General features: G+C 34.0%; 3 protein-coding genes and 1 long non-coding RNA gene across 6 annotated transcripts; 2 read left to right on the top strand and 2 right to left on the bottom strand.

Annotated features, from left to right (window-relative positions):
• The first annotated feature begins 5,602 nt into the window (after nucleotides 1-5,602).
• LOC129304030 (protein SOB FIVE-LIKE 6-like) lies at nucleotides 5,603-8,037 on the top strand. Of its 2 annotated transcripts, XM_054943652.1 has the most exons (4): nucleotides 5,603-5,907; nucleotides 6,272-6,788; nucleotides 6,896-7,151; nucleotides 7,250-8,037. In XM_054943652.1, exons 2-3 carry the CDS (start codon nucleotides 6,432-6,434, stop codon nucleotides 7,031-7,033), a joined length of 495 nt encoding a protein of 164 aa, XP_054799627.1. In that variant the 5' UTR covers nucleotides 5,603-5,907; nucleotides 6,272-6,431; the 3' UTR covers nucleotides 7,034-7,151; nucleotides 7,250-8,037. The 2 variants fall into 2 exon arrangements, with proteins under 2 accessions (XP_054799627.1, XP_054799626.1); XM_054943651.1 differs by lacking the exon at nucleotides 5,603-5,907 and having other exon boundaries at nucleotides 5,998-6,788.
• Nucleotides 8,038-12,399: 4,362 nt separating this feature from the next.
• LOC129303744 (WD repeat-containing protein PCN-like) lies at nucleotides 12,400-19,407 on the bottom strand. The gene is given in 13 exon segments (XM_054943249.1): nucleotides 12,400-12,940; nucleotides 13,615-13,875; nucleotides 14,150-14,331; nucleotides 14,834-15,391; nucleotides 15,394-15,431; nucleotides 15,578-15,728; nucleotides 17,295-17,457; nucleotides 17,604-17,717; nucleotides 17,912-17,975; nucleotides 18,070-18,247; nucleotides 18,250-18,375; nucleotides 18,770-18,913; nucleotides 19,024-19,407. Coding segments are annotated over 13 exon segments (2,418 nt in total). The 5' UTR covers nucleotides 19,192-19,407; the 3' UTR covers nucleotides 12,400-12,669.
• An 8,415-nt stretch (nucleotides 19,408-27,822) lies between these two features.
• Nucleotides 27,823-56,635, top strand: LOC129302981 (calcium-transporting ATPase 3, endoplasmic reticulum-type). The gene is made up of 34 exons (XM_054941943.1): nucleotides 27,823-28,066; nucleotides 28,614-28,664; nucleotides 28,843-28,876; nucleotides 29,191-29,208; nucleotides 29,589-29,725; nucleotides 32,355-32,429; nucleotides 32,740-32,785; nucleotides 33,535-33,594; nucleotides 33,702-33,782; nucleotides 35,305-35,390; nucleotides 42,730-42,831; nucleotides 43,492-43,545; nucleotides 43,974-44,079; nucleotides 44,287-44,344; nucleotides 45,136-45,280; nucleotides 46,114-46,221; nucleotides 46,714-46,866; nucleotides 46,963-47,067; nucleotides 47,229-47,425; nucleotides 48,677-48,788; nucleotides 50,022-50,120; nucleotides 50,209-50,354; nucleotides 50,508-50,565; nucleotides 50,887-50,979; nucleotides 51,744-51,794; nucleotides 51,900-52,031; nucleotides 52,236-52,337; nucleotides 52,560-52,614; nucleotides 53,801-53,886; nucleotides 54,658-54,806; nucleotides 54,998-55,103; nucleotides 55,214-55,267; nucleotides 56,071-56,119; nucleotides 56,218-56,635. Exons 1-34 carry the CDS (start codon nucleotides 28,034-28,036, stop codon nucleotides 56,283-56,285), a joined length of 3,009 nt encoding a protein of 1,002 aa, XP_054797918.1. The 5' UTR covers nucleotides 27,823-28,033; the 3' UTR covers nucleotides 56,286-56,635.
• Nucleotides 56,636-58,687: 2,052 nt separating this feature from the next.
• LOC129304141 (uncharacterized) lies at nucleotides 58,688-62,673 on the bottom strand. 2 transcript variants are annotated; one of them, XR_008591611.1, is made up of 6 exons: nucleotides 62,236-62,673; nucleotides 61,671-61,808; nucleotides 60,616-60,773; nucleotides 59,689-59,763; nucleotides 59,495-59,576; nucleotides 58,688-59,380 (listed from the first exon to the last, which is right to left on the bottom strand). It is a non-coding gene; the product is annotated as an uncharacterized LOC129304141 (long non-coding RNA). The 2 variants fall into 2 exon arrangements; XR_008591610.1 differs by lacking the exon at nucleotides 60,616-60,773.
• Between the last annotated feature and the right edge of the window lie 9,416 nt (nucleotides 62,674-72,089).

Genomic DNA, 72,089 nt, shown 5'->3' with positions numbered 1-72,089 from the left:
TTGTAAGTGATGAAGAAGAAGCTGTAAAGGTAATTGATATTGAATTTTTACCTCCATCTTCAACAAGTATACTTAAATCCAAGATATCTAATGTCTTATTTATAAATGATGAGGATGAGGAAGATTTAAATTTTGATTAATGAATGTGTATTGTTTAGATTTTTAAATGTGTAGTTTAATTTTTAAAATATTGTATGAATTTTAATTTTTTAAATTTTTAAATAGTTTAATTAATTTATAATATTTAATTTTATTTTAATTTTTTTATTTTTTTGAATAAGACTTTCAGATTCAATCTCAAAAAAATAATTAAAAATTGATAATCAGGCTCAAGGAATAAGCTCTTAAGAGCTGAATTTATAAGGATTAAATTCTTAAAGGTGGAGGTCATTCGTATTTCTAACTATAGTTACGAGTTGCCTTGCTCCTATTTTGAATTCAGCAAACACGTTGGTCCCCTCGCCCAACTCTTCCTTCTCCACTCCATCTTCTCATCCATGAATGAATCTTTCTCGCGAGAGCACTCTCCATGAAAGATAACAACAACCATCCTTGTCTTCCTTCTAATTATGTCACTCTCGATCAGCTTCAAGAGCGCTGGCTGAAGCAGAAGGAGAAGAAAAAGCAGCTCCAAGAGACGCGCCAACAACAGCAACAAATCCCGAAGCGTGCCCAATATAATCCTCGTGAAGATCAGCAAGGACGATGACCCAAGACCACAGTAACAAGCTTGGAGGGCGATTCCTACTCGTCCAACCGGGTTTGTGCGGGCCGCTATGAAGCCAGGATGGTAAGAAAAAAAAATCGAAGAAGTGGAAGACTGGGAAACGTAAACCTAGGCAGATGAGGAGAAGAAAAAATTGGCTGAAGATGCAACGGCATATGAGGAGAAGAAAACTGAAGATGCGACGCAATCTATAGTAACGGGGAACAAAGATGTGACGAATCCCAATGTTCAGAAGGTCGATGAAAAGACGGAAACCTAAATTGAATTGAATGATAGTAATAGTAATAATCTGATCGTGGAGGTTGAACAGAAATTGGGGACTATATCAATGAAATCTGAGAATGAGAAGCATAATAGCAGGATTAAGACATATTAAAGTGGCTCCCAGAGGAATAATGGTGGCCGTAGTTTCAGGATTGGACCTTATGGTGACCGCAATTCTAATTTTGGACCTTATGGTGGCAGAATTCGTGCCTAGCAAGTTCAGAGGTGGAGGGTTGGTCAGAAAATTTGGGTTAGAAAGAGTGGGGTTTCTGATGGTAATGTTGATCAAAATGAGGTATCCCTTAAATGAATTGTTGTTCTAGTAGTGATAGCGGTGAGTCTTCAGAGTGATTGGTTTGTAAGGATGTCAGTCAGTTCTATGTAGCCTAGAATTTGTCCCACATTATAGCTTGCCTCGAGAAGTTCAAAATTCAATGCATAAACAGTCACTTCATTTCATTTATTTTCATTTTTGCGTATATTTCATTTGTATAATCCTCAAGATCTGAATGTTGGCTGAATCATTGGAAGGGTTGCCTTGTTCTATGAAGCTGCACGATTGTCTTCACTTTAATCCTTAGATTGGCTCTTTCCTTGGCATTCAACCACCTACAATGTTAGGTGTCAAAACAAGCTGTGATTTCTCCTAACCTGAGCTCTTCGCTATTTTTCCTTCATATTAGAGAACTTCTGCAACATTGAACTTTCCCTTTCCAAGTTGGATTTAATCGGGCATGGGGACCCAATAAATGAACATGACACTTTAATCCAGGCATCTAGAATCATGTTATCATTTTTATTAAAATTAAAGTATACTTTTAATCTTTTAACTTTTTAAAAAATTTTAATTTAATTATTTAATTTTATTTAATATCTTTTTCGTCATTTAATATTAATATCTTCAGTTTTAAATAATTAATTTTTATGTCAATTATTATTATTTTAAAAAATTTAAACTTAACATGTCAACATTTAAAAATGTGTTATCAATATTTAAAAGTTTAATGTAAAAAATTATTGAGATAAAATTAATAGTATTAAGATTAAAAAATTAAAAAAATATTTTATAAAGTTTAAAGATTAAAATAAAATATTATATAAAATTAAAGACTAAATATATACTTTAATTTTTTGATAATGTCTTAAATAATAACAGGGACGGAAACTGTCCACGTTGCTCAAAATTACCAATGGCCCTACTGTTTATAATTGAAAGACCAAAAAGTTTCAAGAGCAAAGCAACCCGTTGCCAATAATACATTCCTCGGTATTATTTGTCTCATAATTAAGTGGGTCTACTTGAATTGACATCAATACATGGATATATTGATTAATATGTCAAAACTAATAAATATATTGATTTTGACATATTGATTGATACTGATGTTAATTACAGCTAAACAATCCTGTGGCGGTCTTGTAACATCAAAATTCTGTAGGGAATGCAGGATCATTTGAATGTCCGAATTCAAGCATTTTGGGTATCGACATCCTGAGCAAGCATTGATTCATGAATCATAGAGAATCAGTGAATCGTGCCTACTGCTCTTCACTCCCACTATGACGCTTACCCTCTTCGAATTAGTATTCCGAATGAAAAGTGACATAACAATTTTGCATTGCTTATCTTTGATTGTGCAGAAAAACCCTAGCCTCCCGAGAACAAATACATAACAGCCATATTCTTAACTGTAGTTTACTTGTTTGCTTTACTCAAGGACTTGGGTTCATCCACAGACAAAAAATAAACAGTCATGTACTCTCTCCACCGAGACTTAATTCTTAGTAGAACCTTTAAGACAAGTTCAAGTTATTTCCCTTAGATATCTGATCCTCGTGAGCCAATAGCTATAAAAAAATGGCCTTAATCATCATTGTCTTTTCATAAAGAGCATCACTTATTCACGCCGCTCGGACTAAACCAACCAACAATCCAGCCAAAAGGTGATCGATTTCTGTTGAACAAATTCAGGATGAAGAGTTAAATCTGACCCAGCCCCACATAAACCTGAGCAAAACGACAATACAAGAACAAATGATCTGGACTCTCATCACATTCAGCACACGAAACACATTTTTCCCCCTTCTTGTTTGCCGATCTTTCTTTAAAACATATCCAGGGATAACCTAGTTTGTCAATATAACTTCCATAGGAATAACCATAATATGTGAGAGCTTTAATTTTCTAAAGGCTTTATAAGGAAAAATTCTGTAATATCTACAGAAATTTTGATTGTACTTTTGATCAACCATCAGTTACACAGCTTAAGAAGGTTTCGCCCAAATCATCTTTCCTTCTATGCCAAAATCCACATAACAAAATCGAAGTCATCTTGAATTTTTCACATGCTTAGACACGTTACGGCCGTATCAGGAGTACATCAGCTCCTAGCTCCTCAATTTGCTTTTTTGCAGATTATCAGGAGTATTTCTAGGTATCCACTTGAATATGCTTTGTGGACTAGTTTTTTATTCCCATTACCAACTGTCCGTGTCAAGCTGTCCAAGATTAAGTTGCTCTTTTTGACTTTTGTAAATTGTTGGAGCAATCTACATGCTTGAACTCATTTACTTTAGTTAATTAATTTAGTTCTGACTGAGGGCCAAAGCCAAATCGGTTGGTGCCCTTGACAACTCTTAGAGGGTTAAAAAATACACTTCAACTCAACCTTGTTAAGCATGAAAATTAGAGCATGAGACATGAAAGTGTGCAACAAATACCCAAAAAAAATGGTAAAAAAATTTCGGAAAAGGAAGGAGATGATGAAGGCTCGTCAGCAGATCAAAACGGCGGGATAGGGCAAGCACATGGCTCCTTATGCCTATTTTGTCTCGCTGACCTGTGACTCTCTCTCCGAGGGATTGTTCGGCCTGTAGCTTTATAATTATTATCACACGCCTATCATCCCCAAGACATGCTTACTCGTACCTGCTTTCGCCGCTTTCTTATTCAAGGCAGAACCCTCCCTCCTACTCTTTGTTCTCTTCCTCTTGGTTCTTTCACTACTTGGATCATACATGTTTTATTGAAAAAAAAAAAGGCCGGAAAATTCACAAGGCAGAGGATTAGATTAAAGAAAAGACTTATGAGGGCATAGTCATTAGTCTATAATTACCAGCACCATTTGCGTTAATATTATAATGTCCTTTGAATCATGTGTTTTATCAGGCTTGGTTGGCACTAACAGTACCATAAGTTTACCCTAGTTCGGTCGGCATTCATTCGTTTTACCGTTTACCATCCTCTTGTTGCTTCAGATAGACTTGAATTCTGGTCTCTTTGAGTGGAGTATTGAAGGCCAGACAGCCTTTATTAAGAATAGCAGTGCCTGTCAATTCACATTAGTACCAGTTTTCTACCGAATTTCGCTTTAATAACTGGGGACCATAGCTATATCTAAAATCCATGATCATCCATCAACACCACCTTTTTCGATCTCTTGGCAAGTTGTCACATTCCTCGAGAGAAATTGAAGCTCAAGATATGACGTTAATCTGTGCGATAGGACGAGATTGTTTGTCCTGGCTGTGAAAGAGAAAGAAAGTTGAAGGCAGAACAGGAGAGGGGAATCTCTTGCAGGACTTTGAATTTCCACAGTCGGTGGTTTTAGCACTGTTGCAATTGGCAATCTTTGACCCTGGCTTCATAAGGGGACCATATTATCAAAGCTGGTGCTACAGGAAAGAAAAAAGCCCATACTACTACTCTAGTGGATGCATCATGACTCAAAGGCTGTGTACAGTGCACACACTCATTTCTCTGTTTTTTCCCCCAATGGTCGTTTTATTCTTAATAGCAGAAACATAACATACATGCCATGGCTCACTCCCCATGAGGCTGCAAATTAATTGGCTTGTGCGTTGTTTGTTCTTATCTTCTGGTGTCAAGTAGAGAAGCGTCGAAAGGGGAGGATGAGATTTAAGTGGATTCTAACATATTAATTTCTCAGAAGTAGTTGCATATTAGAAATAATTGAGATTGATAACCTCAGTGCTTAACAGAGCAATATCACGAACCAACCAGCAAAGGGACATAATCTATTGAAAGGGAGGGACCAATTCGAGTGCATGAGACGAAAATAATATAGTGGCCCCATTATCTTAACATAAAGTCACATTTCATTGTCACTTCGCTCACAACGAAGGGGAGAAATAAATGGAATAGAGATTCACTGGCTTCTAGGCATGTGGTAGGGTCATTAAAAAACCTAATTGAACACAGAAAGATCAAACTGTTAATAATATTACCACGTTTCCCATCACAGCCGACGTGGGATTGGTTTTTACTGTTCATAATTTCCTCCCCAGCATTGCACAGTGTCAGATTCCTAGGCCAGCTTCATAAGGTCACATTATTTTCCAGTACAAAGGCGCAGATAGGAAGAGTAGAGCTATTTTACTGGGGCCTATATGCCTTGGAGGTACTATATGGATTTTCTACCTTTTGGGTGAGGTGAGTTTTTTGTCACTTAAACAGCAAATTGCAGATAGTGGGTATGTGTATCTGATGATTGTACTCCCCTCATGCATGTTCATCATGTATTTTCTGTACCATGTCCTCTCAGCCTGAGTGATTCATTTTCCTCATAAAATTCGACCATTGCATTGATGAATTCATATTTAGTACAGTAGCTAACTAAATGTTACTAGTGTTAGACACTGACGAGCCTGCAGGGATGAAGAGGACAAGAGTTGAACAGAGACTTACAGAGCGGTAAAGATCTAGGGGTAAAGAGAGGAGTATGTTGGTTGTTGCATACACAGAATATTTTTCACAGGGAAAAAGATAAGCGAAGATGCAGGAGAGGGAGCACCAAGTAGCATTTGTTGTGGACTCAGTTTGTGAAGGCATGACTTTTAATGTAAAGAAAAGGGCAATCATTAAAGTATCATTAGTTGTGACTTCAGCAAATCAGGTCGGATTAGCTTCCCCCCCCCCCCCTGATAGGACAGCACTATCGTTTTTATGGTAGCATGGTAATGCCATAATTGTTGAGGGAGTGAGTGATGAGTGATGATCTCTTTGGTCTTTCTCATCTCTCTCTCTCTCTATCTATCTATGCAAAATAGACAGTATAGTACGCAGACGCACACAAGGCCAACTGGCAACATTGATACATTCGCATAAAGATAAAATAAGAAGGCGAAAGGATTGAGCATAGGGACACACGGAGTTTAAAATTATAGTGCGAATCGTTTGCGCTCTCTCTCTCTCTCTCTGCCTCTTTTTTAGCATGTTGATGGGTTTTTCTTTTTATTTTTTTATTTACTTTCTTCTAGATTTTCTCTCCTCTACTTATACTGGGTGGAATATCATTATAAAGCACAGAAAAAAGAGAGAAGAAGGAGAGGAAAGCAGAGCAGCTCTGGCTCTGAGCTCTTTTGCATGATCGTCCATGGTTATTAGTGAGAACCTGAATAGAAATACTCATCTAGTTGAATGGATATATCAGCTTCACAATACAATAGTGCGAGTGAATCTGGTTGGACCCATTACTTGGACCAGTCCTTTGTTTCTGGAAATTACTTTCAGATGAGTGGTGGAGTTGTAGAGGATGAAGAAGATTTGTCCATGGTCTCTGATGCTTCTTCTGGGCCTCCACACTACCATGATGATGATGGTGATGGTGATGAGTGCTGCTATGAAAATTGGTATGCCTGTCATTCTTCCTCCCAACACTCCAAGAATTCCAAAGAGAAGATGAAGAAGAAGAAGGTGAAAGAATCTAGCAAGCATCAACAGGCTTCACACCTTGATGATGACACTGCTAGCTCCCCTGTTTTCGGCTGTTCCAAGGCAAGTCAATGGATTGATTTTCTTTAATCATTGGCATGACACGCTTTCAAAAATTTTCATTTGCAACAAATTAAGTGCTTGATGTGGCCTTTTACATTATGGAACAGAAGAAAGCCAATTACCCAGGGAATGGAATGCTGGAGAACGCAATGGAATTCTCTCAAAGTTTTTCTGCAACAAGAATAACGGTAGCACATGCAGTTCCATTATTGATTTCTTCATTTCACTTTGTGTTTCCCACCTGACCCACTTTCGGAGTTTATAATGTTGAGGAAAATATGTCGGCAGGTAAAGCCTAAATCCAGAAGCACTTCAGTTTCTTTGAGCGCTCTCTTGCTGGAAAACAAGCTTCAGGAGAATCAGGTGATTTCACTGGCATCTATATTGGTCTTCTCACAGCCTCAAGAAAATAAGCTTAGCAAGTGACTGTTTTGTTGGGTTTCATGTATCTTCTTTTTCAGGTGGATTCAGTGAAGAAAAAAGGAGATGAATGTTTCTTCTTCAGGAATTTTTCTCTGCTGCTGCGTTGCTGTCAAAAGACACTCTAGAGGACGTCAAAGGAGGAGCTTCTCAACGTCAAAAGGAACTCCTGTGTTACTCTTTTCCCCTGTTTCTACCCCAAAAAAATAATAAGAAAAATTAGTTTGGTGTAGTATAGTCTTTTCAATGGGCCATTGATGCTGCTAATGCGGTAAAAAGACAAAAGTGAGAATATAAAAACCAAATTGAGGGCTCTAACTTTTATTTTCAATTCCGCTGTTGTCATTGGTGGCAAGTTCATTGTTTTCGCTATTAGTTCAACCCATGATTCTCTAAAAGCCACAGCTGAATGGACAAAACATGGAAGATTCGAATAATATGAAGCTTTTCGAAATGTATTATTTTTGTGAGACGGGAACGTCACCACGAAGCATATGGCAGAAACCCAAAGGGCTGATGAGAAGAAGTGGCCCACTTTATTAAGTTCCAGCCTAGCTCAAAGTGCTTTGAGATGGTAAATATGGTAAGGGGAAGGGTTGGAGATAGTTAATGAGACCCACACAAAAGCTTCGTTTTCAGCCTAAAAGTGCAACCCCACCACCATCTGATAGCAATCCACACACAATTTGATCCATTCGTGACACTGCTTGAATTATTAGTTTTGTTTTTGGTTGCAACTGCATATCCAACTAGAATTGTTATTGCAAGTGTTTTCTATCACCAAAGAACTTGGATGATAAACGGACAGTGAATCCTTCTTTCTTGTTCATTTCACACTGTAGTTTTAGATTTACATATATTAGGTGTATGATAGCCCCATATCAAGTTATTAGAGAATTAATCATGACTATATAAATGTGTGATGAGTTCTTTCAGTAGAAACTATTATAGTGTAACCGACAAATCTTAATTTAATTTTAATGTCAAACTCTAATATGATATCAGAGCATGATCATTTAAGATTTAAAAAAGACAACAAAAAAATTGATTGATAATTTGATATTTTAAAAAAAATAGAAATGAAAGAAATAAAATAATAAGAGAAATATTAAATGTATGAAGGTCTCCTGTCAAGTTAATTTAAGCTATTTTGACGTAAGTAACAATTTTTAGTTTATCACGTGACTAAGAATGCCATGTTTTCTTTTATTAAAAAAAAGAAAAAGAAAAAAGGATGCTATGGTTTTTTAGGAGGTTGCATTCAGGGGTGAAATAAATCATACTGCGTACACTATACAGTAAAGTTCATGTGGGCTCCCAGGAATTTCAATTTCAGGCCACCGCGTTGTTGGGTAGTATATATAGAAGAGAAATGGTACACGACAGAGGGATGGAAAATGAGAGAAACTGGAGATGTGCTATTCCTTAGTTTTTTTTTTTTTTTTTGCTATATATGAGATAAAACAAGGAACATTATTTTTCTTTATTTAGCCTTTTTTTTAAAAAAATCCTCCTATATATTATTGAATACGGAGTCGTGCGTTGACAATTCGCAGTTTTTAAAATTTAACAATGAACACTTTCTAATATTCGAAAAATTTGAGTATGACATGTTAGTAAAAAGAAAACTTGTAAACTATTTGTATGTGATTAACTACTGAAATGTAGGTTAGTGACTTAGTATTAAAGTTGTGGAGATATATCTTAAATTTTAAACTATATACAAGTAATTTCTTGAAATATCAAATTTTAATAGTAAAATAAGAAACTACCAATATGAGATTAGTTGTACGAATTTAAAAATTTGGAGTTAATCACTAAATTCTACAGGAAAAAAATTAATCTGCATATGCTTTAAAGTTCAGAAAAAAATTCTTTGCAATTTAGTCTTAATTTATATGTATATATTTACTCAATTTTATATTTTTTGCTATTCATTTTAAAATAATTTTTCATTTTTATTTACTAAATTTATACAATTTTCAAATGCTACTCACCTGAGGAGTCTAAGATCTGAAGTAAAAAGCACCAATTAGAATAATTAAGATAATTGTATAAAAAAATAATAATTAAGATAATATTCACCTGAGGAGTCTAATATTTGAAACGGCAAGTACGAGGCTTGAGATTTGCTACATCAATTCAAAGTAACTTTTATAAAAAGGGTTAACATACCATTTATACATGAACTATAAATATAGAATGATTTAAACCTTAAATTATTATTTAGTACATTTTAAATAATTAAAATTAGTGTAATTTTATCCCATCATTAAATTAAAACAAATGTTGTTATTTTTTTTAATGAGGCCTAATATGTTATTTTTTTCAAAAAAGGGTAAAAGATAAGGAGAGTGAAATTTGATAAAAATTGCAAATTAGCCTCCATTTTTTGAAAAAATAACAGACATTTGCTTTAATTTAATGATAGGGGTAAAATTGCATCAATTTTAATTATTTAGGATTTAAAATGTATCAAATAATAGTTTAGGATTCACATTACCCTTGGATCTACAGTTCATGGTCCAAATTGCATATTAACCTTTATAAAAAAATTGGGTAAACATAACTTTTGGTCCCTATATTTTTTTTATTTTAGGTCCCTACACTTTTATTTTTTATTATTTTGGAATCCCTATACTTTGCTCATAAATGACCAAAAATGATGGAAAACAAAACTGTAGGGACCTAAAATATCAAAAAAATTATAAGAACAAAAAATAAAACATAGGTAAAGTATAAGGATCAAAAGTTATGTTTACCCAAAAAAATTCTATTAATTCAAAAAAAAATTCTACTATTTTTTTTTTGCCAACCAAAGTTTTTTTCCTATTATACCCTTATTTAGTATAACAATTCCAAAACATTTATTAAGCTTGAGGAGTAAATTGACAATGACTAGTATTTTTATACATTAGTTTCATTTCTTACTCTAGATAAAATCTTTAATGCTATGTTTGGATGCATAGATATTTGGATTTGAATCAAATTCATTGTTTGGGTAATTAAAAAAAATATGAATTTGAATTTGACCTAAATTCAAATCCAAATTCTACATCGATCTCTTTATAATTTCAAATACTTTAATGCTATGGTTGGCGTCGTGATTTGGTCTCAGTGAAAGTTGGCCATCCGATTTAGGTCGACGTCGGTGGTCTAGTCCTGATAGACGTCGACCGTCCGGTCTTGGTCGTTGCCTATGCACTAGTCTCATTGGCTCCGGTAGTCTAGTCCTTGTCATCGCCTGCACTCCGGTCCTGATCAATGTTGGTAGTTTGAACTCTTTGGAAGTCAGCCATTCAGCCCCAATCGTTGGCTGCATTCCAATCTAGTCGACATTGACAATCCTCTCCTAGTTAATGCAAGTAATTAGGTCCCGATAGCTGCTGACGATCCCATCTTCATAGAAGTTAGCCATTTAATCCCAATTGTTGCCAACGGTATAGCCTCAGTAAAAGTTTCCCATTCGATCTCGGTAAGCGTCAGCGGTCTAGTCCCAGTGAAAGTTAACCATCCAGACCAACGACTTTAACTAGGACCAGATTGCTGATATTGTACAAGTTGCTTTGAAATTCAAACATAAAATTTAAAATTTAAAATTTTACTTAATATCTAAACAAAGAATTTTCATGTTATAATTTAAATTTTTTTATATTATCCAAACAAAGAATTTGAAATCTATAAATTTTAAATGTGAGATATGAAATTTCAAATCCAAATCCCCAACTTTACCTATCCAAACGCAACTTAAAAGACATCTTGAAGCGAAAAGTACAAAACTAAAACTAGAAGGGAGCTAGGAAGGGACACCTCACACCATGCCATGGGTTCCCTTGCCTCTCTACTAGGCAAAAGAGTATACAAGCATACAACTAGGAGCTTTCGTACATCAGAATGGTCTGTTCTGCAACCCTACAAGCTGATATGGCTATAACTGATCTGCATTCTAAAGAGCATCATGAGGAGTGTCTCAGTTCAACATTCCAATTATCACAACTTCGTGGCAAGTTGAATATCATTTTCAAAAGGGTGATCACTGTCATGAGCAAAAATGCAAAAACAAAACACAAAAAAACTAGCCTATCAGATGAGCAAACTCCTCACACTTATAAATCTTACTCCACATTTGAAACTTACCCATGTAAGACTCATGACAATCACTTCCTATTACCCTGAATATTAGAGTGATTGGCCTCCAACGGATTTGAGCATAATTAGTAAGACTTTCTCAAAGCCTCTCTTTGAAAACTTGAAGCCTAGGATCTGATTCCCTCTCGAATCCCTTTGAAATTCCCTTGAGGTGGCGTGTGCCTTCTAACTCCTTCCTGCCCATAGCGTGTTAACACACACTCTGATGTCATTGTCAATGGAAACTTCTCTATTGTCAATTCAACACTTCATTCCATTCCTTTCAATTCTTTCTTATTCGTACACGTTAGAAGAAATATACTCCCAGTCTACCTTCATCTTTTCTATTTCTTTCATTTCTCTCCTACCAAACAAGCCATGGATGACATTATTTGACAACAATCATGTGACCATTTGGTTAGACAAAATAATCGATTATTTTACTGTTAAAATTGATTAACTAAAAATATATCCAAACACATAAAAATCATGTAATCGATTTTATTGTTAAAATCAATTTTTTTCAGAAGCTGGCAATTGGAACATTTGCAATAATCCATCAAAAAGCGTTGGAAAAAATTACAAACAAAGACCCAAAAAAATTATAAAAAAATCCCAAATTTTAATAAAAATAAAACCAATAATATATTTTACTTCTTAAATAAAATGTAACAACTTTAATACTATTAGATATAAATTTATTAATAATTTAATTTTAAAAAAGCAATGTCCTTTATGATAATTTAAACAGTTAAAATTAATTTTAAAAAAATTATTCAAACATCGTCAATTCTATTGAAATCAATTTTAGAAAAACATCCAAACAGATTGCATTCTAACATAATCAATTATAATTAAAATCTACCACTTAATCAATTATTTTCATAATCTATTATATCTAATTGAAATCCAAACGGACCCATGAATGACTTCAATTGCATAAGTTGAGTCTTTCATTCTATAACAATCGTTCATCAAGCCAGTAGAGAAGCTTATTCGGATTTAGTACTAGTGTTCCAACATTCAGGGTCTTCTCACGCCTCACATCTTCCAGCCGCGGAAATAGGAGGCTCAAGAATTTTTAATAAAAGGACAAGCTAAAAATTCACATGCACATTGAAGTGTCAAACGTCGTGGATTTAAAGAATTATGAACTACAGCTATTACTGATGGATCAAAATTAAATTATAAAGATACAAATACAATACATAATATAGGAACCCAGCAATGGAGAAAAAGATAAAAAGGGGGGGGGTGTAGAGAAACGAGACAAAGGGATTTTTATCCCTTCGTTGAATTCTCCCTCCAGCTGAGACCATTCCTATGACGGATGTTATGTCCCAAAAATATGTCTGTGGACTGGTGGGGCTTCTAAACTTCTAACCACTTCTAACCACGGCTTGTCTAGTAATAAGACGGAACTTTTCGAAAGGTGGGCTAAAAATAAAACAGGATCCCTGAATTCCAAAATTTCAAAATTCTTCCTATGCCTGTGTTTCCTCTTGAGATAATTTTGTAAATTTTTAGCCATTGAATCCTGAGCATTTAATAGATCACCATCATCTTGCTCCACCGGCAACCCAAAATCGATCAAACACATTGCCCTGAAGGTAGAATTAAGTTTCCAGCATCAGATACATGGAAGCCGAAAAATCTATAAACATACATTTGATTTTTCCATTATGTTCTAATTTCAAGTCAGTCAGGCTAACTATCACAAATTTGAAAGCAAACGCTCCTAAGGTTCATAACTGCATTTCAGCAAAGAAATCCATGAACTTCCATAACTATCACTGAGCCCTCATTGTAAGCAATTACAGAAAAAAATTGGCTGAAGACAAGTCTAATTTCGTTCCCAAATTAAGACATTCTAAAATATCCAATTGGCGGGAAATATCAATGTAGGCATGTGACCTAGCGACATTTTCAAAAATCCTATGGTCAACCTGGAAAAGCTATATATCTGGAGTTTACATTTGGCATTTACAGCGTATTATTCATTCAGTCTTTTCTAACACTAAAATATCATTTTACATAAAACATCTGCATCATGTATGTGCCCCATACTAATAAATTACAGCAGAACATAAATGAACAATTTGATACATCAGTTTTCTGTTAAAAAAATTACAAAATGCAGTGACTATTTATTGTGAGAAAGGGATTGATTATTTTGGAAGAAACATTAGTTTTCCAATAACAAATTCATGACACATTTTACTTCTCCCATGTAGTTTGGTAATTTCATCAATCTTTATCAAACAACAGATATGCATACCTGGCACTGTAAACAACAACAGAAGATGAAGTTGAGGAGGGAGGGAATGAGAGCCCAATAACTTCGCCAGGAAATTCCTGGAATCGCTTTGGAAGAACAAATGTATGCCGCATTGACCATTCTCCCAACTGCTTGGCTTCTACATCCAACGCATACACTTGATTTGAGGAAGTTGTAACTACAAGTACACTGTTGTTCTGGGGAGGAAATCCACCAGCAGTAACAGAGGCGCCATCAAATCTAGAAATGAACCAGTGCTGCCTGAAGGGGAAAAAAAAATTAAATTACCTAATCATTATATGAATTCAGGAAAGTCAAATGAAAGCAATTCCATATCCCAGTTCCCAAAAGTAAAAAAAAAATTGAAAATTAAAAAATGATAATGGACCACCATGCATGTGAATCCTAAACATGACTTTTGCTCTCTTAAGAGAGGAGACCTAGCCAATTGCAATGGTGTGACTACAAGAACAAACTTATTGATTAAGGTTTAAAAGGAAAAATCATTAGATATTTTGTGGAAAAAGTAATAAACCTTAGTATCTCGAGATTGAATACATATATATCTCCAAAGCAATTCACAGCTGCCAGCCACTGCCCATCAGAACTGGCAAACATCCTTGTTATAGGAGGTTCAGTTGGAGGTAACCCTTCATCTTGCATCTCACGGGATGGGGTAAAGACATGCACTAATTCTGAACTGGCCACGTCCACAATCTATAACATTCAACAGGAAAATCTGTTTCAGTAAACCACACGCTCATGTAGAGACATAATAGTCTAAGTTATAACCACAAGCAAAAATGTTTCCTCAATAATATTAAATGTTTCTTCTACAAACCCCCTAATTTGGCTCTATATATATCAATCCATGTGGATACCCAATTCCCAGCAAGGAAGGGTCCAGAATAGCAATCAATAAGTGATAAATTGGATAACAAAAATAAATATGGATTTTACTTCTGAACATCAACTCATGTCCAGAACAGAACACAAAAATCTACAGTGCTAAAGTATCCCATCTCAGTATTTGGTGTTCAATCAAAAAGTGTGATCCGATCATGTAAACACTATATCAGTCGCTCAAGATAGACAATGGGACAAACATCAATAAGAAACAACCTCTCAAAGAAATGCAAGAGTTACATAATTTACAGAAAGTTATGATAGGAGTTTCAAAAGGGACAAAATTCTAAAAGAGAAGATTGTGCCAGCTTACATATATCCTTCGATCATGCCCAGCTACTATCAACCGAGAGGAATCATGAGTAAAAATCATAGAATGAGCAAATGGTAGTCTACCAGGGAGTTGCCTTTTCCTAACACTCCATGTACTTTTCCCAACATCAGGGCTCTTCAATTCAAATAGACTGGGCTTCACATGATCAGAGTATGCAAACAGCACCCCTGAATCAGCAATGGTGCTGCAAATTATTTTCCAAGATGAATTGCTCTTAACTCGAGCAAGCAGATTACTTTTTGCAAAGCCACCCAAGGTGGGACGTGTATTGTCGGTGAAGACACCTTTTTTGGGTTGTACAGAAATAATATCTAAACAAAAAGAAGACTGGACTAGAAGAATTGCTGATGGATTGAAGGCTGTTTTTAGCACTAGTTGAATGGGAGTTCTCTGTGGTGCAGGGCAGATATCATGTGGAGAGAATTTAGTGAACTCCTTTACAGCATATGCAAAGAGTTTTGTGTCATCACCTGCTGATATCAACATGGGAACACCCAAATGGGCCCATTTACGGTAACTAAAATCAATGGGTTTTTCTGACGACGAGCTCTTTTAATCTTCTCATCTGGCAAGGAATCTGTCAAAAATAAGCATAGAAATATGGAAAGAATCAGCAAACAAAATTGAAACTGTCAAAATATTTTTTTCACAAGGATAGCAATGCATTAGTACAAATCATCTGACAACAGATAGTACTTAAGATTTAAATCCAATTGGACACACCTTCTCGACAAATTGGTACTGCCACAGTCAAGGCCCTGACGTCATGCGTATGAGCCCTCACATAATCAACATAAATCCATCTCTTCATCACTGCTGGTGACTCAATACTGTTGGATGACGCTGACTCACAGGAGAGCTTATACAGGATAATCTTGAAAATAGAATTAAACATGTATTATTATGATGTCAAATGGTCTGAAACCTCAATATTATATAATAGGATGCCATAGGGGATAGAGGGAAAGCAGATTACAAACAAAAAGAAAATTAAAAATATGAGAATATATTGATTCGTGAGTAACTGAATAAGGACAGAATCAACAAGGCTGAGACTATAAATATCCATCTCCCATCCACAAATATTACATAGTTGTTATTGTTATTAATATAAAAGGAGAAAACATTTTAAGGTAGTGTTTGGGAGTTCATTTTAGGATGGAGTGGAATGGCTAAAAGTACTATACCATTGTTTGTGAGAATTTTTTACAAGGGAATAGAATGGCTTGGGGTGGCCTTCCATGCCATCCTTAGCCATCCTAAACCCATTTCTTCTAATCCCCCAATTTGGGGGGTCAAGGATAGAATGCATGACATGATTAACATTATTACAAAATTACCCTCATCCTTCTTACCCCATCTCACTCTTTCATTTTCTCCTACCCCAAATTGAAAAACATAATCATATCTAATTTGAACCCGTTCGTTGTATATTTTTTCTTAAATAATGATTAAATAAAATCATTTATTTCCCTAATAGAACTTCCATTCCATTCCACTCCTTCTCACTCCACCCTATTCCATTCCATTCCATTAATGACCATTCATTTCCACTTCATCTTAAACATGATTCTTGAGTTCAGCAATTTCTCAAATATGGCTCATTCACGGAATATAGGAAGAGACAGCCAACTATAAAACAAAATACAGGCATCAGGTTGAAAATGTTGTAATGCAAGGAATGTGCGTGGGGTTTACATATATAACAATGACCAAAACAAGGAAGAACAGCATTATATAGAATACACCCTTCACATTTAACTTAGTTCAAAAGAATGCAGGTGATAGCAATCAAATTATTTACTACTCAATCATAGAGGCTTTAATACCATGTTATGGGGCACTAGATCCCCAAAGCCTAAGCTGTTTGGAATTTTTATTGATAAATATATCATCGCTAACAGTGACTATTGCCTGTAATTTACAGATTAATTGGAAATTGCCAAAGAAGGTATTTAAATAGTTTCATCAGGTTTCTAGCATTCATATTTGAGCTGCAATAAGATTTTTATTCCTCATTGCCTTAAATATGCCTATAGTCAATAAGAAAATTACCCTCAATTAAATTCATTGTTTGAGCAAATTATCACTCAATTTTGTTTAGTTAATTTCCTATGCTTGTTATCCTATCCCTCATTAAATACCTATGCCAATGCAATTTGACCACTGAATCAAGAAAAGGGGTTAATTACTTCAAGGGAGTGTGATCATCTGATAAGACAGTACTCCAACTACACAAAATTCTTCTATGTTTAGTGAATACATTCAGTCTTCACTAACCTGATTTTTTTAAACAGCATAAATAAACAACAGCCACTAATTTTCATAACATTGACTTGATACGAGATACAAGCATCAATAAACAGTTCTTTACAGAATAATAGTAATGAATATTACTTGGTTTAATTTCGTAACACATCACAAAATATGAACTCCATACCTTGCCATCAGAGCCAGCAGAGAACACCCTGTTATGAGTTGGAGCCGCAGCCAGGGCATTTACATCTCCCTTGTGCAATGAATGTACTTGTAAGAGAGTTCCATGTTGGCCGTCCCAAAACTGGACGCTACCACTGCTGTCTGCACTAACCAGTGTCCCAGACCTAGAGAACAAACAATCAGCAATAAAAGTTTGCATGAAAGCAGATAGCCAGACGGTACCCCAGAACCAAAACTAACAAAGTACTAATGGTTAGAACACTAAGCATTAATACTAGAAACTCGATCCAAAAGATGCCTTCAGCGTTACCTTAACGACAGTAATGACCAAATACAAAGTTCAGGCCCACTACCCAGACCTCCAAGCCCTGCTGTAATCCTATATATTTCACGACCCAGTGTAGCATCCCAGCATCGTATCAAGCTGTGAGGGAAAAAAAAAAAACACGACAAAGAATTGTGAACATATTTAACCAACTAGTGCTAAAAACCAAACCACCAGATGATCATGCTACTTTGTCTACTTCAGTGTTTGCAAAATGGTTAATCCATAATAATATATTAGCAGTAATATAGACGTGGATAACGTCTACTAGATCATTAGTCATCAAAACGTACCCATCACTACTTCCTGAATATATGAAACTTGCGTCTGAACTCCAAGTCACGCTTAAAGCTCGTCCTGAAACAAAATGGAACTCAATTAATAGTAACCTAGCAGAATCAATAGAGAAACTGTAGCAAGCCTCATCATAACTTAGGAGAAGAAATCTCACCACTGACCCGAGGCAACGATTTTGTACACGTGAACTCGTCTGTGTCAGAGATGGAATAAATTCGCACACATCCATCATCACAACCAATAGCTACACGTGGATACTCAAGTGCTTTAAGAGAATCAGGTGAGTCAAAATCTCCTTCACTTTCACTACTTTCATGTTCGTCGTCAAGATCATGTCTTTACTATAAGTCAAGTATCCATTGCCCGTATGATCCGGTTCTGCTTCAGTATTATTAATGTCACTTTTAGATGGTGCCACTGCCATTTGCCAGATTGAGACACCAATTGAACCTAGCACAGTCTGCAAAGGCATTATCAGATTAGGCAAGTCATAAAGTGACATGTCAACAATAACCAGTGCATCCATTTGGCCTTCGGAAAACATTCTTTTGGTTACAAAATGAGGCATATAACGACAGTGTAAAGAAATCTGACGTCACAGGACAGATATTTGACTTTCCTAAAATTTCCTTCGAGTCCCGAGAATTCTTCAAATGTGTGGACCAAGCAATGGTATCAAGATAACGAGAATTTTTAGCTTCATTAACTCCCCCCACAGGACAAGAAGTATTCATGCGTTTTTTCAACCTTACTCACATTTGCAAACCGTGGAGTTTTTGTTTTTGTTTTTTTCTTGGGGCATCAGACCGTGAGGTCCAAATGCAAAAACTATAAAAGAAAAGCATCTATCGCACCTTCTGTGTCAAGTGGGAAATATCCCACTTAGAAACTGAACCATCGATGTTAGATGAGAATAATCGACCGAATGGCATTCGCCTTGAACCCCCGTGGCACCAAATAAGGGAGGATACTCTTACATTAGGGTCTCCATGAATAGTCTGCGTGTGCCAAGCTAAATGTATCAGGAATTTGTATTAACGCAACTAGTAGTAGTAAAAAAATTAAACTACTGGACTAATAAAAATAATATTGGAAGAAGCGCCTTTACCAACTGACGGTGCCAGCCAACGGAACCGGGGGAGACAAGCCAAATCTCCAAGGAGCCATCTTCACGGGCGGCGGCGACCTGCAGGCCATCGACGCTGGTGGCTAAAGATACTACCGGAGAAGGCTTCCAATCTATTAAATTTGAACTGATTCGATGAAGTTCAACCATTCTTTGACAGAAGTGGAATCACTATCAAAAGAGCTGCGACACTTTCCTTATCGTTGGGTGGGTTTGTATGTTCGTTCGGGAGTTTCGAGCGACTAGAATGCTGAAGAACTTGGGAGGGCATCAGAAGCCAAATGAATGGCGACTCAGTGAAGCAGCTAGGTTTGACAGGGTTTAAGCGCAGCTGTGCACTGAGTGGAGGCTTTGATTCGGGTTTTCAATCGGGCATTTGGGTCGGAGAGTTTGTTTGTTTTTTTTTTTTTTTGCCCCCCTTTTGGCATTTGGATTGAGGGGAGTAGGGGAAGGGTCAGGCCATGTGTACAAATATTGACCAATGCATGTGTACAAATAATTGAATTTTATATTTATAGCTACTTGATCGCTTATTAAAATTAAATTAAGGGTTTGTTTGTCTAGAATTAAAAAATAAATAAATTTTAAAATAAGATATTTATTTTATAAAAAATATATTATTTTATATTTAATTATAATAATGAAAAAATAATTATTATTTAGTTATTTTTAAATTATATGATATCTTCTATTAAAATTTTGTGATATCTTTGTATATCACACATTTTTAAAGTATTTTTCCATTTATCATGTTATATTATTTTAAAAAATATTCAAAATAATTTTTTAAATGAAATAAAAATTACTTTTTTCAAAATTTTGATTACTTTTAAATTTTTAAAAAAAATTGATGCAATATATCATAGGAGATCTCATAAAAATATGAGACACAATGGAATTTTAGAATAAAGAAATACTAAATTATTTTTATAAGTAGATATCTATGAAGATAGTGTGAAATCTAAAAATTATTAAATAATAATTATTTTTTATTATTGCCCCTGGTGTAAAATAATTTAACTTTTTATAAAGCTTTTACAAAAGTAAATTTCTTTTTATAGTCACTAACAAGTTGTTATATCAACAATCTCACTTCACTGCGAGCTTAAGGTCTGGATTTTAACTCTACTTTGACATGCGGGTGCATGAATTGTGGTTAATTTATTATTTTAATTTTTTTTTTTAACAAATTCTTTAACCTACATGAAAATCACTTATTTTGAAGAATATTGATAAATTCAAAAGTTACTGCAGAATAAATAAAAAATCATAAAATAGTATTTTGAATAGTTTCAGAATGATTCTTTACTTGAAACTTACCTTTGATACACATATTTGTTGTGACGTGTACATATTACATATATCTTGTTATTGGCAAAAAATATATATATTTTGCTAAATAATACCAACTGCTGCATAGTTAAAATAGACAAGGCTATGAAAATGCCCCATGGGAGTTGTTCGATGATCACACGGGCATGCATTGATAGAGATCTAAATTAGTTTTAAAATGTTTTTCGAAGACATTTTGACTGTTTTTGCCAAAAAAAGCACATTTTGATTGTATTTATTTTAAAAATTATGAGCAACCAAAACAATCAAATTAATGACATTATACGTTGATAATGTGATCAGCATAATCATAATCCTTCCTACTAATCCTGTTGGCCAAAAAAAAAAAGAGCCTCCATATCTCAGCACCCATTTGTTTCAACTTATTTCCTAAGAAAAAGCTGTATCATGGGGAAAAAAAATCATTTACTTTTTAAAAAAAATTGGTTAAATGAATGTGATTAATAAAACTTTACAAAGTATGTCAAAAAAACTTAAATGAAAAGATAGAATACGTGGGGCAAAAATGCAACAGACTAACAAGTCATCAAATAAAACTAGGCAAGAATGCTCTCTCCCACGCACATGTTTAATTTAGAGAAAATACGGAAATTTTTTTGAGTTTTGTTTTTTGCTCTTATATTTTTTTAGTGTTTTTAATCTCTATAATTTTAATATGTTAAGTCTCTATAATTTTAGTATTAGTAATAAAAAATTACATAAATTAGAAATAAAATCTGATAAAATTATATAAACAGATAATTATGTTTTTTAATATATATAAAAAAGTGTGCATTGAATAACATTCACAAATACATATAGACATGCCTTTATCTCTCTATATATTTACACACATTGATTAATAATTAATGATAATGATAATAATTTGGCCATTACAATATAGTATTACGGCTTATTTTAGTTCAAAATCTATGAGTAGATGAGTTTCCAGCATCTTGATTGCCAACAAGAAGGATGTCTATCACATACAAAAATCTTATGCGCAATTATATGCTTGCAGAACTCTGTTATTTTGTTTGTGGGTGAAAAAAAAAAGTTAATTCTAATCTATAAGCATGGGTGGCTGCATTGAAGTCAGGGGGAATGTACCTCTTATGCTCTGTTTGGTTGGGAAGAAAATATGAAAGACAATAAAATATGGGGAAAAAAATAGGAGAGAAAACAATTTTTACCTGTTGGATAGGAAAGAAAAAATGAAAGGAAAAAAAATATGAAAAGAAAATAAGATACAAGATCTATTATAGTTTTCTTTCAACTTTTTTCTCTTAAAGTGGAGAGATTTTGGGAGTAAAATTTTTTTCTAGCATCTGCCCTTCCTCTTCCTCTCATCTGTTTCACGCTCAGACTCCCATCTATTTTCATTTCTGCGCATCTCAACTCAGAAGGCTCCCATCTTCGACTGACCCAGCCAAAGCATCAATTTCATCAGTGACTTCTTCTTCTTCTCCAGCGTGCTCTTACTGCAACTCTCGAGCTCATCAAGGTTAGTTCTTCCTCTTCTTCAACATCGTCTTTATCCTTGCCTAATTTGATACTATATTTGCAATGTATTTCTTGCCATCATTTTCATTCTTGTTTCTGTAACATTCAGTATACCTATTTTGCCCATGTTTGTGAAATTTTGATTTGATGAACAAGGGAACAAAAAGCAAGACAGGAATTTTACAAATTATCAGTTTGAGTTCCACCTCATGATTTTTTCTATTTCATTTTAGATCATCCATCAATATTTATAAGAGGGAGATGCTAGTCCTTTTGTCTTCTTAGGATAATGTAGAAATAATGAATAATTTTGCCAAACTAATTTCATGATATTGGATTATGTGTTGTTCTGTTCTTCATACCTGACTAGTGTGAAGTTTTTCATATGTCTGCAAATTCTATATTAGAGCTATTTTAATCTAATATAAAGTTCTCTTCTATATTAGATCATAATTGATTTATACCAGCTGGGAAATATTTTAAAAATTAAAGGGGAACCACTTAAATTGGGATATTTCACTTCCTAATTACATCAATAAATAACCAATTTCCATGCTCATTCGTATCATTTAGCCTTTTTAAAATTTTTATTTTGCCTAGTGTGGAGATATTATATTTATATAAATCTGGCAAGAGTACCTCTTGTTCATTCTTTATTTAATTAGAATGGAATGAGTGATTAATTACGAGACACCTCTTGTTCATGATTTATTTATCTAAATCTAGCAAGAATACCTCATGTTCATGGCCACAAACCCCATTAAAATTGTTGCTTAGATAAATTGATATAAACTAGCCCTATCCTACTAAGACAAACAAAAATACCTCAACCTTTTTACCACCTTATCTTAACTTAGACTTTTTATTGAAAAAAATTATGACACAATAAAAGAGTAACTAATAATTAGTAGCGTTGGCTGCTAGGTAATGGTTAGTTTTCTAACTTCCATTTCATCTTCCCTGTAGAAAGTAAAGAAGTAGAGAGCTAAAGGATAGGTTAAGCTATCACTGAGAATCATCTAGTCCACTGAATTCAAATGGTTTGACAATTAATCCACACCAATTTCCATCATTTAACTAATGTGCAATGATTCAGTCCTGACAGTCTTTTTGAAATTGCATTGCTTAAGACATAAAGTGTAACAATCTTTTCTTTAACCTGAATGCTCAAATTACTACATTTTCATGTCTTTATAATCTAGTTGACTCTCAACTACTTGACTATTGACACAGTGAAGATGCTTTCCACCCTTAAGATCTTTCCATATTTGTCATGCTACAATGTCAAACAATCAGCATATGAACAGTACCATTGATCGGCATACCCTATAATTGTAGTCATAATGAACTTCTTGATAGAATTTGTTCTCATAATGTCCTACATTAATTTTCCATGTCAATGTCTTACTATTTGGGTCTGAAATTTTGAGACATGTAAGTTGTAACAATCTACAAAAGGTAAAAGCTATCTCCAAGCCTCAAGTATTTATAAGGGAGAAAAGTAATAACATTAATGTGTTCACCCAGTAGGAAATTTAATACACTTTCCCAATGCCCTCAAAGGACGTCACCTTTCATATGTTACAACCATTACCATCGTAAGATTGCTAATCATCCTTTTTTTGTCAAGCTGCAACACCAGAATGCCCACATAAGGAATGACGCTATTCAATTTAAACATATGAGCCATAATACCATCTTAGTTCCTTCAGCTTTACCTGCTTTAATTTCAAGCTTTATTTAATTGTTTCTTTATTTATTGTACATTTGAAACGAATAACTAGAACAATATTGCAGTGTCTTATTCAAAGTGTAAGCAATGGACTAAAAAAGCAAAGCATAAATTACGTAGTTATGGAAGCTTATATCATAGCAATTAATTAGTTCATGGCCACCATATTCTAAGTTATTTTTTACATACTCATTGTAACTCTGTATCAATGTGTGGCTATGTGGTTTTGAATTGTTATATAGATGAACAACCATAACAGTGAAGGAATGATCAAGGATATTGAGGAAGAAATTATGGATTTTGAATTTAAAGTTAAAAGGTTGGTTGATTTTGAAGTGGCTAATGGAGGTTTTATAGACTTGAGCCTTATGTTACAAGATTTGGAACATCGTAAGTACATGTGTATTGTACAAATTGTTTGTATGATTGCACATGCAATTTATTAATTGGGAGAGATTTCAAGACTAGTTAATAAACCTATAAGTAATGGTAATGTTCAAAGAGAGAGCATGGGGAGAATATTTATGTAAAAATTACAAGATATAGAATAATGTTGTGATGTTCTTCGCATAGGACCACAAGCATTTTTGCAATTGTGTGAGATACTTCGAAACACTGACATAATTAAGGATTCTCAAGATGCTACAGTTGAAGAGCAGGTGGCAAAATTTCTTCACATATTAGGACATAATGGAAGAAACAAAACAATAGCTTTTTTCTTTAGCCAATTCGAGGAGACTATTAGTCGTCATTTTTATAATGCATTACAAGCTATTATTTCTCTCAAGGTTGCATATCTTGTGCAACCCTCTAAGTCAATGATTCCTCCTAAAATTCCGACCAATGAAAGATTTTACCCATATTTTAAGGTATGTTTTTATATTTGTGCATATTGTTAAAAATTTTAGTTGTGTATGTATATAAATGACACCATTATTTTTATAATAGGATTGTATTAGAGCTATGGATGGAACTCATGTTTGAGTAAAAGTACTCAGAGAAGAAGCTGGTCGATTTTAAAGACATAAAAATTATGTTACTCAAAATGTCTTTGCTACGTGTTCATTTGATATGAAATTTACTTATGTATTGGCCGGATGGGAAGGAACAGCCTCAGATTTAAGAATCCTAAAAAATGCTTTATCAAGAGAGGATAAACTTATAATTCCCCCGAGTGAATAAGTAGCCATTGTATATTATAAATTATTGTTTGCTTTTATTGACTAAAAATGCTTATGGACTAATTTATGTTGTTGAGGGAAATTTTATCTTAGGGATGCTGGTTTCCTACTCGAGCATGGTCTAATAACACCTTACAAAGAAGTGCGATATCATTTGAAAGAATATTCAACAAGATGACCACAAACTGCAAGAGAAATTTTTAACCATGAACATGCATAATTGAGAAATGTTATTGAACAAACATTTGGTGTTTTGAAAAAAATATTTCCCATAATTAGCAGTGGCATCAAGCCACATTATGCTTTTAAGACTATGGTTGACATTGTGATAGCTTGTTACATATTACACAATTATTTGATGGGTGTTGACCCTGATGAGAATTTAATAACTCAAGTTGATCATGAACTATCACGCAATCATGACATGGATGATCAAGTTCAACAATGGCACCAAAAAGGAAGAAATCAACAAAGGACAATTTGTTGGACTCTTGAAATGGATGAAAAATTTATTGATGTCTTATTAGAAGAGACAATGAAAGGAAATCATCTTGATGACACATTCTCAACATTTGCATATGACAACACAATGGAGACTCTTAACAGTTCCTTTAGGTCTCACATTACAAAACATCATTTGAAGATTATAAATAAGACATTATCACAAAGATTTTCAGATCTTTATGATTTATTTCATAGATTAAGCAAATTCTCATAGAGTCTTATCACAAAATTGTTTGAAGCAGATAGTCAAATTTGGAATGATTTGAATGAGGTGAGTAATATATTTACAGTTAATCTATTTATATTAATAGGATGAATATTTGGATGGTTTGATTAAGATGAGTAGTATATTTATGTAGCCATATCTCTTTTAGTGTTTGTAGAAAAAGCCAAGCGCAAGAAAGTGAAAGAATACAATTGTATTATGTTATGACAAATTATTTGAGCTATTTAATGCATACAGGGCAATAGGAAAATGTGCTAAAGGTACTAAGGAAAGGGTTGCCCAATGGGAGCAAGGGGGCAACCAATTAAATGACTCTATTGCAGATGCAACTAATTGTAATTATCAACACGAGTCACCAAATTTACCAGTTAATTTGGAGTGTATCCCAACATGTGGGGCATCGATAGGAACTACATCAGGCAGAGGACAGAAGCATAAGGCTTCAATAGTTGAAGCTATTAAAGAAATGTGTGAAAAAATGACAGTAGGAATAATGAAACTAATTGATGTTATGTGAGATAGGAATGGTGTTGCTGAGAGGCAAGTTCAAGCTTCTGAGAGGTAGGCTCAAGCTACTGAGAAGCAAGTTCAAGTTGTTGAGAAAGGCCTTTCAATACTTAAAAAGAGTAGGCCTCGTCATTATAGTAAAGAGGAAGTGTGGGCTGCAATTGAAGAGATCGGAATACTTGAAGAGAATAAAGAAAAATGTTACTTCTTCTTATGTGATGATGAGAAATGTAAGAAAACTTTCTTTAGGGTTCCACAATATAGGCAATTATGGACATTGCCCAATATGATAACTAGAGCTGGAGTTTAGTAAAAGAAGTGTGCACTTGGGGTTGGACTTAGTAGTATTTTTAATTCATGGTGACATGTTGGCTTTTTTTGCTTAGAGAACATGTATATTATATCATGCTTTTTGGACATGTTGGTCTTTTTTATTTAGTGACCATAAATATTCTGTCACAATGCTTGTGATGTATCAACAACTTGACCATGGTGTTTATAATATTTCATTATCAATGTGTTGGAAATTTTGTTTTTATAAGTATCATGTTTTATTTCATCAGTGCTCACTTTTGATTTTAAAATGTGAAAATAACATATTTTTACTAAATTATTTAATTTTAAAGTATAATATAAAAATACAGTTTTAACAAATAATTTGGTTATAAATTAATTTTATTATGTTAATTTTAATATAATTTCAGCTTTCAATTTATTTTTACAAATATAATTACATGAAACATGATATATTTTGATATAAGGGCATTATAGTTATTATGATATTTGTTCATTTTTTTTTTGATATTTTTTTCTATCCATCCAAATAAGAGGAGTGATAATATTTTCTTTTTAGTTTTCACTTCCTTCCATTTCCTTTCTTCTCAACTTTTTTTTTTCCATCCAAATGGAGGGTTAGACTTGGAGAAAATTACAAAAAAAAGTTCATGTGTTTTAATATTTCTCATCCTTTAATCTAAATTTAAAGATTTTGGGTTCAAATTTTTTTAATTTATTAATTTTAAAAATATTGTATCCCATATTGCAGGGTCCTAATGTTGCCATTGGCTAAAAGTATATTTTTCTTTTCTTTCTTTTATTGCGTGGTGTGACCCTTGGTCCAGCAAAACATTTCCCTTCTCATCTTTTTCTTTTATCCAAAAATATCTTCCTCTTGGGGATTTGAGAATCGGGATACTTTAAAGATTTCATTAATCATATATTAACGTCTCAATAAAAATACCTGCATGCATCCACAACCTTAAGTTTAGTGACGCAAATGTAATAAAGAGGGACAAATTTCAGTGAAAAAAATGAATCAGTAACTTATGCTACGAGAAGGTTACAATGACGAGGATGTTGTAGTCATTAGTGGGCATTTAGTCCATGTAGATATTTATACTTCTTCTCACACGTGGAAACATGACATTCAGACTAATGTGACAAGCCACGTTCCTGAGATAATCACTAATTCAGACTAAGACTTCCAACAGCTGTCGTATTTTCCGAAACCATACGGTCCAACGTAGGGACCCATTCAATATAGAACGTCGTGTTGTGTTTAAACTGTCCATTAAACATTTTTGGGGTGCAGCTCTAAACTGGGCTTTGTTCACTAGACAGCTTACATACCGAGGAAGTTTGCTCAAGAATTGTGGGCCGAACCACAAAAAGGCCAGTAGGCCCAACATGACAATGTTGGGGCCGCAGCTGGTTGGTTTGTTCGGCGTCGGGGAATTGTGCGGAGTACTTGCAAGAGTTGTGCGCTCGCAAGTCACTGGGTCACAACTATTCGGTTTTCGTTCGGCTCCCCAAGAAAAGAAGTCCATTGGCAAAAGCACGTCATAAACGGAGGTGAAATGGAGTTTTGTGTAAACCAAGCATGCTGAAAACTGAAATTGAAAGCCAAGGAAAATGGGATTCATGCGCTCTCGCTCTCCATGATTGAAGCAACACTCTCAACACTCAAAGCCGAAGGCTCTCAGTTCCGATCCACATTTGCATTCTACGATGGACGACGCATATGCCAGATCTATTCCTGAGGTAATCGTCGTTCGTGCCTTGTACGTCTGGACACCGCGGGAGATTAAAAAAGAAAATTTTAGTCTGAAATTGTTTCACCACCTTTGCTCGGCAATATTTCTTCACGCGTTTCGTTCGAGTTGATAGCTTCCTTTTAAAAATCCGGATGCAAGATTTATCCCTTTCCAATTCTCAGATGTGCTGCTCCGGTGCTTCTGAGATGGAATCACTTTTTACATACTTTCGGGCATCCACATGGCAGGACTCTTATCAAGTCGCACAAATTAAAACAAGGGACAACCGACATTGATCTCGTATAAATTTGTTCTCTCAGAAAGTTGGCTACCGACTTTCTGTGAATTTCATTTCCACGCTTCACAAAATACACAGGACAGACCCAGCATAACTTGCCCAAAGCGTTCTCAATCTGCGTCTATGATTCAACTAATAGTGTGCTCATTAGAACTGAAATCGTTAAAACTCACTACCTGCACAATTTTTTCCTTAGACAGTATAGTGAATTCTGATACTCTTTTCTTCTTATTTCTTGTTCTTAAATCCTATGTAGGTACTCGATTTCTTTGGAGTGGACCCAACAAAAGGTCTTTCTGATGGTCAGGTACTTGGGTGTATATTTTATATGCTTTTTTCTGGCTTCGATGTAGAAATAAGAGGTCTATACATGTAAGCGCGATTTTACGTTCACCTTCGACAATGAAAACTGTGACGGTCTACATGCTTTCACGCCCAATTTGTTGAGAGTTTTTTTTTTTAAAAATTTTACTTTCATTTTGCAGGTGGCACAGCATGCCAGACTTTATGGTATAAACGGTATGTCTTTTCTAGCAGGGGCATGTACTTGCATCTAATTTTTCCTTTTACTGTTACTCATGTAAAAGTGTAATGGAGAAATGCAGTTTGTCCTGAAACAAATTTACATTTTTTGTATCACTTAATTAGTGACTTTCATTCTTTATGTTGCTGGTATACATGATAGTAATTACTCTCAAAGTAATATCGAGGGAATTCACCTTCTAGCTTTTATTTTCAGTCTTTTATCAATTAAGTTTTCATTTGGTGCCATTTTATTTGCTTCCTGACATTCTCCCCTTTTTCTGTTGCATGTTCCTCCATTTGCTCCACAGTGCTGCCGGAAGAAAGAAGTAAGTATATGGCATCTGATCTTCCTTCTTCAAAATGCTCTTCTTTTCATAATATTTCACGTCTTGGTGTGATCGTTTTGGGCAATTCTTTGACCCTGGCAAGCTTTGTTTTAATCTTCTCAGTCATTTTAGGCAACTAGGTTGCTTCATGTATTAGAATGGAATGGATGGTAGTCATTTGGAGATTGTGCAAAAAGTCCGTTTGTGCATGAGTTGTGCACTTTAAGTTGATCTGTTATTATGGCCAAAAAGTTCCATCTGTTATATCATTGCTAATTGAGGTCTTACGGTTTTAGCTCAATTATTTTTATGTTTATGCCAACCCTTACTGTGATCTAGATTTAGCGTAATGAGCTGATTCTTATGAAATCTCTATGCAGGGGCTCCTTTTTGGAAATTGGTCTTGAAACAATTTGATGATTTGCTTGTGAAGATATTAATAGCAGCTGCACTTATCTCTTTCATTCTGGCTTTAATCAATGGAGAAACGGGCTTAATGGCATTTCTGGAGCCTTCTGTAAGATATATATATGCCCTTCCTAGCTTTGTTTGTTGTTTGAATAGGGAAAATTTTTCATGAAATCACTAGTTCAGATTGCTGAGTGAAGACAATTGATGATTAAGACTAAAATTTGGATATTAGAGATTTAATTGGTGAATTTCAATTGTGAACTAGGGATTCTGATGTAGCCGCTGTACATGTGCAGACCTATAAGAGAAAATCAAGGGGGCAACCGAGCTTAGAAAAGAAATACCAAGCGGGTTAGGATTAATATCCAAAGGGTCCCGAAATCAAGGATTAGATCACAATGTTTGTAGGGTGGCTTAGATGCAGTATAGACACTGGAGTCACCTTTTGCTTGCCTTATTATTCTGTTGTTGTCTTGGTTAGCACTCAAGACATGTTTTGAAAGTCAGATAGAAGTGAGGAGAGTGCTGGTCTCTCGAACACCATTGAGGGACCTGTTCTGTTGCTGTTTAGTTCTTATTATTGTAATCGTGTTCAGTATTAGGGAGTAGGATTTTGGCCAGAATCAATGACTTCCTTTTTGTAACACTGATTCGGTTGTTTTGCTTTAATATCAAAACCTCAGTATTTCCCTAAATTTGTCATTCCTTGCATTTATTTTCTGTTAAGGAATTTATCATAGAGCAGAGTTCTATCAGATTCTATCCAGTTTAGATAGGGTTTCCTGTCCTAGCTTATTGTTTGGTTGTTTCCTAATTCTTGTTGAATGCATGTGCTTGAGGGTTACTATATCATGTGTTATATTGGAACTATATTTTTTTTTTAATTCTTTTTCATCAAGCAGTACACATTCAGTGTTGAATTACCTTATTGAAGTTGAGCTTTTACCATTGCAACTTGCTAGTGGAAGTAGTACAAAATTACAAATTGATGGAGGTGGTTCGACTAGTAACTTGGAGGATTTGATAACTCAAGAAGGTGGACAAAATTTGATGTTTTAGCATAGGATTTGCAATGGCAATGTGAAGAAAGCTCTCAGGAAAATAAAAAATGGTAGAGTTATAGGACTTGATAATATCCTTATTGTAGTGCGGAAATGTTTAGGCTAAGAAGGGGTGTTGTGGCTAATGAAGCTATTTAATGAGATTTTATGATCCAAGAATATACCTGAAGAATGGAGAAGAAGCACTTTAATTCCTGTTTACAAGAATAAAGGGCATATTAAGAATTGTGCAAATTGTAGAGATTAAACTTATGAGTCATACCATTTGATTCATATTGAGAAGGACTACAACATAAGAGATATATTTACTAAGGGGATTAATGAAAAGGTATTGGAGGAAAGGAAGAGACTTATATATGGTTTTCATTAATTTGAAAAAAAAGTTATGATCGTGTGCCAAGAGAACTACTTTTGAAAGCCTTGGAAAAGAAAGGTGTCCATGTTGCATGGATCAAAACTAAAGAAGATATGTATAAGGGAGTAGCAATTGGTGTAAGAACATTTAGTGGTGAGACAAACAACTTTCTTATATGGATTGGCCTATATTAGGGATCATTCTTGAGCCCTCATTTGATCTATTTTTGGATGTTCTAGTTAAGCATGACAAAGAAGTCCCCAATGGGTAACAACTAGTGTAGAAACATTTAGTGGTGGGATAAATAACTTTCCTATAAGGGTTGACCTACATTGGGAACCATCCTTGAGCCCTTATTTGACCTGGTTTGAGATGTTCTAAATAAGCATATACACAAGTCCCCAAATGCATTTTTTTTGCTGATGATATAATTCTCATTGTGGAGTCAAGGGAAGAGATTAACTCTAAATTTGAGTTATGGAGAAAGACCTTGGAGTTGAAGGGTTTCTGCTTGAATAAGAGTAAAGCAAAATATATGCATTGCAACTTTGATAAGAGATCGATTAGTAGTAATTTGGAGGTTAGATTGGGATATCATATCATATCACAAGTGACCAAGTTTAGATATTTGTGAGCAATTATTCAAAATGATAGTGGAATTGATGAGGATGTTTCACATAAAACACAAGTTAGGCAGTTCAAATGAAGAAAGGCTACATGAATTATTTATGATTGGAAAGTACGTAATAAACTTAAAGAGAAGTTTTATTGATCTGCTATAAGATTGGGTATGTTATATGGTAGTGAATGTTGGGCTTTAAATGGATGACAAGAACATAAAGTTGGACTGACAGAGATGAGGATGCTAAAATTGATGTGTGGGTGTACAAGAAAAGATAAGATTTGTAATTATTGTATACGAGAAAGAATTGGTGTAGCATCTATTTAGGAGAAAATGGTATAAAATCCTTTAAGGTGATTTGGATATGTACAAAAAGTCATGGGAGATACTAGTAAAGAGGGTGAAAATAGTCTTGAATCCTATTAAGAGTGGTAGAAGAAGAGTTAGGAGAACAATCAATGAAATTATTGAAAAGATCTTTTGGTTGACAATATATCCAAAGATTTGATTGTTGATAGAGTATAATGATGCCATGCTATCCATATTGTTGACCGTACTTAGTGGGTTAAGGCTTCTTGTTGTTGTTAGTTAGTTAGTAAATGTGCTAAATGTTTCTGTATGAATCTGTCAGTTTTGCCTTTTCTGTCAGGTTTATCAAATGTGTAATCTTCTTGTCTTAATTTCAAATTATGTACAGGTTATTCTAATGATATTGGCTGCAAATGCAGCAGTTGGGGTGATTACAGAAACAAATGCTGAAAAGGCTCTTGAGGTAAATTTCAAATAACAATTCTGAGCTTGCATCATTCTTCTGGACAATATTTTACTTCACATTTTTTGGACAATTTTTTCCCTACCCTAAATTAACTCATTTGGATTTCAAATTATTTATATTTTTCAATTTTCAATCTTAGTTTTTAATGAATTCACTACTTGTACTTGCTTTCAACAACATTTGCCTGATGAAAATGCCCTTCTGGAAAGTTTAAATTTTGAGACTTTTTCTATTTTGGGAATGCTTTATATTGGTCAGTTGAAGTTTACCTCAGATTGATACTTTTTTTTTTCTCTGTATATTTTAGGAGCTACGGGCCTATCAAGCTGATGTTGCAACTGTACTTCGAAATGGTAATGGGAACCATTTATAGTAATACGTGCGAGGCTCTATTAACTATTGATTTGATGAGCTTTTTGGATTTTAACACGTCTGATTCAATGAGTGTGGTTATTTCCTTGCTGTATCAGCAGATTACAATCTTGGAGTTCCTTTTATCAGATTTTTTGTCACGCACTTTGGTTATAGTTTGTTGTGTAGTTCTCTGCTTTGTCTTTGTCGCATAATGGAATATTCTCAACTTTCTACTGTTTTGTTCCTCATTTTGAAGGGTTCAAGGGATTACAATTAAGAAGAAATATGAGATGAAATCATTTTGTATGATTGGTCTGATTTAGTAAATATTCCTCCTGGAGCCTAACTAACTGCTGTTAGGAATTGTATACTTTTTCCTCTCTAAGCATGTGGTTTATATTTCCTGCTTGACTTGTGTCTATTCTTTAGCTTTGTGCTGACAAGTCCTCAAAATATTTGAACTCATTTTTTGTTGATGCCGCATCTTTTTAGACTGTTGTCCATATTCTGAGCATAAGTCCTAGCGCTTGTCATGGAAGAAAGGAAAAAAGAAAGAAAAGGGAAAAACAGTAGTTAATTTGGGTGTCAATTTTTGCTCCATCCATGTTCTTAGTGTGCTGAATTTTCTTTACATGAGTTCTTTCATCTGCCATGGCGAAATTATGAAAATCTTAAATGAATTGCTTAAAACACATCATATTTATGTTTGAGATTGTTTGGATTTTAAAGCAGGATCTATCTTCTGCAGGTTGTTTTTCCATACTTCCAGCAACTGAAATTGTTCCTGGCGATATTGTGGAAGTTTCTGGTAAGCTGATTATGTAATGCCTACAGATCAACTGAATTATTTAAATTTTAAATATTATCCTGTAGGAATGAAAGTCACTATCCGTGTTTTGTCTGTGTATTGAAAAGTTGGGTGCAAAATTCCTGCTGATATGAGGATGATTGAGATGCTGAGTAATGAAGTACGTGTTGATCAGGCTATTCTTACAGGTACACCTGCTGCACATGTCTTACACTAAATACAACAAGAAAAGCTTTATCTTACTATGTGAGGTCAGCTATATGGATTGCTCCACTCCATTGTGTTCTATCAACAGCTAATCCTTAGAATAGAAATTTTAAATGGCTCCTATGTCAAGCATTTTCACCATAAATGAACAATGGTTTTACAATTTAATGTTTGCTTGTTTGGAAGCTAAATGTAGGCATAGTGCAGCTGTAAGGGAAGCAAGCAAGGGAAAAAAACAGAAAAAACTTTCTCTGCATGCATCCTAAGGAGGGATGTGTTCTGTCCATGGCTCTAGAACAGTGCAGTTCCCTCCAGTTTTATTTTATATTATAGATTTATTGATAGATTTATCTTGATAGGATTGGTGTTCATTTATTTTCAAAATTTATATTTTAAAAGCATCAATGCACCCACTCATTTCTTTTCAGTTTACTCTTTGAACAGCTTTAGTTAGGCACATGGAGTGAAGTGGTCCTTTTATTTTATCAGAGTCTTCACGCTCTAGCTGTCAAAAGTTTGATCATTACCGCCCACATACTTAATATTGAAATCGAGGCACAAAGGCATGGTGGCCTTGGGCATTTTTCCATGCTTTTAAGTAAAATGCCTATATGTATAAGTATTTTTTGGCCATTGTGTATCTTTGTATATTATGTGCATACTTGTGCATGTTGTGGAGAATACAAATGCATATGTTACAAATAATTAGTGCTGGTATCATGGGGTTCAAAATCTAGGGTAATTGAGGGCTGGTTTGGGAATTTATTACAATAAACAAGATCTGGAAAAGGAAATATATTTCCAGATCTGACATGGTTAAGAGCTGACTAAATCCCCTCATTATTACCTTGATTTCAGCAATGATTTTGTGTTATATTTCCTCCCTCTAATTTTGTATTCTTTCCTTTTATTCTCTTCTAGTCGTTGGGCATTTAATTCCCTCAATCATTGTATTTTGTTTGCCCTTTTCATTTTCTGGAGCATGCCTACATGCCTAACTTTTCTCTGGCTAGCCTATTTATTTTAAGTTTGTTTCTCTTAACCTTGTATCATACGATTTCACTCAACTTCAATAAAATAATTCCTTGTAATTTTGAATTAGTCGTGTCTAAATTAAGTTTTTGATTTTAGCATTTTATTTATGATTTGAATTACAGCCAGTTATGTTCTATATCCTATGTTTGGAAGAGTTTACAAGAAAAGTACAATAAAATGGATGGCATGGAATGGTTTATAATCCCCACCCAAACATTACCCTAATTGAACAAACCTTTCTAATGTGCTTGTGGGAAATCTTTTAATATTAGATTATGGAGGTATATTTGTATTTTTTTTAGCATAATGCTGGTCATTCTATCCTTGACCCTTCTAATTTGCAGGGTCACTGAAATTAGGTTTTTTGAGAAGGAAGGGTCTTGGATGCTATCTCTTGCTTTTCAATTAAATCCTGACCGAGGCATGCTCACTGATTTAATGATTTTCTTTTTATCGATATGATGATAGGTGAGAGCAACTCTGTGGAAAAAGAGCTTGAAACTACCACAGCAACAAATGCTGTATATCAAGACAAAACAAACATATTGTTCTCGGTGAGAATGATGAATCCTTTGTTAAAACATGTTACTGCCTTGGAATCTGGTTAAAAAAAAAAGATAAAAGTGATTTGGAAATTTTCTTTTACAATCAGGTTTTTACTACGAATCCTATAGGTAATAATGCACAATCAGTGTCACTGCTGAAGTATTTATCTGATACAATTCCTTTGTACACAAAAAAGATTCTGGTTGGCACTTGGTACTATTTATTAACAGATTTTATAGCAATACTTTGGCTTTTCTGTTAACAATTCAAGTGTTAGTTCTATTAATTGTGAAAATTGATTGTCATGAGATGAAGATAGGTTTCACTGAAGTGGTCCAACTTAGTTTTTAGTATGCATAGGCAAATTTTTTTGGTAAATGTATATATAGGCAATTTGATCCTGAATGAGGTTTGTTGGGTCAACTGATGATTTCAGTTTCTTCAGTTCTCCTTCATTTCCGATTTCAGTTTTTCATTGTTACTGAATTATTTAAGTTTCTTTAGGATTAACAGCTTTTGCTGCGAATTATTTCTTATTTTTGTAAAAACCTCTTATGTTATTGCGTTATATTTTACATGTATAAACCTTTTCTGATCTATCTATTGTGAATTTTATATTCTTCTATTCTTATTTATTTTAAGCTGCTAACCAGTGGCAGTCTCTAGCATCCACAATGACCATTTTTACTGGTGCTTCTTATGTTCCGATACATTTCTACCATGGATATTTGAATTAACCAAGTTACAACAACAATAACAACAACAAGTTTTATCCCACTAGGTGAAGTTAGCTGTATGGATTATATAACACCATTGTATTTTATCATTTATTAAGCTTTTAAAACTATTGTTAATCAAGATGTCTCGATCAACAACTTTCAAAAGTGTTCTCTTTGGCTTTTCCCTGCCCCTCTTGATAGGGCTCAAAGTTATCTATTTCACTTTTTTCACTAGTGCCTCCTATAATCTTCTTTGTACATGTTCAAACCACCTCAGACAATTTTCTACTATTTTCCTTCAATAAGTGTGATGCTCACTTTTATCCATATGTGCTCATTTTGAGTTTTGTCTTTATGTGTATGTCCGCATATTCATTTCAACATTTTCATTTCTGCTATTCCAACTTTATGTTCTTGCTGTCTTGTTATAGCCTAATATTCACTACCATATAATATTGTTGGTCTTATAGCAGTTCGATAAAACTTTCCTTTAAGTTTATTAGGTACCTTATGATTGTAAATAATTCCTTTAGTCTTTCTCCAATTAAACCACTCAGCATGTATCTTATGTGCAATATCTCTATTAATTTCCCTATTATGTTAAATAATCGCTCTCAAATATTTAAACTTTTTCATTTGAGGTATAATTCGATCACCCAATTTTACTTTTAAATTATCACTCACTGACCTCTTATTAAAATTATAATGTTGATATTCTGTCTTACTCCTATTCAGCTGAAAACCTTTTGACTACAATGTCCTCCTCTATAACTTAAGTTTACAATTAATCTCTTTGCTTGTTTCCACAATAAGAAATATAGCATCCACGAAAAGCATATATTTAGGGATTTTCTTTTGAATTTATTCAGTCAAAACGTCAAGACTAGGTCAAACAAATAAGGATTCAAAGATGATCTCTGATGCAGTCTTATCTTTATAGGAAAGTCTTTTGTTTTGCCGCTAGACGTTTTTATACCAATTGTTGCTTCCTCATACATGTCTTGTATTGTTCGAATATAGGCAACTTGGACACCTTTGTTTCCCAATGCTTTCCAAAGTATTTTTGTCGATACATGATCATAAGCTTTTTCAAAATGAATGAAAGCTATATGTAAATCTTTACCTTTGCATTGATATTTTTTCATTAATTTCCCTTAATAGATAAATTGCTTCTGTAGTCGCCCAACTTGGCATAAAGCCAAACTGATTTTCAAAAATATCAGTTTCCAATCTCAACCTATGCTTAATCACTTTTTCCCACAATTTCAATGTGTGACAAATAAAGTTTAATCCCTCTGTAGTTAGCACAAGTTTGAATATCTCCTTTCTTTTTGTAAATAGGAATTAAGTTGCTTTTCCTCCAATCATCAAGCATTCTCTTGGACTGTAAGATCTTATTAAATAACTTAATTAACCATCGCACCTCTTCTTCACCCAAACATTTTCACACTTCGATAGGGATACAATGAGATCTATTGACTCTACCATTTGTCATTATTTTTAAAGCTTCTTTTACCTCCCAATTATGTATTTTTTTATATAATGACAAATTTTGTTCTCCTTCAAGAGTACTAAATCCTCCAAGATTGATGAACCCTTGCCATCATTGAAAATTTATAAAAGTAGGTCTCCCATTTGTCTTTAATATCATTATATGTGACCAAAACATTTCCCTCTTCATCCTTTATATATCTTGTTCAAAATTTCTTAATTTTCTTTCCTTTCTCTTACAATCTTATAAATTTTTTGCTCTCCATCCTTTATTTCAAGACCATTATAAAACTCTGCAAATGCTTTAGAACGAGTTTCACTCACCGCCTTCTTAGCTTCTCTTTTAGCCATGCGATACCTTTCCTAATTTTCATCATTATTACACAAATGGATGACTTTAAAACACTCCTTTTTATGCTTGATTTTTTCTTGTACACTATCATTCGACCACGAAGACTCCTTGTGGAATTTTCAGAGAGGAAAAATTGTATTATATCATTCATTTTCTATTGTACAAATTGGTCCTATATGTGCAAATTAAGATAGATAAAAACTGATAAATACTAATAAAGCCAAATTAGTGATCCTAATAAATGCTAATTAGTTACAATAATGACATAATATTCCCACGCTCCTCCTCAAGTTGGATCATAGATGCTAATCATGTCTAACTTGCTTATACAACTCTCAAATGTAGGTTTAGGTAGTCCCTTCATTAGCAAATTTGTAGCTTGTAACTTTGTAGGTAGGTATGTCAGACGTACAATGCCTCCTTTTACTTTCTTTTTGATAAAATGTCTATCCACTTTAACATGTTTAGATCTCTCATGCTGTACAGGATTCAATGTCATGCTTATAGTAGCCTTGTTATCACAATATAATTTCATTGATGGATCAATTTTGACTTGTATTTCTTTTATGACCCTTCTTATCCATGGTTCTTTTGTAATTCCTTGAGCTAATGCTCTCAATTCTGATTCAGCACTGCTTCTGGATACAACTCTTTGCTTTTGACTTTTTCAGGTCATTAAGTTTCCCTACACAAACAAGCAATAGCTAGAGGTGAATCTCCTGTCTCCATAGGTCCCCCCCAGTCTGCATCTGTGTAAATCTCAATTGTCCTTTGATCATGCTTCTTGAATAACAATCCCTTACCAGGTGTACCTTTAAGGTATCCGAGAATCCCATATATAACTTCTAGGTCTCTCTTCCTTGGATCACACATGTATTGACTCACTACACTGACTGCAAAAGCAATATCTGGCCTCATATGAGATTGATAAATCAGCTTCCCAACTAGTCTCTGATATCTGTCTTTATCAATGGTTTCTTCTTTCTCCTTGTCTTCTTTTTCTTCAACTTTATTATCAGAGTTGTCTTCTCCTTCTGACTCCTCAATGCCACTTTTCTTAGGCGGCTTCTTCTTTTTCGAGACCACAATAGGAGTTTCCTTAGGTTTTCCAACCTAACATGCCAATTTCCCTGAGAAGATCAAGTATATATTTCCTTTGAGATACATATATGCCTTGTTTTGACCTAACAACTTCCATCCCGAGAAAATATTTCAAGTTTTCAAGATCCTTAACTTCAAATTCCTTACCACAGATGGTTTTTATCCTCGCTATTTTGTCAACATGATCTCCTGTAAGGATTATATCATCAACATACACAATGAGGATGCACTTCTTAGCTCCCTCAACCTTAACAAACGTCATATAATCTGACAATCCTTGCTTGTAGCCTTATAACTTCAGGACCTTTGAGAATCTGTCAAACCATGCCCTAGGTGATTGTTTCAAGCCATACAATGATTTTTTTCAGTTGGCATACTTTGTCATTTCTGCCTCTATCAAACCCAGGAGGTAAAGTCATGTAGACTTCTTCCTTTAATTCTCCATTTAGAAAAGCATTTTTGATATCTAGTTGATGAAGATGCTATTCAAGGTTGGCTGCCATTGACAATATAATTCTAATAGTATTCAATTTTGCCACTAGCGTAAATATCTCTTTGTAGTCTATGTCGTAAGTTTGGGTGAGCTACTAACTGTGCTTTCAACTTGTCAAGTGTGCTATTAGCTTTATACTTTGGGGTAAAGACCCACTTGCAACTAACCAATTTCTTACCTCTAAGTCTTTTAACAATCTCCCATGTTACATATTTCTCTAGAGCTCTTATTTCCTCCATAACTGCATTTCTCCATTTTGGTATTTCCAATACCTCTTGGATGTTGTTGGGAATAACAACTTTTTTCAAATTAGTGATGAAGGCTTAGTAACTAGGAGAGAAAGCCTTGTAGGATATATGCTTCTGAATCGGATGCAAAGTACAAGACTGAGGTTGTTTCCGAAGGGCAATAGGTAGATCAAGATAAGTAGATTCACTTCTTTGTTCTGAGTCATCTGGCTCACTAGATGGATCAATCTTTGGTACGTCAGCTTTAGGGACTACCTTTGGTTCTGACTTTCTTGGTGCCTCAGGTACAAGTTGCTCACTATCTTTTATTTTCTTCTTTTGAGTGTAAACTAACAACTCCCCCTTTTGTGGTCTTTCCACATCTTCCTCTATTTTCTTGTTTTCCTCCAACTTTGGCATAAGAGAAGAGGTTGGTGAAGGCGGGATGTTGGACAAAGGTAAGGGTGATGGTTCTGGTAAAGGAGATAAGGACTCAAGAAGTACATATTCAGTGTTAGATTTTGGTTCCCAAATTTGAGATTCACCTATATTCTCCGCTTGAATTGAGGAATTGGAATAAAAAGGAGTTTCTTCATGGAAAGTAACATTGAGGCTTACAAGGATGCGTTTAGAAACAAGATCAAAACATTTATATCCTCTTTGAGTAGGAGAATAGCCAAGGAAGATATACTTGATAGCTCGAGGTTCAAGTTTACTGCTTTGGTGGATATGAACAAAAGTCGTGCACCCAAACACATGAAGCGGAAGTTTCAATGTGGGATGTAGGAAAAATACTCTACAATTTTTGGAGGGGGTTTCCAAGGCTAATATTTGACTAGGCATTCGGTTGATGAGATAGTTTACGGTTAAAATGGCACCCCCCAATAAAACTTTGGCATATTGTAAGTGAACATGAGTGCTCTTGCAACTTCAAGGATATGTCTATTTTTTCTTTCTGCAATCCCATTTTGTTAGGTTGCATGGGCACACGTATTGGTATGGACAATACCATGCATCTGGAGAAAATTACTCAAAGATTGGTTGAAGTATTCAGTACCATTGTCAGTGTGTAAAACTCGAATGCTAGTATTGAACTGGTTTTTGATTATGGTGAAAAAACTCATGAATGTGGATGCAACCTCAGATTTGTTTTTCAAAAGGTAAACCCAACAAACATGAGTATGGTCATCAATAAAAGAGAGGAACCATTTTGTTTGAGTACGGTTTGAAATGCGTGATGGTCCCCACAAATCACTGTGAATGGTTGTGAAAGATTTGGTATTTGTGTATTTGGCTCTAGGAAAGGAAGTTCGATGGTGTTTGGCAATTTTACACACCTCATATTGGATTTCACTATGATTCAAGGTCAGGCATAAGGTTGGAAACAATCGCTGAAGGTAATAAAAATTAGGATGACCCATTCTCTTTTGCCATAACATAAAATCATGAACTTTAGAGGTAGATGCAGAATTACCAACAATAGGTGGGTTATCCACTCGAGTGATGACTTCTAAATAGTAGAGCCCCTCGTATTTTTGGGCATTGTCGATTGTCACACCAGATGATAGATCCTGGAAAACACAATGTGACAGGAGAAATTTAGCAAAACAATTTGAGTGCCTGGTCAATTGACTGATTGAAAGTAAATTACAGTCAAGTTTTGGCACGTGGAGGACAGATTCCGAAATAATAGAATCTGATAGATGGATACTCCCTTTTCCTGCCATCGGTGCTAAGGAGCTGTCTGCAATTTTCACTTTAACATTTCCAACACATGGGGTGTAAGTGGTGAATAATTGATGACAATTTGTCATATAATCAGATGCCTCGAAATCCACAATCCAGACCACTGCACTTTGACTCGTCTTTAAAGCTTGAGGGAAAGACCCTCTTTTTGCCACTAATGCCATGGGTGCAGATCTGGAATTATGCACAACACTGCATAAAAGTAGCCAAAACACCACTCCTAGCACTTCAAATGAGGGAAAGGCTTTCTGGTAGACTGAAATCAGAAGCCACAACCTAATATAACTCCGAACCTAGCAAAACAGGGCACTAATAACACCATACGACCTAATATGGTTCAAAAATGACGTACCCAACACTAAATTGTGCTAGATCTGGCCGGAGAGTGCGTCGTTGCTGTCTGAGAAGGTCGCATCTTGAACAGAGCTTCCACGCGCTGTCGGAAGCTTGCTGACATAGTGAGCAGAGGTGGCGCGTGTGGACCACACGCGCTGCCGTTCGTTGTCGCCGTCTTGGGTTTCGCCGTTCAGAGCCTCTTGAGTACGTCTAGGGTGGCGGTGAGATTCACAACTCACTCCACCATTGTCCACACAAACGCCCTCACCTACTGTTCAGAAAGTCTCATTCTAGCCATTCCAGAACTAATCTAATTTGAATTTTTGAGCCTAATGCTCTGATACCATAGGGAATTTTCAAAGAGGAAAAATTGCATTATGTCATTCATTTTCTAATGTACAAACTGGTCCTATATATATATCAAGAGAGATAAAAACTAATAAATACTAATAAAGCCTAATTAATGATCCTAATAAATGCTAATTATTTACAATAATGACATAATATTCTCACACTCCTTATCTCTCGGACCAAAACTTTTTAATTCTTCCAAAACTTGTCTTATAATCTTCCTTACTTTTCTAGCTATATCCTCTCACAAGATGTTAGCACTTCTCCAAGACTCCCAAATTCCTTTAGCCAAAAGATTCCGCTTGAAAATTTCTCACTTTTCACCTTTTAATTGCCACCACCTAATCCTTGAAGTTATCACTTGTTGACACTTTTGGTTTTTACTTATAATATACACATCAATTACAAGGATTTTATTAATAATGTGGGTCTTGAATTCTTCTTTCACTTGCCAATTAGATTTCTGCAGAACGAAACCTATTTTTTCTTTGTAAGATTTTATTATCATAAAGGTTTAATTTTTACTTTCAGGGAACAGTTGTGGTTGCTGGTAGGGCAAGAGCAATTGTGGTGGGAGTTGGTCATAACACTGCCATGGGCAGCATACGTGATTCAATGTTGCAAACAGAAGATGTAAGGATTGTGTTTTGCACACTAAATGCTTTGATTGTGAGGCTATATCTTTATGCCTTTGTCTCAGCTGCTTATGGATGTTTTTCAATTTGTGATCCGTGAACTGGCAGCCTTTTGACTTTGCTTATGATATCCAGAATGAAATCTGGATTTTGTCACTTCTACCAATCAAAGAAAGGAAAAGTCAGGTCTTGCATGTGACGGACAATCAATCATATATAATGGTCTAACATTATCAAGTTTAGTTTTGCTGCCTCTTGGTAATATACATTGTCTTATTGGTATTGGTGCTTGCCTTCTGTTAAATAGGGGTTGTCTCTTGCTGTAGATAGAGTATCAGGTGATCTTAGGTGGATGTATGATTTGGGCATACTTGTGGTAGAGTTCTCTAGGGTGCAAAAGACCTGATTAATGAGGTGGAGATTTAATAATTGTGAAAGATGGATCTTTTTGTGTAAAGCTTGCAGTCATAAGTAGTTATCGGTGTGGTTGAGCTATTCATGCAGCTGAGAAGGGATGATATTTAGTTGGTCAAAATTCTCTTAGGTCTTATTCTTGCACATTTCTACCCTTCCAGGATATGTAGATTAGAAAAACTAACCTGGACTTTCAAACTTGCATCTCGGTGCTAATGCATCTATATTCTACTTTTGGTTGCAGGAGGTGACACCATTGAAGAAGAAGCTGGATGAGTTTGGTACCTTTTTGGCCAAGGTGATTGCTAGTTGTATGCATTACATTTTAGTGTTCATTGTACGTTTGGACATTAATATGCAAGTGTTATCTCGCATTTTTTATTCATTTTATAATTTATAATACTTGATCAGATAAATTACACTAACATTATTGCATTTCCATATTAGCTGCCTAGCAAATTCAGCTGTTGTTATGGTTCCTTTTGAATACTGGGTCTGCATTTTATTGTCTGTCAAGATGCCATTTTTGGTTTCCTCACCTACAGCTGACTTAAATAATTATAACTGATCCTTTTTCAAGCTGTAATATGGTGCTTCAAATGATAAAATATATTGGAGAATTTGAGAAGCATTTGTGTGACAAAACTCTGAATTGCTTACCTTTCAAGTTCACTGTCTCCCAATTTTGGAGATTGATATGGTGCTTCCTAAATTTCTGTGTATTAGGTTATTGCAGGGATTTGCATATTGGTGTGGGTTGTAAATATCGGACACTTTCGTGACCCTTCTCATGGGGGTTTCTTGCAGGGTGCTATTCATTATTTTAAGGTTTGTTATCCTACGTGAGGATTTTTTCCTCGTTTAGAAAATTTTTGCAGTTTCATTGTTCAGTAATATTTTTGCCATGATTTCTACTTGCTCTGGTATCCTGTTCTTTGTCTTTCCCTAGCAGCATGGTTGACTTTTTAATCGTTCTGATGGTAGTTTTTTACTCAACATGAAATGTTTCATTAACTTGTTCTATTCATTTTCTTGCCAGATTGCTGTGCTCTGGCAGTTGCGGCAATTCCAGAAGGGCTCCCTGCTGTTGTTACAACGTGAGTCTAAACTTATTCTTCATTCTCTTTCTCTGCACGGTAATGTTTTATGAGGTGGTTGTATTTTCAGTATATATGAAGATATTTTGGCATGCGTGTTCATGTTGAATATAGATTTTTTCCTCCTAGAAGTTGAAACAAATTGTCTTAAGATTCTTCCATCTGGTCATGCCTCTGATGCATTAATTTCTTTTTCAGTGTGTAGGAGTTCCCATAAAACACAATATACAATCTTAAAGCTATAGCCTATTACCATTTACTTATGATATAATTAGGGTAGAACAACTCTGTATTTTATTCATCTTTACATATATAGAAGAGATGAAAGGAAGAGAATTTACACAAATCACCTATATCTCTCCTATTATCTTGGTAAATCAAATCAGATACTCATAAGAGGTAAAATCAGATGCGAATGACAGATAACAGATCTTATTTACATAAGGAAAAATAGGTCTAATCTTGATATGGGCTGTAGCAGCAGGCCCTCATCCAACAACTTAGATATTGTTAATAATAGACATGGTGTAAAATATTGAAGTCAAATGTTTAAGCTTTTATCTTTAAAATAGATCATCTAGTTGCCTCTTGATTTTAGAGAAGGCTGTGCTACATTGTTCTATTTCCATCAGGGCATTAGTAGTAGTTTTCCACTTGATTTTTGCATTGCACAGAAATTCTGGATTACTTGGTTCCTCAGACTTATAACATGTCATTTAACATAGATCTACTTGGGATAAAAACTAAATTTTCTCCCTCTTTTGATTTGATTACTTATCATGATATTACAGCTGTCTAGCTCTTGGAACAAAGCGGATGGCTAGGTTAAATGCTATTGTGCGGTCTTTACCTTCTGTGGAGACATTGGGCTGCACTACTGTAATTTGCAGCGACAAAACTGGAACTTTGACAACCAATATGATGTCTGTGACAAAGGTGATCTTTGCTTGGGATTAAAATAGTAAATTTCAATTCTCATGCTCTTTGCATGGATTTTATATATTGCCACAACTGCTGATCTGTCAGTGTGATTTTGCTATCCTTAGTGGATGTTTAATACCTATTTTCAAAATTTTATTTCTGGAGTCTGGAGTCAGTGATACAGCACTCTTTTAAAATAGGAAAAATGCAATCATTGGCCCTATAGATTTATCGGGTTTTGCTTTTAGTCTCTGTAGTTTTTTCAGTATTTTTAGTCTTTATAGTTTTAGAAAGATTGGTTAACGTTTGTTACTCAAGTTCCTATAGTTTCAGTGTTTTCAGTCCTTTTCTGAAAAAACCTACAGGAACTAAAAGTAAAATCTGATAAAACTGTAGGGACTAATGATGTGTTTTCCCTTTGAAATATTTAGCAACAAAGAATATAAAGCCCTGATGTAGGACTTGTTGAGGAAGAAGGGAGGGGGGGATGGGGTAATAAAGAGAGAGGTAGAAGAAATCAGAGAGATAGAGGGAGTACGAAGGGAAGAAAGAAAAGAAAGAAGTATATGAACTATTTTCCAAGGTTATAAATTTTACCCATAAAACCACTGGTCATAGCACGCTAATATTCTATCCCTTTCATTGACACTGCTTAAATAAAATAAAAGCTGTTTTTAAATGTTTTAGGTCTAAATATTGAGCTCTGTAAGATAATCATTTCCTGAGAGAATTTTTGCTCCCCTCCCCCCTTTTGAACTCAATTTTTGCTCTCCAGATTTCTTATAGTCAAATATTTCTAGCAACTTTCTTTGAGAATTCCTTCACCTTATGATTCTCTGTATCCACAGATATGTGTGGTTCGCTCCGCAAAACATAGTCCTGTTGTTACTGAATACAATGTTAGCGGAACAACATATGCACCTGAAGGCATGATCTTTGACAGTTCGGGAACACAGGTGATATTCTTTATGATTCTCAGATTATAACATTCATGCATGAGCAAAATACCCGCTTAAATTCTCAAAGACATCTGACTAACTAACTTGGAGAAAGGGGATCAAGGTACCCTGAGGCCATCCTTAAAACAAAGTCCATGCATCTGATTCTTTGAGTTGGGAATGTTGTTATTTTCCTTTACAGTAGACATGTAATGCTGCTGTGATCTGTAAGTTTGGTGTTAGTCATTACTAACATTGGGAAAAAGCATTTTCCAAAACATACAAGTCTGTAATACTTGGGAAAATATGGGTTTGAGCCAGAAATTTAAAGACCGATGGACTTCTATTTAAAATGATAACAAAAAGGCTCAGGTGGCTTCTGTTTCATTATTTCAGAAAAGTAATGGGTACGGTATCACAACCTTTTTCTTTATTATAATCAATATTGGCATAGGCATGTCGGTCTTTTTTGTTAGTAGTGCAACTTCGTAACATTTAATTGTTTTACAGCTTGATGTTTCGGCTCGATTGCCATGTCTTCTTCACACAGCAATGTGTTCTGCACTTTGCAATGAGTCCACCCTGCAGTATAACCATGACAAAGGAAAGTATGAAAAAATTGGAGAGTCAACAGAAGTGGCACTTCGTGTCCTGGCGGAGAAAGTTTGTATTTTTAACATTTTTCTTGTAATTCCTGTTTATGTAAACGGTATGCTTGAAGCTACTTTATAGATCTAATGTGTTTCTTTGGTTTTTCAGGTTGGTCTCCCTGGTTTTGATTCTATGCCATCAGCCTTGAACATGTTGAGCAAGCATGAGCGGGCATCTTACTGTAATCATTATTGGGAGGAACAATTTAGAAAGGTATGCTTCAGGATACTGGTCAACTTTTCTTTTCTATTAGTATTCTTTCATTAACATCTCAGTGTACTCATACACCTTTTAGGAAATTATGGATATAAAGTGTGCCTCCATATGTACTATTTGTTATTTTGTCAATTTTCATGCTTTTTGATGATTTGCAGATAGATCTGTTGGATTTTTCTCGGGATCGGAAAATGATGAGTGTCCTTTGCAACCGAAATCAGCTTCATGTGTTGTTCTCCAAGGGTGCTCCAGAGAGTATCATGTCTAGATGTACAACCGTCATGTGCAATGACGATGGCTCCCTTGTGCCACTTACTGCTGATATTCGAGCTGAGCTAGACTCAAAGTTCCACAGGTTGCATTTCTATTTATGTTTATCCATGCTCTATTTTTTAACTTTAACTTCTTTATCTTTATTTTTAGTTGTGGTGAATTCTAAATATATGATAAAGAGACTCATGAGCTATTGTACACAATGTTTATGCCAGCTTTTAGGATTGGCTGATCCTATTTTGGGAGAAATAGGAAGGATTAGTGAGTGGTTAATCATGTTTATTGAAAAGGAAAAAAAAATAAAAGAATAAAAAAGCTTCCCCAATTGACACCTAGTGCATGTTTGTTTCTTTGAACCTTTCCTTAGTGCCAGAATATCGACATAGTGAAATTTTTTTCCTCCTTGGCTTCATCAGAAACTAATCTTAATGATATACTTCCTCTCATATTCAAGTTCAATCCTTGTTAGTTATAGGTTTAAAGACTGACCCTATCCCATCTTTTTCCCGTTACATTTACAAAACCTTCTTAAATGTCCTTGAGGAGGTGGCTTAAATACCCAAACCATCACCTTGTTGTAGACACATTGTCCGCCTTTTAGATGAGGTGCTAGGTATCCTTGTTGAAATTTTGCCAGACACTCTATTGTAAGAAACAATTGAAAAATGATGGCTTTCTTCAAACTGCAGTGGGATTGGTCATCATAACCATTAGATATGCTGCTTCCCTACTCAAATCCTCCTGTTTATTCTCATGTGCTCCATAATATAGCCAGTCTCTCACCTGGCCAAAATGACAAAACTGAAACTCAATCAAAGTTTCTGGTCCGGTTTATGAGATATCAACATTAGCCAAACTTGAAACGTAATATCGCTAGTAAGTCACATAACTTGAGATAGTTGCAGCATCTTAGGGATACAATATTAGCAGTTAATTTAAGTCCCATTTGGAACAACGTTATTAGGCATGTGCACAAAGCTCAATAATTCAATAGATTTTGATTATGATTTTTGAACTTTAACGGGTGCTGCAAAAAGTTTCAAGGTTCTTGGAAATGAAAGTTTAGCTCATTCATTGCCACGTTCATCAATGAAAATAAATTTGAGTACCTAAATTCAACCAAACAGCAAATTAAGGTCCTTTCATTCACGTACTTCCATTTATCATGTCACAAAATTACTGTTCGTGTGCTGCTTCTGCCATGTCATTTGAGTCCTTGAAGTTCTTGATGCATTTTCTGTGCTTTGTCTGGACTCTTACTGTTCTTTATTCTGTCCTTTCTTGGTTGTTGGGTTTTCCTTTTGTCTATGTTGTTAACATGTTTATTGGTCAGTTTTGCAGGAAAAGAAACATTGAGATGCCTAGCTTTAGCCCTGAAATGGATGCCTTTGAGTCAACAACGCCTTTCCTATAATGATGAGAAAGATCTTACATTTATTGGGTTGGTATGCTTTCGTTTCAAAGGGGAATGCAAAATTCAAATATTGTTTAAGTTGGCCTATCCTTTATGATTAATGCTTTTTTTTTTTGGGGGGGGGGAACGGTTATACTGGGACATTTGTTAGAGACTAATAAAATCAAGCATAGGCCTTTACTTAAGTTTCAACTTCAGACTTAAAATGATGCTTGGCATGGTACTGTAGCCTTTATCACGAGGGGTCAAGACCCTTCAGTTCAATCTTTGCCACCATTCATTTTCTTAATTAAAATTAAGTTGCAGCCTAAGATATGATAGGCCTGTGCTTTAGTAAGGCATCAAACCTACATAGGCTTTCACAAGAGAAGCTATGGTAGAGAATATAAAACCAATCACAGGTCTTTACTTAATAGCTTTAGCTTTAACTAGAAATGGTTCTCAACAACTTCTAATGAAGCTATCTGTCTTCCTGCCAGTCTGTTATTTTATAGCAACAACTGCTTTAAGCAATAGCTATGTATTCTGTAAGCAGTAATTGATGCAAGGCACAAACTCAGACATTATGGTTGTTGCTGACCTTGTAAGTTAATACAAATTTTGGCTATCAATAAGAAGTGTAGAGTGAAGCAAAGGAGCAATTACAGCGTGGAATAAACTCGAAGGCTTATGAACTTTACACAATGTCATAGATACAGAAATTGATGCTCAATTAAGTATGCAATGTTTGCACTTGAAATTGGACCTGAATGCATAGAAGATTTATTACTTAATGCAGCAAACTATATTTTACCATGTATTGTTCTAGATAATTAGCTAGATAGAGGGAGAGAGATATTGTTTTCTTCCTCTAAGGAAAATAGTAGGTGTTTTTGATATGAACTGAAGTCACTACTTAATGCACTCGTTTTATGATGAGTTTCCCGAACTTCTTGCACATATGGAACTCAATTTGTGCTGATGCTAGTTTGCTGTCTGAAAATATTCAGTTTCATTAGTTGACTCACTCATGGTACTTATAGAGAGAGATTTTTTTTTTCCCCTTCCCCTAAGGAAAAGATAGGTGTTTTATATTTGAACTTAAGTCGCTACTTAATGCATTCATTTTATCTTGATTTTCTTTAACTTCTTTCCACATGGAACTCCATTTGTGCTGATTCTATTTTGCTGTGTGAGAATATTCAATTTTATTGGTTCACTTACACATGCTACTTCTACTTTATCATTTCAGAGTCACTCTCTTAAGCTTTTCTCTAACATGTAGGTTGGAATGCTTGATCCACCAAGAGATGAAGTAAGAAATGCGATGCTTTCATGCATGACCGCTGGCATACGTGTTATAGTTGTTACAGGGGATAACAAGGTGATCAAACTCTTGGGAACCTTTTTGTTCATTTTTAGCATTCAACCTTCAATATCTATTAATGTGGGAAATTGATTGTTTAAATTAGTCAACTGCTGAGTCACTTTGCCGCAAGATAGGGGCTTTTGACCACTTCTTGGAATTTAATGAACATTCTTATACTGCTTCTGAGTTTGAAGAACTTCCAGCTCCGCAGCAAACTCTTGCTTTGCAACGTATGGCTCTTTTTGCCAGGTAAATTGGATTTTATCTATCATCATCTGATAGATATTTGAAAATCTTGTATTTGTTTTAGATCAACAAAAGCATATTATATTATTGTTCTCTTCGCTCAACCTTTTGCTTGAGAATTCATTGTAAAAGTTACATTTGCTCATTGGACTTTAGGGTTGAGCCATCTCATAAAAGGATGCTGGTTGAAGCATTGCAGCACCAGAATGAAGTGGTATGGTTAAAATAAAAGTGTTTTATTGTTATTATAACAGTATTTATTGTAGATCTAGTTTATAGTTGGCACAGTTACAAGTGAGATCTAGTTTATAGTTGGCACAGTTACAAGTGAGTTCTAGTTATATAGTTGGCACAGTTACAAGTGAGTTCTAGTTATATAGTTGGCACAGTTACAAGTGACACTAGTGAGAACTATTTTCTTGGCTGCAATCAGAATTTAATAATCTTTTAATGAAGTTGTTAAAATCAGTTGTAATAATGGATATTATGCATTACTTATCCTTGAATTTGAGTTATTGTGGGATCAATAATTTAGGTTGCTATGACTGGAGACGGTGTCAATGATGCACCTGCACTGAAGAAGGCAGACATAGGAATTGCTATGGGTTCAGGTACAGCTGTTGCCAAGGTATCGTCAACTGCCAATTTTATTTTTTCCATTTTCTCTTCCTGACTGTAGCATTCTTATGTCAAAAGCCTGTTCAACCTATTGTGGCCTGTGAATGAACACTTCATTGTTTAATTTTTTTTTAATGTTTTGTTTCCCTATTATTGTTAGATGTGTTGATAAAAATGACCACTTACTTACAGCTTCCTTTGTTAGTTGAAGATAGTCTTTCCCATAGTATCAGAGTTCTTTATCCAAGTAATCAAGAGTTTAACCCTTGTCATCCTCATCCGCCATCTCCAAGAGAGATTTTAATAAAATATAGACGAAATGCTACTTGTAAAATAATCATTGGTCTTTACTTAACCACTTAAGCTTACAAGTTGGAAGTGTGCATTCACATCTATTTACTCTAGTTTCATCTTGTTGAGCTACCCAAATAAGGTACCACGATTGCTCTAAAGTGCACTAGTCTTGTGATTTTATCATGGCATCATGGGGTTTATGGGATGGTGTTTCACGTTGTTCTTCTATTTCTGGGAAAGACATGAGCCAGAAGATGAATCCAAGCTAAATTAGACATGCAGTTCAATGAACATCTCCAGGATTTTCTTTCCTGTTTATTCTTGAAGTAATTCACTTCCTAGGGGAACCTTGTAATAATAATTTTGTTTTTGTCAAATCCACTTAACAGTCATCTGTGTGTTATTGTTTGGTAACTTATTATTCCTGAGGAACTTTGTGCCAAATGTATATTTCACTCTTATGCTTCACTATATTATCAGAGTGCTTCAGACATGGTACTGGCTGATGATAACTTTGCTACAATTGTTGCGGTATGCTAGCATATCTTTGTTCTTCTAGTCAAGCTTCCATTTTTTTTTTTTTTAAGTTGTCTTTCTCTTAGGTGGGAGGATCATAATCACCTAGGTTCTTTGCAGGCTGTGGCAGAGGGAAGGGCCATATACAACAATACAAAGCAATTCATTAGATACATGATCTCTTCTAATATTGGTGAAGTAGTCTGTATATTTGTGGCAGCTGTGCTTGGAATTCCCGATACCCTTGCCCCGGTGAGTATCTGACTTGCACCTAGTTGGCATCTTATACAGCCTGTTGATTTCTTAAGTTTCTGGATTTTGGAGCTTATAATTTATATTTCTCGTTGGCTCTTCAATTGTAGCTGATAGCTGATAGCTAGTGTATATTTGGATACAGTTCTGTATTACTGAGGAACAAAGCTTTGAAATTCCTTTTTATCCTGTAAATTATACCAGGTCCAGCTGCTTTGGGTGAATTTGGTTACTGATGGATTGCCTGCTACTGCTATCGGCTTTAATAAGCCAGATTCTGATGTAATGAAGGCCAAACCTCGTAAGGTACTGAGGTAGCACTTGAATATTAGGCTTCTACCTGATTTCATCATTCAAGATAAACAGTTAATTTTACATTTATGATTTTGATTTGAAGCATGTAGATTTTTTGTTGGTTTAACCATGTCTCAAGTTTTGCAATATATTCGTTTTGCTTTCTTAATTCTCTAACACTGATGCAAATTATGCTTCTCATATTGTGACACTTTAGTCATTATGAATGTACAGGTGAATGAAGCAGTGGTTACAGGGTGGCTGTTCTTCCGTTATCTAGTAATTGGAGGTGAGCAATGTTGTCATACATCTAGTCTGTGATTTATATCTTGGCTAGTTAGTTTTTTTTTTATCCTAATCCTCTGTAGTATGAGCTTCTTTCTTCCTACCAACAAGCTTTTGTGTTATTTTAAAGAACACAAATAAAAAAATAAAAAGAAAAACTTCATTCTTTTTCTAAGAAGCATCAGTACTTGCCTTCTCCACCCCTATCTGTACCTGGATCCATATCAGATCCAATAGTCCGTGTCCCTCTTTTTCTGTTTCCCCCCTTCAATTTGCTGGGTCAAAATATGGTAGATAATGTGAAACTATATTGGAATATAATAGATTGCTTAGAGGAAGAAGAAGAATTGAAACTTGAAATGCGTTCAAATATTAAAAATATATTTTATGTGCTCAAAACTCACATATAAAGGCTCTGAAAAACTAGAACTTATAAAAAATTTTGGGTATTAAACTTTAAATAATGAATACGCACCCAAGAATATCAAATCTATTGTTATCTATTTTTTCCCCATATAGTCAAATATGTCCTAATAATTTATTAATAACAAGCGATCAAAACCACATCTTTGTTTTTCCAGCAATTGCCTTATTCCTGTATCCTAGTGTTGAGATATAATACATATGCCTCATGCATCCATCACAGACACAGCAGTTTTCCTCAGCAGCCTCATGTTTCTTACAAAACGCTCAAATGGGAAGAAGTGGCATATACTAGTTTTACGCAGTTAGGGAAGGTGTTCTGATTAAAATCTTCTTGCGTTGTCATCAGCTAGTAAAATCTTAATGATGGTTTGCTTAAGGATTCAAATTTGTCAGTCATGATCTAGGGAGCCATCAGCATTAGCCTGAAATGTCAATCTGCTTCTTTTATGGAAATAGTGCATCCTTCTTTTTGGGTTACATTTGTGCCTGATATCATGTATTTTATAAACTCATTTAGATGCCAAAATTAATCAGGTTTAAACTTGCAAAGCACAAGGAATATGGCTAAAAATTAGATCAATTTATTAAGGAAGTTCTTGTATTATGACAATACTTATGTGGAAGACAAAAATTATCAAATTTATTTTTCATTTCCTCTAGAGAAGATATGTGGTCTTAATGTATTCATTGTGCTTAAATGGTTTTATGAGAAACCTTCAACGGATTTCTGCCGGGGTCATAATTATTTTTGGTGCTTCATGCAGCTTATGTTGGTCTTGCTACTATTGCTGGTTTTATTTGGTGGTTTGTTTCCTCTGACAGCGGCCCAAAACTGCCATATACTGAACTGGTAAAATTTTACTATTTCTTCAATTTTAATTATGTTTGCTTTCTTAACAATTGAGACACTCAGAACACATAAAATACTAGTATGAGCTTAGTGATTCTTTTATACTTTGCATTTGAGTACGTGTGAATTAAGAAACACTTGCTACACGGAATTAACTTGAGCATAAACAACTACTTTATGGCACTTGAGTTTCTGATGGAGACCAAGGTAGTATGGGATGCCTTGTCCCACATTGAGTAAGGATGCTCTATAGGTGTATTTAAGTGGATTGGTTCTCTCACTTAAGTAGTTAGCTTTTGGGGGATGTTCTTCATTTTACTTGAGTACTCAACAATTGTGAAAGCCACATTATTTACAAGCCGCAAACAAAATAGTTCATTCTTCGAACTCAATGTAGTGCATAAGAGGCTCACCTAGTTTCAATCAAGATGTTTAGTTATTTATTTTGTTTTGTTTGATTAAGGATTATTTGAGTTGTTATTTTTATATACTGTTTCTATGCATTTAGGATTAGCTTTTTGTTTTGTAAGAATTTTGAATAGGATAGAGATTAGCATTATGTCTTTCAATTGACGTAGGAGTCTACTATCCATTTATTTACCTTCTATACATATAGATGGTCCAATAAAATAAGTTCTTGAGATTATTGAACTTTGAATTTTTACTTTTCCCTTGTGATTCTGTCAAAAAATCTGGTTATACTTATTCCACACATGTTCTCACTTAATGATTCCATCTCAATAATTCGTAGATTTTTTTTCTTGCTTCCAGATGAATTTTGACACTTGCCCAACAAGGCAGACAACTTTCCCATGCAGTATATTTGATGATCGACACCCATCTACTGTAGCAATGACTGTGCTTGTCGTTGTTGAGATGTTCAATGCTTTGAACAATCTTAGCGAAAATCAATCTCTTCTGTGAGTAATTTTATGAGATCTGGCTTCTTTTTCAGTTTTCTATTCCTTTCTGCATATTTTAATGTGAGGGCCATATAATGTCTCTGAACTAATTGAAACATATATCATATCTCAGTTAAAGTATAAATTATTAGCTGAGGGTTGAAGTACCAAAATTTGTGCTGTAACAGTCTTTACATATCTTTTTTCAGGGTTATCCCTCCATGGAGTAACTTATGGCTTGTTGGTTCAATAATTCTTACCCTGCTTCTTCACATGCTTATTTTGTATGTGCATCCTCTCTCTGTTCTTTTCTCTGTAAGTACTTTCTTGTATCTGTGGCCATTTCTGTTTCTCTTGAAGCAATAGCTTTGCTTTTCTGTCACACTCATAAGGAATTCTGAATTGTGATCATTATTTGGCTGTAGGTAACACCATTATCCTGGGATGACTGGTTGATTGTCCTGTATCTTTCATTACCTGTATGTAGCCTTTTCTTTCCCCGAAGCTTCTTCTTCCTCCCCTTCTGATATTTGGGTTACTTTCTTTAAATTTGGAATTCATGGTGTAATACATGTCATCATTCCTGGAACTAAGTTCCTCGATTGAGAGCATCAACAATGTCAGGTTGCCATCTTCTATGGAACGGAAATTTTGAAAATGTCATTACGTCTTTGAAACAAATGTTTGCAATTGATCCACACAACACAACACTTGACTTTGTGTAAATAACTATGTGCTGACTTGCTTAAATAGTTAAACAACTAATTTTTGATGCCGAATTAATGGCTTGATCATTGCAGAACTAATTTGTCATGCTAAACTCCCCATAGATAAAGTTTATATGCCACATCATAATTTGAGTAGTTTCCTTGGATCTATTAGATTTTATGTTGAATTATCATTTTCCTCTTTGGAATTTCTTGACGCTCATTTTTGTGCACCTGGATTGTACTATTAAATATTTGGCCCGTAGATGTGTTTCATTTAACTTCGTCTCCAAATTGTACGTTACCCTGAAATTTATTTAAGTTCAATCCCTAAACCACCTCCTTTTTATGTCAAATTTATTCTCTTTCCTGTTTTGCTGCGTTTATCGTGATGTCTCGGCATATAATGAGATTTTCTTTTTCTTTTTATTTTTTGTGTGGGGGGGGGGGATGCCTCACCTAACCTCCTAATTTTGGGGGCAAAAACGTTTAAAATTTCAATAGGAATTTGGGAAGTGAAGGTGACTTTTTAACCTGATCATTTTATACTAATAAATGCTATTTTTGTTGTCCAGGTTATACTCATTGATGAGGTGCTAAAGTTATTCTCCAGGCGTCCTATTGGTAAATTTTATTCCATATTGTCAAATTTGAGCTGAACTTATGATCTTAGTATTTCTGTATGCTACTTGAACATGACAAATATTTCTAAATGATTTTAGGCCTGAGGTTCAGATTATGGTTCAGGAGGCCTGATTTACTTCCAAAAAGAGAATTGCGTGATAAGTAAAATTCGGAGTATTACATGTGTAAATACTGCATTTGCTTATTCACTTGGCTATACTGGAAGGGTATTTAAATCACCCACCTCTACTTATGTGCATGGCAGTCCATGAGTTCCGAAAGTTACCAGCTTAGAGACAGTATGACTTTGGTTTTGGTTTTGTTGTATCGTCTATAACTTTTGTCATGAAAATGCCATGTGGTGTACAGGGCAAAAGTAGTGACTGGAGGTTGTTGTATTTATTTATTCTCTCTTTTGGAGCCCGCATTTAACCAGTTTTGAGGACTTTAAGTTGGAAAGGTATCATATCATTTGTATATCTTAAAAGAAGTTATCTTTGAATCTTCTCAATGAAATGGGTTGTCTGTTTTTTTTTTTTTTTTGGGGGGGGGGGTTTTGATTTTGGGGGGTGGGGGGAGTGTTGGGAATCCTACTTCGAAGAATTCTGCACGAAACTAGTCGTTCTATGTCAACTTTTGTCCGCTTGTTCGTTACTTCAGCTGTTACATTACAGAAAGATATACCTTTTGAACTTGATCATTCTGAGAATAAATTAGAAAAGATTATTTTTAAGATATTTTGTTGGCGATGATAATGCTGGATATTGTTTAGACTCCTGCCTCGACGACAAATTCGCAGTGATGAATACAATTATACATTAAATAAACGGATTTGGATTCTCTCAATTGAGGTTCTTAAATTAAATCTCAATTAAGGAATATTGACAAGTAGATTATGATCTGATGCTAATTAAGGGGGGTTACAATTTTTTGAAATAAACGGGGGTTTATATATTAACACTATTTTTTTTTTTTAGTAATTATTGAATGCGGTGCCCGGATAAATTTTTTTCGCATAAAGGTTCTAAGATGCATCCGCTCCGTAAAACTTAGAACTCTCCATACCAATAAAAATTAAAAAAGTCTAATATAAAATCGTTTTACAATATTATTGAGATTAGATAAAATTAATAAAATAATTTCCATATAAACTAATTTCACGTGTTATATAGCTAACTAGACACAGCCCCATGCGTTGCACTGGTTGGCAAATTCAATAAAATGTAAATTCAAGTAATGATATTAGAGGTCAAAAACAAAAAAGCCATAATGTGTAGTACTTAATCAAAAAGAAAATAACGTATAACTTAACAATAGTTATTATATGCCGGAAAAAAAAAAAGCTTGATAAGGAAGTTGAGCATTTGTTAACAAAGTTTGCTATATATGTAGCTCAAAATACAAAGTAAAAAGAAAAAAAAATTAACCATTTGCAGTTTTGCATAGAAAAAATGAAATGCCAACTTAAATTTGAAATTGTGTAAAAGATGAATATCATTCATACAATCATGTTGCACAAGTTGGCTAATCCTTAACATATACTCCCTCTACTTCAAATTATAAGATATTTTTAGATAAAATCTCATGTATCAATAAAGTTTATTAAATACACTTTACAACTTTACTTTTTTAAGATAAAAATATAAATTTTTAAAAATACCCTTCATTTAATACTCCATTGATAAAAGAACATTGAAAAAAGAGAATATATGATAAGGATAACATTAAAAAAATGTTATTAATAACATCTTATTTTTATCAAAGTATTTGATGTTTGAAAATGCTAAACCTTCTCTAAAAGTGTCTTATAATTTGGAATGAAGGGAGTAATATATATCACCATGTGCCATGGGTTGGCTAAACACACATATGACTATATTATAATATTACTTTATTATGACACACATATAATTATACTATAATACTACTAACTACAGGTTGATCTTTTGACTCTCATGATATTATATGATACACACATATAAATTTAAATAATGATAGTATATAGTCCAGACAATTACACCATAATAGGTAACACATGGTTAAGAAAGATAAATGAAGTATTACCTAGATAAAACTATTGTATTTGGAAAAAAAATGTTTAATAAGGATGTCATTCATCACTATATAGTTAACTCAAAAACAATTACAAAAAATCACACATTTGTACCTTAAAAGTTTAAAAAAAAAAATTGTAAGGGTAGAGGTAATGAGAGATTTCTTTGTGCATTATATTGATAGTATTTGACATCTAAATGAGTAAAATTGAACTAAATAGCTAATTATTAATTTATATTTCAAACAATTTGATTCCCACATAAACTTCTAGTACGAATAACATGCATAATGCACAATATAACTTTGCCACCAATATAATCTTACCTAACTTGGCCCATAAATAAAAGTAATAAAATTATTCTCCGAAGATAAACAACTAAATTGTAAAATCTAGAATACTGTAAAACAACTCTGTAAAGGCTTGTGACTAACTCATCCTAGAAACTTGCTCAAGCTAATTTATTTATAGGAATAAAAAAAATATTAATGTAACAGGGAATAGCATAGCCACCATACTCACACAGCATCCTTTTAGTCTTTCTCATTTTTTCTTTAATGGCTTACAAAAAGCAACTTGCCTATTTATATCACCAAACAAAGTTGAAGAGGAACTTTTGTGTCACGAGTCATGATGCCAATCAAAACAACAGATAAATATTGGAAAGAACAAACTGAGAGAAGAAAACAAATCCAGCAATGCATCAATGGAATCGAGGTAGGAACATGCAAGAATATCAGTGTAATTTGAAGCATGTCCTGGTCAAAATAGGCAAGAGAACATGTGAGATCAGCCCATCCATTGATACAATGTAATGAGTTAAGTCCTGTGTATCAAATACGAACCATGAAAGAGGGCAAAACAGGCTGATGGGACCTTTTTTAAAAAGCAAACAGAAAAATATTATTGTGCAATAGAAACTAACTGATGGATAAACTATGTAACCTTAATATATTGCATGCTATCATATTATTTATGATATAGGAAAAGCAAAAAATCAATGCATAGGTTACAGATTTCATTGCACAATGCTCAAGGTGTCCTTCCATATCGCCATCCTTTAAAAAGACATCCTATCAATGGATATATAAATATATATATATATATATATCGCCAGTTGTAAGCATACATTAGTTTCAATTTAAATAATGACAAAAGGCAGCTCGAAATCTACTGGTGAGATGCCCCTGCTAGTACATTGCACTTCTCTGTATAAAAACAAAAACATGTTCAAAAACAATAACTTAAAAAAACAATCAAGATATAAGGGAGAAAATTCAATATAATAAATATAAATGTTAGATGGTAATACTCTAACTTACTTTGGCTGGACTCTAGTTGAATAACAAATCCCTCAAGTACAAAAAGATCTGAGCTCTTTATGGAAAGATCATCTGAACCCTCCTACAATTGATGGACACAATGAAATATACAGATAGAATAAGGAACCACACATTATGATTTATAAAACTCAACTGTTTTAATAAGGGCAGGAAACCATAAATTAACTACAAACATTCTTTCTCTTCATCTTTAACTCCGTTCAGTCTACTACTTCCAAAGATTGTGGATATCCAGCACTAATCTCAACCTGAAAGGGAGAGAAATCATTTATAAGAAGCCATCTGATGCTCCATACAACAAATCAAGTGTTAAACTAATAAAAAGAAGTTAGAAATCAGAATAAAAAAATGAAGAGAAGAAAGGACAAGGACAATTCAAGCAAAGCTAATAAAATAGAGCTGTGATATTTGAGGGTGAAGACAAGATTCTAATGATGCCATGGTGGCTACTCAATTTGAAATTCAAATTCAAACTATTACTAATGAATTGGTCACGTGTCAGAAGGAAAGTACTATTATGAGGATGTGTGCAATGAGATTGTTAGTGGAAGTAAGTAATAGACACAACGATAGTTTTTTAAGAGCCAAAAGGAAAATATTATTTTGTAATAGAAAATAACTGATAGATAAAGTATAAAACCTTAATGTCTTATATTCCATCAGATTATATATGATATAGGGACTGATGAAAAACAGCAAGCACATTTCATACTTCAGTGCACAATGCTCAAAGTGTCCTTTCATACTCTATATCCTAACAACCATGTCCTATCATACTTAATAAATATGAAACCTTTATCAATAAATTGAGTAGCCATAGGTGTAAAGCTAATCCTGTAGACTTATATCGGTCAATCAAAAGATTATTCATAATCTATAAATAACAAAATCACAAAAGTAATCCTGTAGACTTATATGCTTTTTAAGTACATTTGAAATCCATGTTCTAGCTTCTTCCCCCCCACACACAGAGTAGCTACCACATAAATAAATAGACGATTGAAGAAGAAAAAATAGGGTAAATAACTAATGATTAAGCCTAAAAAAAGTTAAAAGAGAAAGAAAAAGAAAATAAAAGAATCCTTTGAACATGTTCTTACTCCATGTGGTGTTAGTTCAGTTGTTATTCTTCTTCATCATCACCACCGTGCTTGTGGGTCTGCAGGGAGTCAATGCTTTAAACATATTAAGCACCACCAATCCCATCTTCATTAGTTCTAGGTCACCGTTATTGAGCTCAATTATTCCTTCTGTATCACTGAGCTTATGGAGAGGATTGGTGATAAAGATAAAGAAACATAACAGACAATTAAATTGATGGGTAAGTTTCTCAACTATTTTAATTATGTAGAAGCAAACCTTTTTAATTATTTAGGAAAGAGGATGGTGATTTGGCTTCATATTTATCCTAAGCAAAGTCAATATATGTCATGACAAATTTAAATCCTCGATTATTCTGTTACTTATATTTAAGAAAATAGCAGACAATGGTTTAATGGTAAAGAACATATTATAAAAGTTTAAATGCTTAGGATAATTGAGCTCAGTATTAGTTCAGTTGTTATTCTTCTTCTTCATCACCGCCGTGCTTGTGGGTCTGCAGGTAGTCGATGCTTTAAACATATTAAGCACCACCAATCCCATCTTCATTAGTTCTAGGTCGCTGTTGTTGAGCTTAATTATTCCTTTTGCATTACTGAGCTCATGGAGAGGATTGGTGATAAAGATAAAGAAACATAACAGACAATTAAAATGATGGGTCAATTTCTCAACTATTTTAATTATGTAGAGGCAAACCTTTTTAATTATTTAGGAAAGAGGATGGTGATCTGGCTTCATATTTATCCTAAGCAAAGTCAATATATGTCATGACAAATTTAAATCCTCAATTATTCTATTACTTATATTTAAGAAAATAGCAAACAGTGGTTTGATGGTAAAAGAACATGTTATAAAAGTTTAAATGATACATTTTAAACCATTGGCATGTAAAGTGATTGGCATATAATTCAAAATAAAGGAAAATCCTCAATCTACCTACCAATCCTTTCAACATAAAATACTGTCAAAATCTTATTAGGAAATAAAAATGGCTAATGACATCGATACTTGAGCATAAATACAACAAAAGGGAGTGAAGAGAGACCGAGATGACCTCTTTGGTTCCTTGCTCTAGCAATGCCAATGGCAGCAACTCCTATAGTTTGAGGTTGATTATTCTGTCTCTTTCTTCTAAAAGAATACGTATCATTTCTCCTTCTCTTCACCATAATTCAACATCAATCCTTGATCCCTGCAGAATAATGTAAAAATGACATTTTGATAGTTAGAAAGCCAGACGCGGGGAATATAATAAATGGTTAAGATTTGATATCTTGGTGGCTAGATGATGAAGTTCACAAGTTGTTCCATAGATTCAAACAATCAAGATGATGCCTTTCAGCTCTTTAAGATAATATATATCTTTAAAATACATAAAGCATGTATATTGGCTGAAAGTGTAGAAAAATTGAAGCAGCCCAGGAAGAAAATGGGAGAGATTAAGTATTTTCCTTATGAGTGACGACCGTTTTTTGAAACACAAAAGGCAAGAAAAAATAGACAATCATTTTCTGGCTTGTCTATGGTGTAACTAAATTTCTATTGCCGACTTCAATTTCCCGTCATGTCCACAGCAGAGTAATGGGATGAGATGTAGAAGGAAAGATGAGAGCCCATACCTACAGTAAAGGAAGAGGTGGTCAGAGGAATCAGAGGATCTGTGGCTTGGCAGAAGCAGTGGTTGGAGTCGGGAGAATTAGAGAACCTTTCCTCAAATGTGAGTTGAGTGATTGAGCTTATAGGAGAAGTGAGGATGCCGAGACAAAGCAAATGGCTAGGAAAACAAATGATTCTGGTTTTGTGTGGTTGAGCGATTAGGCTTGTAGGAGAAGTCAAAAGCCGAGTGCTATTGCCCTCTGAAAAATGATGATAATGCCGTACAAAATAGGCAAGGAAGTCTTGTAAAAAATCTTCTCCCAGATCCATGTATTAATTAAACCTCCCCTCAGCCGTGCGTTGATGGTGTGAAGCTGACACTGTAGCTAAAGCTAGGTACTGTTCATAGAGCTGATGAACAATGTTTAGTGTCTGGAGCCGTGTTTTAGGAGCGGCTTGCCTGGAATAGATTTGTTATCAAGATTGATTTCCATCCAAATTATTGAGCTGCAAATATTAAACACGAAAAAACCAGAAAAATGATAATTAGAGATCTTGTAAACATATTATTGATAATTAAAGACTTTGAAATATTGAAATGTTATGGAGAAATTATAGTTTTTATTTTCAATTAAAATACTTCTAATTATTGAAATAATCAATAGAAAAATACTCATGAATTTGAAGTTTGACTCTCTGTAATTAGGATAAAAGTAAAAATTTAATTATAAATTATTTTTTATAAAATATTAAATATTTTGTATCATGAAGTGGTGTGAAATAAATCATTAACTAACAAAAACGTAGCATCTATGACCTTCTGTCTATTTATGACTCGCGGACGCATCCACATTTTCGTACTTTGTTTAATGTGTGTTTTGATGGTGCGTGTGTAGATAAACAAAGCTTTGTTACCAGCAGAAGTAATCCAGCACATGAAGGAGCTGAGAAACAAGCTCGGTTTCAACAAAGTCCGACGAGTTGACGGTGGACGATGCTTCTGATAAGGACGTCAAGTTCTTCATCAATGCCTTGCTTTGCTACAAAGATATGTTCGATTTCTTGCCGAATCTCATCAAGACGTTGGGGGCCAAGTCAATCTTCCTCGCTGCAACACCTTACTGATGACAATGGACTCAAATTCTGAGTTCGAGTTCGAGTTCGAGTTCAGCATTAAACAACCTTCACTCTAAATCATCATCTGCAGATAAGCTTTTCTCCAACGGTGTCATCCTTCCAATCCAAAATCAAAACCAACCCTCACAAAGAAAACCACCCTTCGTGGTGAACCTCCTTACACTAGTTAGACTCCCTCATTGTCTTTATTCATCCTCCATTGAGAAAACTCAGAAATAGAGCACCAAGGAATCTCATTCCAACTCTTTTTGAAGAAGCTTGTGACTGAATTGCTTGTACATGAGCTTGAGAAACATTCCTTATACTGACTATAGACAGAACTTGGAAGAAGGAGGAGAGAGAAATGAAAGCCACTACCAAAGAAAGAAAGGAGGAGAGGAAGAAAATAGATTGTGAAACAAGACGAGAAATTCTGGAAGCAAAGAGAGGAGTAAAAATGGAAGAGGAGACGAGGAAGAGATTGTGAGAGGAGAGGTAGAGGAGAGGATGAAGAAGCAAATTGGAGGGCGATGTTGGCATGTGCTGTGTGATGACGATGATGTTGTTGTGCCATGTTAATGGATGGGCAAAGGGAAATGAAAGCCTATCTCTCTCTCAATTAGAACTGGTAATTCGGGCTGACCCCAACGGATTAGCCTGAATTAGCCCAAAAAATTTCAGGACCGAGCTTTAAAAAAAAAAATTTTATATTCGGACCGACTCAAATAGGCCCAAAAAAATTTAGGTCAAGCCCGATTCCGTTCAGGCTTGACCCGAATACCCGAATAAAATTTTTTTATTTTTAAAAATATATAATATATAATAAATATTAATTAATTCTTTAATTTTTAGGTTATTTATACTAAAATATCATATATTTGAATCCTAGACGTCATTTAAGTATTAAAAATGTATATTTTATATTTTTTATAAAATAAAATAATTAATTTTAAAGTAAAAAACTTAATTAAAAATAATTTTAAAAATAAAATTTGGGTATTCGAGCCACCCAAAGCCCGAAGGAATTTGGGCCGGGCTTGGCCATTCGGACTTTTTAAAAAAACGGGCCTGTTCGGGTCGGGCTTATTTAGCCGAACCCGAATAAGCCCAGCCCGCCCAAAATAAATGGGAGCTATTTCAACTTCTGCCATGAATAAACGGACATTAGGAGTACACTAACGACAGGTTGTAATTGCTACTTCATCTATTAAAAAAATATAAAATATTTTTAATTAAATCTAGCTTTCAATAAAATAATTATTTATCTTTAAAGTAACCCTATTTTTTCATATTATATCTATTTAATGGGATGTTTTATCCTAAAATAAATATAAAATAATTTATTTAATAGGAGTATTTGTTTTATTAAAAATTTCTTACATTTTTTAATATTAACCCTTCAAAAAATACCTTATATTTTAAAAGTGAAGAGTATGTTTTTCATGGTAGATAATTTATTTTGCATCATATCACAATATAGGATATTCAGTGTTCTTTAAAAAAATAATTTATGATTAAATTTTTACCTTTATGATTTTCATAAGTGACGATGTATATATTCAAAAAATTATCTATCTATTTGCAATTAACTTTATCTATCAATTTTCCTTAAATTATTTTTTTTTGGCTGCCAAGGAATTCATTATATATTCACAAGTGATATTTTTTAATTTCATAACTAATAATTGTCCTTGAATTACAAATAAATTTATGAGACTATTTATTCATTCACAATCAAATTTATGTAAATTCACTAATAACTTCTCTAAAATTCACAATAATTATCATTAAATTCATAAATGATGATTCTACCAAAAAAATTCATAAATGATGATGCATAAATTTACAAAAATATATATTCATTTACAATTAACTTTTCATTTATAACACTATTTAAATTCATAGCTAACATTGTTTAAATTTGAGTGACATTCCATTACCTATTTTAATGATAATATATTTTTTTTAATTCTAAATTAAAGCAATGTCCTAATGTAACATTTCAATAATTCAAAATCTTTAACTATTATTAATCTTTTAACATGATCTCTAATTGTCATTCTCGCAACAAAAAAAATGACACTATATCATAAAAACTTATGATGATGCTACGTTATAACCCTCTTGTTTTTATTTATAGAAAAAATTTATCACTTTTAATTTAATTTTTATATAAGCAAAAATTATATTTTCAATAAGTATTTATTGAGAACTTTTTAAATTACCTCTAATAATTTTATTATTCATAGTCATAAAAAATAATTAATAAGGTTTGATTAACACAATTAACAAAGAGTATTATAGTTTAATTCTTTTATTTTCAAATACAATTAATATAGTTAATTAATTTTATTAAATTGTGTGATATAATTTTTTTCTTACAAATAAAAATGAAAGGAGTGTCATATTAGCGGGTCAGACAATTCAAACAACAGAAATAAAGCCTTAGATACGCATTAAATCTGTTCATGATTTGAGGGCATTAATAAGGGAGAATGTCAAAGAGGTCTTAAAAAGATCAATTAATTTAAGTTAAGTTTTAAATATTAAATTCTAAAAATTTATAACTTAATATCTTAATTTTGTAAATGTGTTGTGATAAATTTTTAACTTTTTTTAAATTTTAACATGATTGAAAAATAAAAAATTATTTTTCTATTAAAATTTAAAATACAAGTTATAAATTTATGACAATATAATTATAAAATTAAAAAATTGAATTGTAAATTTTTAAACTTTAATACTTAAAAATTAATTTAAATTAATTGTTCCTTTTAAAAAAATTTCATCATTCTCTCCCATTAATAACTCCATCTCCATCAATATTTGCAAATTCCTTTGAAAGCGACAAGCGAAATGGGTCAGTTATAACTATAGGGTAATCATTCACGTGGCACCAATTGAGAACTTTTTTGGAGACGACGTGGCCTCATAATATTTCAGCAAGTGCACCTTGTACTTGATTATATATGTTTTTTGATCAAAGGGTACTCCTTCATAATAACACAAAATAGGTCCAGAAGTAATACAAAGCAAACGCCACAAAAACCAGACAAAGAAAGGCGAAAAATGAAATAACAAAGATTAACCAACGCCCATCTCATCCCTGGAAGTTGGAGGAAAAGTAGGAATTGGATTAACTGCTTCCCCATTAGAGGTCAGAAGAACAGACAAATAAAGTGTCAGGTTAAACACCCACTCTACTAAGCACATTTCTTTAGAAGCAACATGTCACACCTTAAAAATAAAAAGTGATCGACACGAGAGCAAATCACTTCATATATTTTCATAAGCTTTAAAATGAAAATTCTTTTTATTTTTTAAAAAAATAATCAGGCTATATGAAAATGCTAACATTTTTTATATTAATTGTCGTAATAAGGTTTCAACATTTTTGTAAAGATTTTGATAGAACCTCTCTTATAAATAGGATCTTCTAAAGATTTTATAACACAATTTTTTTTACAGAATATAGTATCAATCAGGAGCTTAACTCCTTCCAAATAGCAAACAGTATATAAATCAAAATGAGATCCTAACAACAATTTATGTGGAGCAACTAACCTTTTTTCTAAATTTAAAATACATGATTCTTAAATTTAGAAATTGACGATAGAATCAACATCAGCTAATGAATCTAAGACTAAAATAAATTTTTCAATGAATAGCACCCCCATAAAAAATTTCTAAAAAAATAAACAATAAATTCAAACAATTGTGTAAACTAGTTAAAAAGATGAGAATTCAATATGATGTATTTAATAAATGTATAAATCTTGATTATAACCATAAAAATGAGAGTAACTAAACACTTATTCCACCATGGTAGGAGAAGAGCGATATATATATATATATATATATATGTGAATCAAAATAACACACTAATAATTGAAACTATTAAATTTCAAATATATAAATTAATCCAAATTTAGTATGATGATGACTTAACAAAAATAGATAACAAACATGGAATATAATCCACGAAGGTAAATAACCGAACACAACTTGTGCCACGGAAACAAACACGAACACACAATCTATAAGAGTAAATAACCAAATGCAACAGCTACGAAACAAACATTGACACACAATCCCGAGTGTAATGCTAACCAAACACGACTCGAAGCCACGAAATCAACACAAGTACAATACCCACAAACAACAAATGTGAGAATAAGACTCATAGAATTCAAACTAATCATAACAAAGGCACTGAGGGCTAACAAAATTGTCGTTAACAACTAGTGTTATGTATAAAGTTCTCTTAAAATCACATTTTAAAAATGGGAGAGAAATAATTATTTCTAAAATAAAATTTTTATTCTCAATACCAAACTCACATAAATTATTTCAAATATCAAAACTTGCCAAATTAATACTTAAGAGCCAATGTACAATCTTGCATTAATTGTGTAGTTAAGAAATTCCAAAGTTCAATACACAAAGATACTTTCATCAATATTAGAAAATATTTTTTGAGAAAAAATAAATGCACATAACATAATTTAATTATTCTTCAAAATTATTTCATAATTCCAAAACTAAGATAATTCATAAAAATAAATATTCAATAAAAGACTATTAATAAATAATTAAATGGGATGCTATTCACTTACTCGTTGAAGTTCCAAATTCTTAAAAATATTCTTCCTTTAATTCTTATCAGGGTTCTGTTCTTCCACACACCTTATAAGAATATAAAAAATATAATTTTAATAAATTTTTAATTTATTACATAATCTTAACAAACCATCATCATTTAAAATTTCAAAACCAAAATTCACGCATTAGAGTTAATCCAAGTATTATCATTCATATTACTAGTTTCCTCTAATTTGTTTTAATCATGCCAATCCATTTTCTTAAAACATAATTTCTCTCAATCTTTGCACCAAACACCTTAAGTGCATTACTTCTACCTCTTCAATTTAAAACATCCAACAATATATCAATGATTAAACAAGCTCCAAGTATTCAAATAACTACATGCAAGCTCAAATTTGGATCTATTTTCTCTCCTTACCCAACACAGCAATAGTAGAACTAAAGAAAGAAAAAAAATTGCAATATGAACAATATCAATTCTATTTAAAGATTCAGACATATATATATATATATATATATATTCATATATCATAATAAAACTTAAAGACACGTTTCCAACTCAATCCAGATTTCTTGCTTCTCTCACTACATAAGCAGTAGCAGAGTATCAAAAAGAGAAAAAATTATAACTTCAATGTTATTATTCCTTACTCCCACACGCATAGCAGACCAATAATGGAAAGGTTCAAGACTCCTTACCTCAACTCAGTTAAGCTGTGTAGTGGCGAACGAATAGAAGGAAGAAAAGAAGAACCTTGAATATCGAACAGAGGAGGTGAAGCTCAATAACAGGCCTTCAACCAGTAACCCCAAGTCTTACGTGTTTCCTTTCTCGTGGATAGACTTAGATCACCACATCAAGAGTAGGAAGAACAAGAAGCATTTTAGTGTGCATCCATGGAGACAAGCAAAAAAGAGTAAGATAAAAAAATAGCAAGAAACTCACGACAGTGGAAAATGACACAACGGTGGTGATTGGCATGAACGACGACAACCATCGACTAAGAAGAAGGAAGGATGATTAGGTGATAGGGCAAAGGTTTGGTGCAAGTCTCTCAACTCTTTCTTTACTCCAGAATGATCGAAGAAAGAAGGAAGGAAGAGCTTAAAAAATCTAGTTGTGATAAGGGTAGTTTAGTAATTTCATAAGGTAAAAAATAAAATAAGCTCCTTGGCTTGATCAGATTTAAACCTGAGACCTAATAAAAGTATACATATTCAGCTGCCACTATATTAGCTTTCTTTCTTGTCATATTCATTCCAAGAGTTAATAAAATTACTATTAAAACTCAAACTTTATATATATATATATATATAATTTTACTTAAAATTCTTGGGTTATCACACAACAGTTGTGAGATGATCAGCTGCTTGATTACCCTGACGAGGAATAAAACAAGAGAGAACCTAACCTTTCATGAGAGAGTTGTAATACAATAAAAAAGAACACTTCTACAACTCCAATCATAGATATTAGGTTGATTTAGAAAAGATGCAATTAGCCAAGAATTTACAATCAATCTTAAAGATAATCTTGTTATAAGCAAGGTCTAAGGCCAGTATTAAAGCTTGTTTCAAAACTAGAGCTTCAGTCTTGAAAGCTGAAAGTAATTTAATCTTGTCCATAAACCCCCAAAGAAAAGCACCTATATGATCCCAAAAAAGAATACCCATAGCAGAATCTCTAGTTTTCCCAGAAAAGGCAATGTCGAAATTAATTTTAAGGACCCTTGGAAGAAGAGGTTCCCACTTCACTTGAGCATTTGCAAATAACATTAGACTACACAACTCTGTTACATAATTAACATACCAAAATTCATGATGGGAGGCTTGTGATAGCTTTAAAACTGTAATAGTCCTCACCCCACCCACTGGGGGTCATTTAGACTGAGTCAACCCATATCACTGCAGCGAAAGCCAGCTTTCCTTAAGGTGATACTTAAGTTATTTCTCGCCCACTAAAGAAGTCTTTTGAAACCTTTTTAGACTTGAACCTCCAACTTCTACCACTTTAAAGAAGTTGAGGTTAATTCCGATACTATTAAGACTCAATGGAACCTTCCCAAACTCAATGGCACTAAATTTAGCCTCAACTTTCTTAAAGTTGTAGAGGTTGGATGTTTGAGTTTGGAAAGGTTCCAAAAAACCTCTTTAGTGGGGTGAGGAATAACCCAAGTATCACATTAAGGAAAACTGATTTCTACTATAGTGATGTGGGTTGGCCTTATTTAAAAGACTCTCGATAGGATAGGGTGAGGATTGTTACATAAAAGGTGCAGACTCAATGGTATCAGACTTAGCCTTAACTTTCTTAAGATGGTAAAGGTTAGAATTTGACTTTGGAAAGGTTTCAAAAGGCCTCTTTGGTAGAGTGAGGAATAACCCAAGTACCATCTTAAAAAAAGATGGCTTCCGCTACAATAGTGTAGGTTGGCCTAGTCGAAAAGACCCTCGATGGGGTAGGGTGAGGACTGTTACATAAAAGGCGTAAACTCAATAGTATCAAACTTAGCCTCAACTTTCTTAAGGTAGTAGAGGTTGGAGGTTTGAGTTTGGGAAGATTTCAAAAGACCTCTTTGATAGGGTGAGGAATAATCCAAGTACTACCTTGAAAAAAGTTGGCTTCCATTATAATAATATAGGTTGGCCTAGTCCAACAGACCCTCGGTGAGGTGGGGTAAGGACTGTTACATAAAAGGCATAAACTCAATGATACCAGACTTGATCTCAACTTCTTTAAGGTGGTAGAGGTTAGAGGTTCGAGTCTGAAAAGGTTTCAAAAGACCTCTTTAGTAGGATAAGGAATAACTCAAATATCACTTTGGAGAAAGCTAGCTTCCTCTACAGTAATGTAAGTTGGCCCAGTCCAAAAGACTCTTGATAAGATGGGGTGAGAATTGTTATAAGAACCATTTTAAAAGTAGGTCTGAAAAACTAAATACCTTTTCATTTTTCTTTTTCCAAATATGCCAAAGAACTCAGAAGATGAAAGCTATTTCATAATTAGTAAGACCACTCTTTCATTAATAACAAAATCCCACCATTATTCAAAGCTATGCACATTATAATAATTAAATCTAGCCCCTAACATACAACTAAACTAAATACGTCTTACCCAACTACATAAAAAGAAGAAATGCTCAATAGTTTCATGTTTTAATCTACACATAGGGCATACTTGAATTTTAGATCTTCTTCTTGAGTTAAGAGCCTCATTAGTTGCCATAAACTTAGTCAAGATACGCCAAATGAAGTATTGGACTCTGGGCGCACATTTGATCTTCCATAAATGTTTCCAAGTCTCGAGTAGTAGTCTCTAAGATAGGCTAGCCTTAGTAATAGATTGTTCAAGAGGGTCCTTTTCCATTCTATAGTAGAGCTTTACTTGTTATACACCATTATTAGCCCTTGTCCACATAAGTTTGTTTACTATCCCTTTAGTAGGAATTAGGATATTAGTAATTGCATCTAATATATTTTGGGGGAGTAGACCATGAATAAGGGAAAGGTCCCATGAGCTATTAAATATTAAATCACAAACTCAGCCATGCTTCACAATAAAAGAATCATTCTCCTTTGATTTTATAGGGAAAACAATAATAGGTACGCAATTGTCACCCAAAATTCTAATGGAAGTACCATCACCAAGGTCCCATAAGAGGTTCTTATTTAAACAATCATGGCCAGTAAGGATGCTAGACCAACACCAAGATACCTTATAACCTTTCTTTGCATCAATAAAGTCATTTTTAGGGAAATAGATGCATTTTAGCACTCTAGCCTAAAGTTCATTTGATTTTTGAGTCAACCGCCACGTAATCTTAGCTAGCAAAGCATCATTCATTTTTCTAAACTCTTTAAAACCTATACCACCTATCAATTCAAAATCAATCAGAAAATCCCAAGCTTTTCAGTGCAAACCTCCCTCTTCTGCATCCCCATTCTACCAAAAATTAGAGATAATACTATCAAGCTTTTTACAAGTCTTAACTGACAATTTAAAGCAATTCTTTGGGTAAATAAGAATGGCACTAAGGACATATTTAAACATTACATCTCTACCCGTATAGGAAAGAGTAGCTTTACTCTAACCTTGGATCTTGCGTCGCACCCTTTCTTGATATAACCCAAAGCTTGTTGTTTAGTTTTTACTTAA

The sequence above is a fragment of the Prosopis cineraria genome, unplaced genomic scaffold, assembly GCF_029017545.1.
Source record: "Prosopis cineraria cultivar Desert tree isolate PC_DT_omini unplaced genomic scaffold, ASM2901754v1 PC2, whole genome shotgun sequence".
Lineage (NCBI taxonomy): Eukaryota > Viridiplantae > Streptophyta > Magnoliopsida > Fabales > Fabaceae > Prosopis > Prosopis cineraria.
This window is presented reverse-complemented; position numbering and strand designations above follow the sequence as displayed.

What these genes read in the sequence shown, in the direction of transcription:
- LOC129304030 (XM_054943652.1), top strand. Translation starts at nt 6,432, where the DNA reads ATGGATATATCAGCTTCACAATACAATAGTGCGAGTGAATCTGGTTGG. An exon ending in CTGTTTTCGGCTGTTCCAAG is followed by an intron (nt 6,789 to 6,895) that starts GCAAGTCAATGG and finishes ATTATGGAACAG; the next exon opens with AAGAAAGCCAATTACCCAGG.
- LOC129302981 (XM_054941943.1), top strand. Translation starts at nt 28,034, where the DNA reads ATGGACGACGCATATGCCAGATCTATTCCTGAG. An exon ending in TGGCATTTCTGGAGCCTTCT is followed by an intron (nt 29,726 to 32,354) that starts GTAAGATATATA and finishes AATTATGTACAG; the next exon opens with GTTATTCTAATGATATTGGC. An exon ending in TTGTTACAGGGGATAACAAG is followed by an intron (nt 50,121 to 50,208) that starts GTGATCAAACTC and finishes TGTTTAAATTAG; the next exon opens with TCAACTGCTGAGTCACTTTG.